This window comes from Muscardinus avellanarius (assembly GCF_963383645.1).
Source record: "Muscardinus avellanarius genome assembly, chromosome: 2".
NCBI classification, from domain to species: Eukaryota; Metazoa; Chordata; class Mammalia; order Rodentia; family Gliridae; genus Muscardinus; species Muscardinus avellanarius.
Genome location: NC_137787.1, coordinates 46,825,879 through 46,897,967, shown reverse-complemented (window position 1 = coordinate 46,897,967; position 72,089 = coordinate 46,825,879). Strand labels below are relative to the sequence as shown.

The window sequence follows — 72,089 nt, the reverse complement described above, 5'->3', positions numbered from 1 at the left end:
TTCTCACAGTTTCAGAGATTTCAGTCCATGATCTGGCTCCACTGCCTTGGACCTGACATGAGACATCATGACAGAAGGGCATGGCAGAGGAAAGATGGTGAATATCTCAAGGCAGCTGGAGATCAGAGAGACGAGAGGCCTGGGGACAAGAAATAGCCCCTAAGAACTCACTCTCTTCAACTAGGTCCTATCTCCTACAGTTTCCACTGCTTCCTACTAGTCCATGCAAAGTATCAACCCATCAAATAGATCAACCCACCGATGAGGTTGGAGCCCTCAGGATTCAATCATTTCCTAAAACAACTGCTGCTGTACATTATTGCACTGGGGACCAAACCTTCAACTCGTGAGTCTTTGGGGGACACTTCCTCTCCAAACTATTACATATTTATAATGTGTGTTTGCTGAATTAAGCATATTCCATCTTCTATAGAAAATAAGAATAATAAATATATAGGGAGGGAAAAAAAACTAAGAATTGAAGTAAGAAGCAAGTATCTTATGAGAAAGGAAAAATTCATAAAATATGTCAAGTGAGAGTAAGTTAGCAACCTGTGAGGCAAGTTAGACATATATAGAGTAGAGTATTTGTGTAAGAAACATAATTAGAAAGGGACGGGAAGAGCAAGGAACACCTAATAGTCATGATGCACTAAATATACACAAGGCCCTGAATCACACTTTCATGACGCACTGAAGATACTAAAGGCATACAAAGCATTCACTCCTCCCAAGGTCTTCATTTGGCTGTCCATTGGCTACTCACATCCTCTGCTGAGGAATGCAAATAAAATCCATGGTTGCTCATGAGGCTAACTAGCAGCTCTAACTACCAGCCAAATATACTTGCTCCAAAGGCTGTAGCAAGCACGTGTTTTGATCCCAGGCACCTTTTGCCTGTTGGACCACTTTGCTCCAATCCCAATTCTGGTTCTTGTGAGCGTATCCTCAGAGAGGAAGTCTGATGTGGCAGAAAGAGGGGGAGGGAGAGAAAGAGAGAGAAATTACCATTTTTCCTTTCTGCTAACATCAGTTCTTAAATGTATTAACCTACCCATATGTGTGTTTGCGCGCGTATGTATATACATACATGCACACACACACAAAGAAATAAAGATATGTGTGCATATATACATAAAAATATATACACACATGCACACACATACAGAGAGAGATAAAGATGTGTGTATATATATACACACACTCACAAAAAATTTATGCATATATATATATATATATATACACACACACACACACACACACACATATATATATGCATAAATTTTTTTTGTGAGTGTGTGGTACTTGGGATTGAATTCAGGAATGTTCTACCTCTGAGCTACACCCCCAGCCCTGTTTTTTATTTTGAAACGGTCTTATAAGTCACTGAGGGCCTTGATAATTCCTGAGGCTGGCTTCAAACCTGTGATCCTCCTGTCTTGGCTGCCCAACTACTAAAATTACAGGCAGGTACCACGCCCATAGTAGCTAACCTACTCCATATCTTTCACTTTGGTTCTTGTGGTATGTTTTAATTGACTTAATAAACCATGTGATTTGAGTATCTTATTTTGATCCATGACCTTGTTTGTTTTGTGATCTCTTAAATAACTTGCCTGTTTGCATAACTTAGAGGCTACCATGGCAGCAGGGTAGTTTCCCACACAATGATGGTATTTATAAGTTTTTAACCTGGATATAAATGATACACATTTACTTAAAACTTGAATTTTTTTATCATATTTGTGAGATTTTTTCCATGGGCAATACGTAGATCTATTTTATTCCTTTTCATAGCTATATTCATTGTATATTTCACAATTTGTTCATGAATTCTTCTGCCAGCTGAGACCGGAGGATCGCGACTTACGGACAGCCTCAACTACTTAGTGAGTCCCTCTGCAACTCAGTGAGACCCAGTTTCAAAATAATAAAAAATAGGGCAGGGGGTGTAGCTCGGAGGTTGAATTTGAATGCTCCTGGGTTCCATCCCCAGACTCACAAAAAAAAAAAAAAAAAGCATATATACCTTTAACTTGACTAAATATTGCCAAATTGGTTGTACCAACTTATTCTCTTACTAGGATTATATGAGTGTCTATGTTTTTAATCTTAGCCAACACTTGGTGTTATCAGTCTTTAAACCTGTTGCTGATGTGATGAATGGATACATTGTGCTCACAAAAAGTAATTGTGGCAAGCCCGGCGTGGTGGCACACACTTGTAATCCCAGCATTTGGGAGGCTGAGACCAGAGGATCGCAGTTTGCGGACAGCCTCAGCTACTAAGTGAGGCCCTCTGCAACTCAGTGAGACCCGGTTTCAAAATAAAAAATAAAAAAAATAGGGCAGGGGGTGTAGCTCGGAGGTCTAATGCCCCTGGGTTCTATCCCCAGACCTGCAAAAAAATAAAAAAAAGTAATTGTGGCAACTGAGAAATTCTTCTTTTGTTTTATTGGTACTGGAGATGGAACAAAGGGGCATTCTTCCTCCCAGCTACACCCCAGCCCTATTTTTTATTCTTTATTTTGTAAAAGGGTCTAACTGAGCTGGGCGTGGTGCTTGTAATCCCAGAATTTGGGAGGCTGAGACAGGAGGATCGTGCAAGTTCGAAGCCAGCCTCAGCTATTTAGTGAGGCTCTCAACAACTTAGTGAGACCCTGTTTCCAAATAAAATATAAGTCTGTGAGTATAGCCTAGAGGTAGAAAGCCCCAGGGTTCTATCCTCAGTAACACACACACACACACACACACACACACACACACACACACACACACACACAAGGGTCTCACTGAGTTGCAAAGCACCTCAATATGTAGCTAAGGCTGTTCGTGAACCACCATCCTCCTGTCTCAGCCTCCCAAATGCTGGGAGTATAAGCGTGCACCATCACACCTAGCTGATAAATTCTTACAGCATGCCATTTGTACTTCCATTATAAGGATAAAAAGACCTGAGCAAACCTTATGTCAGATTTTTGGATTTTCTCATTCTCAATATTTGAGGCAAATAAGGCGTCTCTTTTCTATTTCCAACACTGTTTTCACTACAGGAAAAGCAACTTTGCAATATAATTTGTCATACTTTTCCATTGGGATTAGGGTTTGGAAGAATACCATGTTGGATGCTTCATGTCACAAGAATATCCTTAGATTATACAGAGGCACAAGAAAAAGAATTTAGCTGCATCCATGCAAATCAATCATCACTAAGCACATGTCACAGTGATGGTAGGTCAGTAGCAGGATGACTATTACTCACAGGCTAAGAATGTACTCATTTAAGAAATTCTAGAAAACTGTGCCCCAGAATGTCTACCCTAGGGACCTGTTCCAAGTCTGGGCTTTGAACATTAGAAATCAGTATCCGGGGGCAAAATTGTTCATATCTAAGAAAACTCCAAAAGAAAACACACCTTTAAAAAATACATATAGTACTCATAAGCACCTTATTCATCTCCTCCTCTTTCCCCCTTTCTTTCTTATTCATCTCCTCCATCCTTCCCCCTCTTTCTCTCTGGTGGTACTGGGGTTTGAACCCAGGGGCATTCTACCTCTGAGCTATACCCCCATAGCCCTATTTTATTTTTTATTTTGAAACAGGGTCTCACTAAGTTGCAGAGGGCCTTGCTAAGTTGCTGAGGCTGGCCTGTGATTCTCCTGTTTTAGCTCAAGTACTGGGGTTACAGGAGTGGTCACATGCCCAGCTCATCTCATCTCTTTCAAATGCACATAAGATGTGAAACACAATTTCTGCTGGTGCTAACAAGGGATAAGATAAAGGTCTTTCTCAACTTCATCCTCTCCCTTTACCCTGCCCATTAGATATTAGATAGGTAAATCTTTTTTGTTACATTTTTTGGATGGTTCCTCAACAACCATAATGGTATTTTCAAAGTAAAATCTCTGGGTTCAGTTTCCTAAGATACTTATTTTTAAAAAATGCAGATTCCTGAGTCCCAGCATAGGCCTACTCAGTATGTCTGAGAGTGTGGCCCTCAAATTATGGGTTTTTGTTTGTTTGTTGTTGTGTTGGTACTGGGGATAGAATCCAGGGACATTCTACCTCTGAGATACACCCCCAGCCCTATTTTTCATTCTTTATTTTGAAACAGGCTCTCACTGAGTTGCAAAGGGTCTCATTAAATAGCTGAGGCTGTCGTCCATGAACCGCGATCCTCCTGTCTCAGCCTCCCAAATGCTGGGATTACAAGCATGCGCCACCATGCCTGGCTTATGTTTTCTTTTTCTTTTCTTCTTCTTCTTCTTCTTCTTCTTCTTCTTCTTCTTCTTCTTCTTCTTCTTCTTCTTCTTCTTCTTCTTCTTCTTTTTTAATAAAGGTGAGATGTACAGTACACAGTAAGTAAACATGAATGTCCAGTTCAATGGATGATTACAAAGCAAACATCCATATATCTGTGACCCAGTACAAGAAATAAATTTTTGCTAGCATTTCTAAAACTCTTATTCCTTTTGGAATCACCTCCCTCTCCCCTTAACTCTATCTACTGCTCTGATGTCTGATCCTCCCTGCCGGCTTCTTACTCTCACTAAAGATGAGGACTATAGTGAGAGCCAAGTCAACCCTGCTTAGCTCGTCAGATGAAGGCCCGCATCACTTGGTCTCTGCGACCTCCTCTTCTGGCCTCTTCACATCTCATCCTCAAGTCACTGAGAAGCGGCCGTGTTTCATTCTGCAATCACCTTCCTAACTCACTGCTCATTCGGTTGCGCTGCCTCTGTGCTTCTTTCTTGCAAGGAGTACCCGTGCTTCTGAGCTTCTCTATTAAACTCTTCCTTCAAGACCTGTCCCGTTGCGGCTTGCCCGTAGACCTGTGACTCTTACCCCTCAGCCCCACCCACGACAGCTGCTGCTCTTTGTGTGACTAAACATCGTGTAATGTGTGCAACTGCTGGTTTACGTGTCTGGTTCATTTTCTAAATCAAGAATAAGGGAAGAGAATGGTTTTTGTAAATTCTCCTGACCATGTTAGTGTGTATCCCTCAGGTACTGCCTAATTGTTGAACAAGCAAATAATGATCTCCAGGTAGAAACATCTTTGGAAAAGGAGTGTGCTGCAACCCCAACACCTCGGGATGTATGTGGAGCTGATCATGTTCCTCCTTGTCAGGAAACAAACTCAGACATCAGGAGCACACTGGGTGCCTGAGAAGTAGGTAAATACAAGTGAAAGAAGAGAGATAAAATACTACAGAAAGGGAGAGGGACCAATGATGTTGCACGGAGCTCTGCCACGGCCCTACATACAGACAGGAGCAATCTGGGGGCCCTGGCAGCACCGAGCCTTCCCTCTGGTCCAGAGGGGACTCCCAGTGGTCAGACCCTTGTGCTGTGTAGAAAGCCTGGACGGTTCTCACTTTTTTCATTTTCTTCCTGCCTCTAAGTGTCTTCACACTGCATCTGCTGCTTTTTTATTTTTATTTTTGGTACTGGGGATTGAACCCTAAGGCATCCTACTTCCAAGTTATTCCCCCAACCTGATTCTATTTCTTGTCTGGAAATAGGATCTCACTAAGTTGAGGAGGCCTCGCTAAGTTACTGAGGCTGGCTTTGAACCTGCGATGCTCCTGTCTCAGTCTCCCAAGTACTAGAATTACAAGCATGGGCTACCACACCTAGTTGTATCTGCTTCTCTGACTGCCCATTCCAGCCTATTTCTTTGACCCTAGCATCCAAACCCCTACCCATCCATAGTATGTGTGAGTAGGAGTGGAGGGGACAATGAGCTGCACAGAATGGCCTTGTGTGACTTCCTGGGTGCTCAGAGGATCTGATCATAAGCATCTGGGCAGCCTGCCAAGGGAAAGTGCGGCAGTGTCGATAGTCCTGACACTAATGAACCTCTACTGTTGGGCAGGCTGAGATTGGAAAGACAGGAATGGGGGAATGGGATGTAGCTTAGTGGCAAAGCACCTGCTTTGCAGGTACAGTGCTCTGGGTTTGATCCCTGGTTCTAAACACAAAGACCCCCTGAAAAAAAAATAAGCTAAGAAAGGACAAGAAAGACATTTTATTTATTTATTTATTTATTTATTTATTGGGTTTGGGGATGAAACCCAGGGGCATTTGACCTCCGAGCTACACCCCCTGCCCTATTTTTATTCTTTATTTTGAAACAGGGTCTCACTGAGTTGCAGAGGGCCTCACTAAGTAGCTGAGGCTGTCTGTGAACCGCGATCCTCCAGTCTCAGGCTCCCGAATGCTGGGATTACAAGCATGCGCCACCATGCCCGGCTAGGAAAGACATTTTAAATTAAACGTTAAAGACATTTAAAATTTTAATGTTTAATTTGTTAAACTCAAATGAACAGAAACCAGAAAAAATAGTGTAAAAACTACAGTCTATTGATAGTTAATAGATCCTGAACCTTCTATTGTGCAAGCCTGAAAGAGAGTCAAGGTTGGTGGTCTGATCCCTGTGGCAGGGGTGGGAGTGGCTTTGAGTCTGGTGATGATCAAGGCTTGTCTGGATCCAGCACTCTTGGGAGGTGGTTTTGTTTGTGAAATGAAGGAATTGCTGAGGTTGGGAAATGCAGTCTTGGAGGGATTGGGCTCCTCTGTCCTCTCCTAAAGAACCACAGTGGCTCTTGGACAAGTCCCAGGTAGCACAGGACCAGTACTATGGGTCCAGCTTTCTGCAGCTAAATAAAGTACTGGAGCAGTACTTCAGGTCCAGCTTGCTGTAGTTAAACAAGGTTTCAGAGCCTGTCCCAAGGCCAATTCTGTCACTCTTTCTGTACGGATGGCCACTGACATACCTTTATGAATTGTAACAGTCCTGAGACTGCATATGTCCCTGGAGTAGTTAAATCCTCCAGAGAAAGATACAAGCAGATACATGCCTAGATGATTAATCAGAAAAAAAGAATATTCTTATGGCATCAGATTAAAGCAACTCAAATAAGCTATACACACATGCACATATTTCTTTCTGATATGTGGTAGATTTTCAAGACATGTAGTTATATAGGACTGATTGAATACTTAGTATTTAGTATATATTTGTTGAATAAGCTCCTTATTTTTGTTGCCCCCTTCAAATGAATGGATGAATATGGCACAATTTTGTTTTCATTTTTATTTTGCTGTAAACGACGTGTGTGTGTATTGTGGGTGGCGGATTGAGCCCCTGGGAATTCTACCTCTGAGCTACACCCTCAGCTCTGTGTTTTATACTGTATTTTGAAACAGGTCTCACTAAATTGCAGAGGCTGACTGCAAGCCTGTGACCCTCCTGTTTCAGCCTCCCAAGTACTGGGATTACAAGGATGCACCACCACACCCAGCTTATTTTTTATTTTGAAACAGGGTCTCACAAGGTTGATGAGGGTCTAAGTTGCTAGCTGACCACAAACCTGTGACCCTCTTGTCCCAGCCTCCCAAGCACTAGGATTACAGGCATGCATCATCACAATGGCTTATAAACGGATTTTGAAGCAGGATCTTTGTTAAAAAATAAAGTTTTGAATCCCTTCTTTTAAAGTCATTCATGTTTATTGTTGAAATTTAAAAAAATTTTTAAAAAGTATAAAGAAAAATGGAAATTATCTACAACACCATCACCTAGAGATAACTATTGCTAACAATGGTAAATTTCCTTTCCTTCCATGTTTATTTAGGTAGGAAGAGTACAGATTTTCTATCACATAGATGGGACATAACTGATACAACCATTTTGGATAGTTTTGTTTTTTAATTTTATAAATGTGAAAAATATTCTCTTAATGTTTATAAAGTTAGGATAATATACTACAAGTGAATGTTAGATCAGATCCTATGAGTACTTTGAAATTCTTGGTGTGATTTGCTAAATTGTTTAACTGCTGATAAAAAAAAAAAAAGCCCCTAACCTCTCTAACATCAAGATGATTTGTAATGTTTTATTTAGGGAATATATTTTTATCTTTGCAAAGAATCCTCCCTTTGCCACGATGAGAAAGTGTTGTTACAGCAGAAATTTTTTAAAAATACAGCAATAGACAGAAAACAAAGAAATCAAAGTCCTTAAAATTTTTGATGACCACCTACTATTGCCAATCGTGGGCGAGGCAGGGTCATGACATGTAAGCCTGGTCAGACAGTAAAAATGTAACTTCAGGATGACATATGAATGGAATCATGTTTGATATTCCTTTATTTTGGTGGATTAAGACCTCTTGTTGTAGAATACATGCATCATCCTTTCAAAGTGTCTGCTTCTAGTCAGTGCTGAGTAATTTGTTGTGATAATGAACCCAGCTCATCAGAATGAACACTGAGTTTCTTGGTAGCTCTTGGGTGATATGTGAACAGCATAGTGAATGCACCTGGTGCAGCCGTGTAGGTTTTGAACTCATCCTGTTCTGCTTTCCTTTTCCTAACACATGCCTGTATCTTATACCTACACCTCTCCCGGTGCAAAGAAAAGGCAAGAGAAATGAAGAAAGCAGAATGACTACCATCTTTCTGTCCCCCTCCTCATGGCTCTGTCCCACCTACTCCATGCCATCCCTTCTACCTGTCCCAGGTCACCAGCAAGATTTCTGGGTAGCTTAAAGGAAGTATGTGAGGATGACCCCTTTCCTGCCTCTGTGGTCTTCACCAAGGGAGTCACAATCCTGGTACTTTTCCTTTGGTTTTCACTTCTGCAGTAATGTTCACTGTAGTCAACTTCTCATAAGTAGATTATCTTCAATTCCCTTCCTCTCTTCTACTTTCTTCTATTCTTGCCCATTTACTTTATGAAAAACTCTCTTATTGTTTTTCCCTTCTATAAGGCAGAAAAAAACCCACATCTTGGCTAACAAGACATACACCTTTTGTCAAGAAAACAAACAGAATTCTCTACCCACCCTTATGTGGGAACACTTAAAAGCTGTACTCTCACTGGTGGGTCCTTTACCTGCAAAGTGGGGGGTGAGGGTTGGACTGGGAGAGTGGGCACAGGCTTGATGTCAGTTTCAGCAGAGGCTGGAGAAGGAGAATGCCAAACAGGGAGCAAGAGGAAGAAAGCAAAGAATTAGGTGCAAATGGAAGACGGTGTGAATCAATTCCAGAGACGATGGAGAGTGATTTTTAACTATCCTCCATTCCGACTTATGTAGTCAGCTAAGAATTAGTAATGTCCAGGAATGAACTGACAGAGGTCAGGGCCATTGAGACCTAAAACGGTGTTGCAGAACAGTAATTTCTACAAGCTCTGAACAGTGGATGCTAGAAGAGGAGGGCCAGGGAAGCAAAGATCAGCTGAGTAGAAACCGCTGTTGCCAAAGAGAGAGGACAGAGGAGAAAGAAAAACAAGGCTCTAATCCCTTAGAGATGTCTAGATAGTCTCCTTAGAAAGTCTTTTCGTAAGTTTCCATTTATATTCTCTCTGTCTTCAACACAATCTTTAAAAATAAAACCAGAATTACTCTCCATTCAATTGTTTGGTTGAACTTACTGCCTACTATTATAGTTTTCTGTTTATTATATTAGCAGTGTATAGTAAGAATTTCCTCAGTTATAGACGTAAGATTTGTTGATTTCTAAGATCTTAACGAGTTCCCTGAAAGCCTACAAATTTTTTCTTGCATTTTATAAGTACTTGTGATCCATCCTGGGAATACAGCCATTTCGTTTGTTGCTTTCTTCTAATAGATATTGCATTATAAGTTCAAAATTGTCAATTCATAAATAAACTATTGGAAACTACCTGTGTGTTGAATTTTGCAAGGTATTTGAATATACTTTGAATATACAAAGAAAGTTGAACTAGGTGGACTTTATAATCCTTTACACCTTAAAATTCTATAGCACTGTGTAGTAAAATGCAATACATAATGATTTTCTTTTCTCTTGTTTTTTAAGATCAGCCAGTTTTAGAGTCATGGCTCTTGAAATTATCATTGTATATTCCTATTAATTCACCTTTAAGAAACATCTTTACAATTTGTTTAAAAGATGTTAAAATCTCTTCACATTTAAAATCTATTTAATCTGCAAGATACTTTCAAATTTTAAATCTCTTATTGCAAAATAAGGGAAATTTTAATTATATTTCTGGCAACGTGCATATTGTACATGACTCAGTTAATTGTAGGGCCACCACCACACAGAGTGAAAAATTTGTTAAGTATAGAATTATTCTAAGGCAGTGAGAGAATATGATATTAGAAAATCATATTGTATCTTAGATTTTGTAGGTCATAAGCCAGGTTATTTTTCTCTCTTCTAAGAACATTTAAATCTATTATGCTTTCTTTTGTTTTGAATCACTGAAGCATTTAAAATAAGAGATTTTACTAAAGTAATAAATTAATGCTCTTTCAGTGAGATTTTCACTTGTGTCAAAATCACTACTTTGTACATTTTTCTTTCTTATGAAAACCCTTTTTGGTTTCATGATGTGGAAATATTTTTTTGTCAAAAGAATTCCTTCATTAAAGTATGTTTAATAAAAAAGAAATCCATTAACTATGTGTTTACTGAATACAAGACATAACATTGTTCTTCTTACCAAAGGGCTTACACTAGATTTAGGAAGCTGAACACCAATGAATCAACTAAAGATGCATAAATAACTGTGAGCTTCCATGTTGTATGAAAGTTAAGTGCAACAGAAGCAAGGAAAAGCAAAGGCGGAGGGACCTGGTGGCCAGGGAAGTGCAGCTGGACCTTCAAAGATAAGAGAATTATGTGAGCCAGTGTTTATGAAACCTCGGGCACTAACTGGACATTTTGGGAGCCGCTGGTGTAATATCTGAGACATGGGCTTTGGGACAGAGTTCTTGGCCTTGAACCCTAGCTCTTCCATGTTACTCCAACAGTATTTCAGAGGGCTGTATTTCAGTTTCCTGATGCCCAAGACAGATGATGGGTGTAACAATATAGGCTTCATAGCACTGTAGCAAGGATCAGATTAACTAATATTTATAAAGTGCAGAGTGGTTCCTCAACAAATGTTTACTGTTTTCTTGCACCACTTCATATTTACAAAAGCTTTCTTTTTAAATTTTAAACTGACAGGTAATTTTGTATGTATTTGTTATATACAACATATGTTTTGAAAAGTTCAGAATATATACATTGTATAATAACCAAATCTAGCTAATTGGTATATGTATTTCCTCACATAGTTATTTTTGAGGTAAGAATTCTTTATACTTACTTAGCATTTTTCAAGAATACATTATATTGTTTACTATGGTCATCAAGTTGTTCAACCTATCTCCCAAACTTATTCCCATCTATCTGAAAGGTTGTATCATTAGATCATCTTCTCAACCCCCACCTCCCCAACCATTCTAGCCCATTAACCACCATTCTACTCTCCACTTCTGTGAAATCAGCTCCTTTAAGATTCCACAGAGCCGGGTGTGGTGGCGCACGCTTGTAATCCCAGCATTCAAGAGGCTGAGACAGGAGGATTGCGGTTCGCGGACATCCTCAGCTACTCAGTGAGGTCCTCTGTAACTTAGTGAGGCCCTGTTTCAAAATAAAGAATAAAAAATAGGGCAGGGGATGTAGCTCAGAGGTTTGAATGCCCCTGGGTTCCATTCCCAGACCTGCAGAGAGAGAGAGAGAGAGAGAGAGAGAGAGAGAGAGAGAGAGAGAGAGAAAGAAGAGAAGAGAAGAGAAGAGAAGAGAAGAGAAGAGAAGAGAAGAGAAGAGAAGAGAAAGAAGATTCCACAGGAACTAGAACATGTGGTGCTTGGCTTCCTGTGCATGGCTTATTTCTCTTAACACAATGTCCTCTAGATTTCTTCATGTTGCTGCAAATGACAGGAGTCCATTCTTTTAAAAGGCTCAACAGTGCTCCATTATGAATATATATTATGGTTTGTTCATCCACTCATTCACTGAACACTTAAGTTGATTCTGTATCTTGGCTGTTGAGAACACTGTTGCAATAAACATGGCAGTACAGATGTCTCTTTAGAGTACTGATTTCATTTCCTTTGAATGTACCCGGTACTGGCAGTACTGGATCATAAGGTTGTTCCATTTTAAGTGTTTTTGAGAAACTTTTATACTGTTTTTCATAATGGCTATACTAATTCGCATTCTCACCTTAGTCGCGTTCCTTTAAACATTCAGGTTTGTTTTACTCAAATAAGTCTACTTAAAAGATATTTTGATAGTTATCCGAAGTGGATAATGAATCTCACTTGCCTGAATAGAAGGTAACTATAAAAGCAAATACAAAGAAAACAATTCAGTTAGATTCTAGTTATATACTAAAGCTGAGCTGAAGCCTATTCTATCTTTGGGGGAAAAAAATAGAATTCAGCGAGTGTTAGAGGGATTAGAAGATATTGGCAAGGACAAGCTTTCCTCCTTCAGAAGGACTGAAACAGAACTGAAAAGGGAGTAACTTGCTCAGTGTGTGACTTACTGCTATTTAATGCCACGATCCATTTCCATCTCAAATCATCTCAGCATGCTTCCCAGGCTCTGGGAGGGCCTTTAGAAGAGAGAGGGAGGAGCACTGTTCACTCACTGTTGACTGGTCTTGGCTTGAAAGGTGTGCTATATGCACTGATTGTATATTTTCAGTGGCACACATTATATTTTAGTCTCTCATCAGGTTCAACCCCCAGTCAGAAGCTCCAGAAAAATATTATTGTTTATCTTGGGTTTTTAAACTCAAGAGGGAAATTTTGGCTTTCCAAGATGAGAATAATATAAGATTTGGTTGTATACTCTGACGCATTCCACAGTATTAGCTAAAATTAGCAATGGAGCGGTAAAGTAAGTTTCTCCTAAATCCGCCTCTAATAGGTAAAAACAAAACGAAGTCTGGGAAAAGGCTTTCAAAATAGTTTTACTGCATATTTTAAAAATTAAAACTCTAGAGTGATGTTTAAGACATGAGAAGTAGCTTTGTATTACCCTTTCTTGCCCTGTAAGCCTAGGATGATATTTGTTAGTGGTATTCCTAAGCACAAACACAAATTGATAACATGAAAAACAGAATTTAATATATTCCTTAAGTCACTTTCCAAATAGTGTTAAAATTCAGGAGTTGGTATATTAACCCTTTATAATTTATTAAAAAGAAATTTGTGCCTGAAAATGTAATATGAATTACTTTAGTGATATTCATAACTACCTTGTAATATAGATGCTGCTTCAAAAAATACTCTTACATCAGCTGAGTGTGGTGGTACACACCTGTAATCCCAGTACTTGGGAGGCTGAGAGAGGACAATCACAGGTTGGAGGCCAGCCTAGCAACTTAATGAGACTCTCAACAATTTTGTGGAACCGTGTTTCAAAATAAAAAATAAGGCTGGGCATGGTGGCACATGTTTATAATCCCAGTACTTGGAGACTGAGAAAAGGAGGATCACAGGTTTGGGGCTAGCCTCAGCTACTTAGTGAGACCTTGTTTCAAAATAAAGAATAAAAGCCGGGCGTGGTGGTGCACGCTTGTAATCCCCGCGCTTGGGAGGCTGAGACAGGAGAATCACACAGGTTCGAAGCCAGCCTCAGCTACTTAGTGAGGCTCTCAGCAACTTAGTGAGACCCTGTTTCTAATAAAATATAAAATAGGTCTGGGAGTATAGCCCGGAGGTAGAAAGCCTCTGGGTTCCACCCCCAGTGCCACCAAAAAAAAAAAAAAGAATAAAAAACAGGGCTGGTAGAATGCCCCTGGGTTCAATCTGCAGTAATGCAACAAAAGTAAAATAAAAAGGGCTAGGGTGTAGCTTGGAGGTAGAATGCCCCTGGGTTCAATCCCTAGTATTCCCCCCCAAATTCTTACTCTCAATGCTTTATTATTGGAAATGTCATATATTTAATCAGAAGTCGATAACACACATTTTTAGATACTCATATTACGAAACACAATTCGTACTTAGAACATCTTTCAAAAAACAAAAACTCTACTTGTTAGTCAATTCTTATTTTCCATTTCATTCAGTTACTCAACAAATATTTAGAGTAGTGTCAACCACTGTTTAGGCATGCAGACACAGGAGAGAACAAAAGACCACAAATAAAAGACCACAGCAGCTGGGTGTGTTGTAATCCCAGCATGCTTGTAATCTCAGCATTTGGGAGGCTGAGACCAGAGGACAGGAGTTCTCTGCCAGCCTCAGCTACTTAGTGAGGCCCTCTGCAACTTAGTGAGACCCTGTTTCAAAATAAAGAATAAAAATTAGGACAGGGGGTGTAGCTCGGAGGTTGAATGCCCCTGGGTTCCATCCTCAGAACCCCCTCCCCCACACATACAAAAGACCACAAGAGACAAAAACACCCTATTGAAAATTACATTCACTTTTAAGAAACTTATTTTTATTTGATGTGGATTAATGGAGTTTTATGAGAACAGCATTATCTTATTCCTTAGTAATTAGGATTGTATGAAATAATAAGAACAGTAAAAAGAAACGCAGGACATCTTTGTTTGCCTCTTACCCTTTCTTTTGTTCTCTTTACTTTTGCTGTTTATAGAAAATCACTGGAAACAAGGAATCCTGACTGGCCTGGGTCTTCTAAGGATCCAAATTCAAACCTAACACTTAACTCAATAAGCTGTACTGAACAAATGAAGAACTCTAATATACTGGTATTTAGAATAAAATCAAATGAGAAGCCATAACTATTGTATGAATGCTCAACAAAACCTAGCCAGTGGTCTGAATAAGAACGGTGTTCGCACATTCTCTCACACCTGTCTGGGATTGCCTCCAAGAAAATTCTGAAACCCTGAAACTGTTTGATTTCAGTCAGAGGCCTTCAGAGAATACTCAGACACCATGATTCATGTTAACTTACAGGACAGAATGTGCACCTCTTCCATTTCCTTTAACAAAGCACTAGGGACTGGGAGTCAAAGAAGACTGTGGTGGAGTGGAGGAGGTGGTGCTTAGTGAAGACATTGGCAGCAAAAAGTATTAAGGTGCAAAATGAAGAATTGGTGCTCCTTATGTATAGGTGAATGTATGAATTCTTCTAGAACAATCATGTTGACTACAGTGTTGTCACACAGGCATCCAGAATTGGATGCCTAAAAGCTTAAAAAATTATCGTTCCTTCATTTTCCTTCCTCCTACTACCTCCCCCAGCACCACGGGGCATTTAAGCAAAGGAAAGTGGGCCAAAAATGCCATTCTTAATGTGGGAAGAATACACTATCTAAATGTGCCCAGAAAACAAACAAGGAAAGATTTCAGTGTTTAACTGGAGAAACAGCCAGTTACAAGCCAGAGGAGAAAGTAGCTGCCTTGACACTGCTTCTTCTCAGCATCAAGCTCAGTCAGATCTATCCAAGATGGGTGACAGGATTTAATGTCTTCTTCCAACTCTGGAGACAGTTCCAGGGGGTGGCTCAACAGTACAGGTAAGACCACTCATATCGTGACTCATGAGTTACTGACTATACATCTTTATGGAAGAAAAGTTCTTTCCTCTAATTGCTCAGGACCAACACTGCAAATCATCAGGACTCCAGAAAGGAATGAGAAGAATCTTGCAGATTTCATTGCCTGAACATTCACTAACCTCCACCTTTCCCAACCAGCCAAGGAACTGCCTAAATAGTCTTCATTGTACTATAACCACCCTAAGTAAACTTTCTCTTCAGAACAGAATCCGCAGCTGCAAAAACTGTGACAATTACTAAGGTGAAGAGAAACGTCCAGTAGTAATTTCTTTCAATTGAATTCAATTTTGAGGAAGCACATTTATTCATTAGAAATACCAATTCGGCTACTCCAGATATACCCCATCATTAACACTGAAGATTTAACTTTGATGTTGTATATTTCATGGTGACATCATTTATTCATTTAACATGTTTTTGCAAAAGGAAAAGAAAAAACAATGTTCAGTGCTTTAATAAGGTCGTTTTCTTTCTATATCATCCCATCCATCGCTGCAACATAAAGTGGTTTGAAGAATTTCTCATTTCAAAGAATGCCTTGTGTCCCCATCAGCAAAGTAGGCACACTCTGGGAGGCCAGCCAGGATGTGGGAAAGGCCTCCTATATAAAACTGGATTTTCATATGTAAGTTAAAACAGGATTCTACCTGCACTGCAGTAGTTTTGCATTAATGTTCTTTAACCTCCATGGATACTGCATGAACACTTTAATTCTTTCACTTAAAAAGAAAAAAAAAAAGAGAGATTTAAAAACATTTTCTACTTTTATTTGTCAATAGCTTAAGTACATTTTTGGAAATGCTTTAATAATTTTCTTTGGCTAGATAAGTTTATGGGACCCAAAGTAAAAAATTCTATATTGTTTATTGTTGCATTGGCAACTCTATTCTGACATACTCCAAGGCAGTACTAGCGTCGTCGTTGTCTTTTATTTTTCCTACACCGTGAAAATAGAAAACATTACCCAGTAAAATAACAGCAGGTTTCCAGGAGGTGAGAGGCTTGGAATTAAAATGACCGGGCAGGACAGCTGTCGGAGATGCAGGTCGGGTTTGGCGGCCCCGCTCCTCCCCGGGCCGCCTCTCTCCAGCCGGGGCGGCGAGGCCGAGGTCGGGGCGCCGCGCACCTGCCGCCTCCGCGCCGCCCACTGGCCCACCTGGCGGCCACCTCCGCCCGGCGCGTGGGCGGGGCGCGGTTTTTTCCCCTCAATCCGCCTTCCTCCGGGGAGGGGGCGTCGCCTGTGGCGGGGTGTGCTCCCCGAGCTGCTCCTCTGGGGACCCCACACAGTTTTAACAGTCCTCGCCGAGCGCACGCCCGGCGCCCTCCGCCGGCGAGCAGGCCCGGCGCGTCCCCGCTCCCGCGCCGCGGTCCCGCCCGCCGCCGTGTGAATGGGCCGCGGCGGCGCAGGGCGGGGGAGAGGCCGCGCCGCCCCCGCGCCCCGCCCACGCCGGCTGCGTCACTCGGCCGCGCGGGGGCGGAGCCCGAGCGGCGAATGGAGCAAGAGCGGAATCTCCCCATGTGACGGCGCGGGGGGCGGCGGAGGCGGCGGCGGCGGGCGGGAGGAGGCGGGGGCGGCCGCAGGCCGGGGAGGCGCCGCCGCCCGCGCTGCAGCCGAGCCCGCGCCCGCCACCGCCCTCCCTCCAGGGCGCGGGGGCGTCCCGGCCGCCCAGCCGCCTGAGGACGGAGAGCCGGGGCTGAGCGGCGCTGGGGAGAGCGCGCAGGACCGCCGCGCCGCGGGCCGAGTACGTAGGGCGCCGCCGGGCGGGCGGGCGGCCGGGCGGGGGGCTCGAGGGCGCGGGCCGAGCGGGCCGGGGGCGGCGGGGGCGGCGCGGGGCCCCCGGTTTCCAGCCGCAGTCGCCGGGGCGGACTCGTTTTGTTGACTTTGTAAAAAAAAAAAAAAAAGAAAAGAAAAGTGCCGCGCACTTTTGAGTCTTTTCTTGGGCATCCTCCTCTTCCGAATGCGGTTTTCTTTTTAGACGCGGAAGGAGAGTTTTGCTGGGAAGAGGCTTTCAGAAACTTGGCTGCGAGGTGCGGGCAGGCAGTGCCAGAGTCTTTGTGCCTCCGAGGCCCGAGCCAGGAATTTGCAGGCACATGTGGGGCACGGAAGCCCGAGGTGGAGAGGCTTAAGACCTTCCCCTGGAGAAACAGCGAAGTACTATCAGAGAGGTGTGCTCTGCGATCTCGGGGTTCGCAAGCTAGGAGACGACACTTGTAGTGAGCCCAGTGCTGCAGGATCTTGGAGAAGAGAGTAGTTGAGTTGGCACGAGATGCCTTTGGAGATTTTGCAGACCAAGTTTTGCAGCCGGCGATCTGGAGGCATCATAGATTTGCATATGCGTACCCCTCGCTCCTTGGCATTCGATAGGCTTTGGGAAATTTGAGGGTGACCTTTAATTTACAATTTCATCCAAAAGATCCGCTTTGGAGTTACTTGTCACTACCAGTTGGTTTGCCTGTGACGTGTGCCAACTCTTTAGGGAGTGCAAAGATCAGAAGCTGAGAAGGAATTTCTCAGATCTTGTTTAAAAATATTTTGGCAGTTTTAATAGATAATATTAGATTGCATAGGAGCAGAGGAACCGAATTTAAAATGGATCAGTCACATTTTAAACAAGCTTAGCTGTTTTGTTAGAAAAGTGTACACGCAGTGAATTGCCTTCTTAGATTTTTTACTTTCTGAAATTTCCTTGTACAACATACCCAAGTATGATATGTATTCTTTGGCTGTGGGTTTTAAAAAGAAATATTGGAGAGAATGCAGAGGACTTGCTTTCCCTGTTTTGGGTGGAGGCTAGTTCTCTGAAGATCTGAAGGAGCACCTTCTGATCCAATCTAAGTGCCAGTAGAAGTGGCTCTTAGATTCAAGGGTATCCTTTTTTCCTCCGTGTTTGTGTCATTTGAGACATTTTAGTATGTTTTTTCCATAAAGTTTAAAATGTTATTTTGTTCTGATAGGAATTTACCTGCAAATAAGGGTTCTCTTGAGAATTTTACCTGACTTGGAAGGCTGTCATCCCCTTTTTTCCTTGTTTGGGTATTAGATATCAGAACAGTAGGTCTTTAAAACATAATTTCAAAGAACCTTTGGATGGTTTCTTGTCTAAAAATGTGGGGGGTGTATAGGGGATTGAACACTAGTGCATTCTACCTCTGAGCTATACCCCCCCCAACCTTTTTTTGTTTTATTTTGAGGCAATTTCTGGCAAAGTTACTGCGTGCTGACCTGAAACTTGTGATCCTCCTATCTCAGCCTACCAAGTACCGGGATTGGGTCACTGCCCTGGCTTGATTAATTTTTTTTTATTTTTACTAAAGCTAATAAGGCCATTCCAGAATTGGAAAGATTTTGTTTCTCCTAGTTCTGGTGGTCTCCTGCTGCATGTGAATATCACAGTAATAAGAAAAACACTTCGCCACAGTAGATTCTTTATTTCATTCTGATAATTGTGGATGTAATTCAAATGACAAAAGTCTTTAGGAATACTATAGTGAGACAAGAAATTTAGTGAGTTTATTTATTGAGTAAATAAAGCTAATACTTTGTTATCCTATTTCAAAATTAATAGTTGCATGATTTTAGGTGAACTCAAATTATCTATTTTTGCGACTTGTAAATAGCATCCACTGCCCTATAGGAGAAACTTAATGGATTTTTATTCTTATTGTTAAGAGAATCAGGTAAAGCATTAGGTTTTTTTTCTTCTTAACCATACTTTTAAAACATTCTATTAAAGGCTTTAGGTATTTGCACTGTAAATGATTGAAAAAAGAAATTATAATAAAAAAATAAAGTGGGGGAGATCTTTGATGAGTTTCTTGCATAAATTTTAAAGTTTTTTTTTTAATAGTGGGGCTTTTTTTTAAATTTTGAAACAGGTTTTTCATAAGTAAGTTAGGTAATCTGCTGAGGCTGGCCTCGAACCTATTGTCCTCCTGACTCAGCCTCTGAAATGCTGGGATTATAGCACTACCACACCCAGCTGAATTTAAATTTTAAAGTCCAAGATGGCTGGATAGAAATAGAAGTATGTCAGGTTTTTGTGTCTGTTGACTTAGACACTATCCTAAGACTTAGGCTTCATCTCCTTATTATAATAACAGTATAGTTTTTTTTTGTTGCTGTTAATGTACATTTTTGGAAATACATGCTCTGTAAAATGTATCTTTAAATGTGAGGCTTGTTCTATATACCTCAGAACCGTCATTTATATGTATTAATGTTCTTGGAAGCAACCATTTTATGGACAGTGTAGGATCATACTAATGTGTGATCATCTTTATGAATATTTTGTTGTGAAATTCCATAAGTACATTACAGAATAAATAATACCCACTTGAGCATAATAAAAGGTTTCTAGCCCCTTTGCTTTGGATTTATTTTTATCTTACCTGCTTTTTTGAGTAGTAGAAGGAAGAATAGTACAGTTATTATACTAAATGCAAATTTCCTTTCTGATCTGACATGTTCAATAGCTCATACAGTAGTAGAATGTATCTCCCTAAATTTAATAATGGAACAAGTGGGAAATATGAGGAGTTGGTGCTGGGAAAAAATATTAATCCTCACCTTGTGAGAATTCTCACAGCTAAAACATACCATTAAGCTTTCAAGTAGTTTGTCATTTCTCAGTACATTGTATTTAAGAGGTTGTATGTTAATTTGCATGGTACATTAATTTTTACAGAGAAACTTCTGAAAAGATAATAAAATTTGTATATAATGGCCTACAAAGTCTACTCAGAATGTTCTTAATGTCTGTTGAATGTCTTAGCTCTTGGCTGATTGATGAATTTCTGGCTATTATGTAAGAGCTAATATTTGTTTATTGCTACTAAACTAATGCACAGTTATTGTTTAATAGCAAAAATAAATCAGACTTTTTCTAATTTTAATAAATGTACTTAAAGTAAATCATTGGATTTCCCTATTAAATCTTAGGGGGGGGTCTCTAAAAAATTTTTTTTCCAGCTTCATTGAGAATTCATAAAAGAGTCAGTGGAGACATTTTAGGTTTCATCATCACTAACTTATTAGAAGCCATATATTCATAGCTATGACAGTAATGTGACCCAAAAGTGTCTTGACTTAAGATACACCAGTGCATGCTTAATAAGTGTGCCTAGGTAGAGATTTGGAACACACACAAGAGTTAGTATTCAGGCCAACCATGCAATCTTAAGTAACCCATGAAATGTAATTAAAATATATTTAATCATTTTAGCTTGAGTTCTGGGTTCTAGAACTAGAGAAGCGAGAATTCATTTCATAGAGACACATCTTTTCCTAAGACAAATCCTGACATTTTGTAAATCTTTTCATGTACTTTATTTTACCCATTGTGTCCGTATGCCAGGCCACTATACCTTCACCTACACTCCTAAAATCGGCAGTACTTTGGAGGCTTTAAGTGTAATCTTTGTCCTCAAATTTACTTTTCCTTTCATCCTCATTTTTTGTCTTAGTCTTTCATTCCCTTAGTGTGCAGTACATCTCATCTAGATGTTAAGAGAAAAATCGTCTAGTGGAACTAATTCACCTTAATCTGTAAATGACTCATGAGCTCTTAACCAAGGCTTTACATTTTTTTAAAGTCTGTCAGTGTCCTTTGCATAAATGGGTCGAGCCTTGCTTTGATTTTGCTCTTGATTTTTCTTTACTTCTTGAAGAGTCTATTCCTTAGACTGTCACAGACTTCATAGAAGTATATATAGACACACACACACGTGAGCGCACACACGCAAAATGTGCGTGTAGAAATGATTCCCATAACATGGAGTGGAAATATTTAAGAGTAGTGATTATGAACCCATTTGAATATTTATTAGATATTTGTTATTTAGGAATAACTTATTACATTTAATTTTTAGGAACAGAGATGGAAAACCAAGATCTCATGACTGAACTTGAATTATAAAAAATACTTGTCTTGGGGCTGAACTCACACATAATGTTTCACTAGCTACATATATATGTTCCTGTACTTGGGAGTGCATCCTTTGATCTCTTGGAAAAAGTAGTCATGAGTTTGTCATATTCCTTTTTTAAGAAAGAGAAAGTATTGCAGATAAGAGCATAAAAAGAACCATAGGTAAGGTAACAGTAGGTAACAGAATGTGCCATTGTTAGATTGATCCTTCACTGTGTCGCCAATTTATTTGCTCAGAAGGTGTCCCCTTTGATATATGAAAGGGGGCTGCTAGTCAGATTCTGACTCAAAACATTGGTTTTCATTAAACAGCAACCTTTAGAGATGTTCTATATAGAACATTTTGCTAGGAGTGAATGTGAATAAAAGATGTATGAGGCCTAATTCCTATCTTCAGGATGCTTATACTCTAACAGTTACTTGTTCTGCAGAGGCACGTTAAGCCATCTTTGTTATGTGCTCTTGGTGTATAACGCGAGCATACATTTACCACAGTGCACAAGTGTCTGCTTCTTGTCTGTCTTCTTCCTCTTAACTGATTCTTCATAAAGGATCATCTTTTCTCTTGTATCCCCCTTGGCTTAGCGCCTGGCATATTTGAATAAGAGGGGAGGCAAGAGAGGAAAAGGCCAGGAAAGGACAGAAAGGAAGGATTGTGGGGTTCAGAGAAGGAAGAAGACACTTATAGCCAGGAGGTGTGTGAAAGGCTCTTTGGAGAAGGTTGAGGTTGGAGGGAGGATATCCAGCACGGGACAGGGAAGTTTAAAGTATGTTTGAGGAGTGTCCAGTGGATCTGTTTGGCAAGGATATGAGACTGGTTAAAGAACAGAAAGAAGACTTGAAAGGTAGGTTTGGGTCTGGGATGCCTGTGTAATTAGTTTGGATTTCTTTCTCTAAGCAGTAAGGAAATTTGCATCGGTGGGTGAAGAACCACTCCTCTTCTTTAGGAAATAATGTTGATATTGTAGTGTGGGATGTATTGGAAGTGAGGAAGCTATTTTCAAAGTGGGGCAAGAAGCAGTAAAATTCAGGATTGGGTGCTTTTGAGAATTAGAGAGGTTGTGGTATGGACTGAGGACCTGTAGATTTAGAGAAGGGAGAGGACAGGACAAAGATGGAATTCCGCTTTAATTTAGAAAACCAGAAAGGTAGTAATGATACTAAAAATAGTGAACAAATACACTTCTAGTTGGGAAGAGTAGATTTAATATCTGAAAGATGATATGAGATAGTGTACTTGTTGGACGTACCACACTTGAGACTTTGACATCTCCCAAGTAGAATTCCATATTATAGTTTAGAGGAGAATTTTGGCATCTTAGGCTTCTAAAACTTTTCAAGTATGAGGATTACCTTTGAAAATTAATTTATTTTGTGGATTGAATCCAAGGGTATTCTACCTCTGAGCTACACCCCCAGCCCTATTTTTTATTCTTTATTTTGAAACAGGGTCTCACTGAGTTGTGGAGGGCCTCACTAAGTAGCTGAGGCTGGCCTCAAACCTTGCAATCCTCCTTTCTCAGCCTCCCAATTACTGGGATTACAAGTGTGTGCCACCACACCCTGTGAGGATCACCTTTTAAATAGAATTCAAACACCTATGATAATTTTACTTCTAGCATTTGTTTATTGAGAACCCATAATTATCAAAACAGATTCAACTATACTTTTAAAAGTGAGGTTGATTTTATTAAGTTGCAGAAGTGTTTATGTACCTTCATTTATAAAGTAGATATGTGGGATACATCTTTTTATTCAGTAGTCGAGGCTTGGTGCACATTTGATTTGAGAACACTGCAGTAACTTCATGAATCACTGGTCCCAGCTACAGATGCAGATTTGGAGGGCACTGCTTGTAGTGATAATTAAAGACTGGGAATACAGACAGAGGGTAGTTAGGGGATCTAGCATAAAACCTTGGGAACTGGGTGCAGTGATGCGCTTCTGGGTCTAGCACTGGAGGCTGAGGCAGGAGAATCACTTGAGTTCAAGAGTGAGACTAGCCTGTGCAATATAGCAAGTCCACTGTCTCAAAAATCAAGCAAATAAACTTGGAAAATTCTTGCACTTGGAATATAGTGAGGAAAGGTAGGGAAAAGAAAACAATAGGGCATTCCAGAGTCAAGTGAAGAGCGATTAATGATGTGCAGCAGGGAGATAAATGAAAGGGAAGCCCAGTGATAACTCACTAGTTGACTGAGATTTTTGATGAAGTGGTATGGTCAGAAAGCAGGCTGTATTGCGGTAACTTTGAAGGAATGATGTTTCCTTTCCTTAGTGACCATGAAAGGTCTCTCTCCTACCCTAAAGCTTCACGTGCTGGCTTGGAGAATCTCAGGGAGATTGTGTTTCCCATTACAAAGCAGGAGTTGTCCAATATAATTTTCTGAACCAAACATCTCCTATTTCATTTAGCATAGTTTAAGTCTGGCAGATAACAGATGTTACCCTATAAGGAGCCAATGCAAGATACATTTTTAAAGGTTTTGAGTGTGTGTGTGGTGGGGGTACTGGAGATGGAACCCAGGGGCTTTTTACCCCCAGGCTACACTCCCAGACCTATTTTATATTTTTTAAAATTTTGAAACAGGGTGTCACTAAGTTGCTGAGAGCCTCACTAAGTAGCTGAGGCTGGCTTCCATCCTGTCTCAGCCTCCCAAGTGCTGGGGTTACAAGCTTGTGCCACCAGGCCTGACTAAAGGTTTTTTTAAAGTTTAAATTGTTACTACTTAAGGTAGTTCAAGTAATAAAAAGCAACACTAAATGGTCTTACTAGTCTATTGTTGAGTTCCTTTTCCTAATACTGGGGTTCTCTGAACTCACTAGAGTGAGGAATGTTTAAACTGGTGCAAGTGGAGGTTTGCTGTCCAGGGGAAACAAGGCCTTAGGTTATTTTGACTACACCGAGAATGAGTAGCCGGTCTCTCTTTAACTAAAGAATTCATGAAAAGGTTAGACTCATCATGGTGTTCCAGGACATCTTGAGGAAGCCAAGTAATAGTTTTCAGCTGAACAGATTTACTATCCCCTAAGCTACCTGTGTACAGTGTTGTGTTAGGACCAGTTTTATATTTATTTCAGATTGGAAGGATGCAGGCTGAGCTTGCTTTCAACTTATTTGACCTTTATGTTAAAGCATGAATGGTTACAGATTTGGTGAAAACAGAAAATCTCATAAGAGTTTCCTTTTAAATCAAATCAAGTTAATGTATGAAGTGGTGGGTGTTTAAATGATCACAGCAGGTTTTAGAAGGAAACTGAAACATTCTTCTAAGGCAAAAGCTTATGGAGAAAACTTTTTTTCCCAGCAGTAAGTGTGGGCCTTTAGAAAGCCTCCTGGGACTCTGAATACTTATTTATCTTTCATCTGTTATCTTGCCTTTGGAAATGTATATTTGATCCTATCAGTCCTTATGGGAATGTTGTATTCATAACTACTTATCAGCTCATGAGGACTTTCTCTTAGGCAGTAAGGGGGTTTCTTTTTTCCTGGGTAGAGAAGAGAAAAGGTGAAACTTAAAATAAAAATGTTATTTTCAACAATTACCCCTTATTTTAGAAGACTACACTCTTAGTTTGAATCTCTTAGTTCTCCTTTTCTCAGGTTTCTCTTTCATTTATATCTATCATGTATTTTTTTTCCCTTATTGTCCATAAAAAGATTAAAAACCACTTTTCTAGATTTTTGTCATAGTTTCCTCTCCTATAATGGGAGTAGATATGGTAAGTTAATTGATTGCTCCATAAACCTTACATAGTTATATTTGTTAGTTGAAATCACGTGGAACAGATGTATAATGTGAAAGTAAATGTCCTATCTCAGAAACTCCTAGAAGCCCTTCTAATAGATATAAGTAGTGGGTCTAGCACTCCCAAGGGCTATTTTGTGGTTTAGTGTCCAACCAGAATATATATTCTCCCTAGTTGGGGGGACAAACAGATAGATACTCATTGAGGTAATTTAGAAGATGCAAGAACTTTTTTTTATCCAGAGGACTGAAATAGGATAAAGCCAAGTAAACTTGGGACTTATTTTCAAATGCCATCAATCAGAATATTACACAGCCACTCCAAACAAGGGGTGATAACATGAACGTGAAGGTGGACCTAAAGAACCTGTACGTACATTTTGTGTTGCCCAGAGGAAATACTAGATAGAGATCTTCTTGTGCAGTTTGCCTCGTTTTCCAAATCCTGAGAGTCTTCTGAGATGCAGCTCCGGGACCTTAACACACACACACACACACACACACACACACACACACACACACACACACAAGATGATTTTCTAGGTGTTAGCAAAGGAATTGGACACCAAATAAACTTTTCATTTTTAACTTAAAGTCTTCAGATCACATCCACACTAGCCCTTGGAAATAAAGAACCATAAAGTTTGAGGAGAACACTAGTTAATGAAAACAGATTATGCATGATACAAAATTTCTAGGAGATGAAGCTTCCCAGTAATTAGTCCTCAGAGTGAAAGGGAGACCCATTCTCCTTGTTTGGGGTGGCTGTGTAATACTCTGATTGATGGCATTTGAAAATAAGTCCCAGGTTTAGTTGGCTTTAAGGGGTGATTGTAATATTTTTCTGTTTGCATTATATGAGTTAAGTATTGCTCCATACCATTTGAGTTGAGAATGGGTGTCCCATTTTCCACTAATGTATATATTCTTCTAGCCTTTTGTATTTTCTCCATAGGGGGCTTTAGGGTCCTTTTAATGCTAAAGATTTATTGATTATGCATTTGTTTTTCTTAAATGGAAGTACTTGGCCAGCTTTCTTTGTATGTGGGAGGTCTCCAGGCAACTGAACAGCTTTTAAAGACTGAAGAGGTCAAGAAGTACTTTGCTAGATCTTTTTCTTTCTCTTAAAAATAAATAAAATTTAAAAAAAGGGCTTCCTAGTTTGCTTGGACTCTAAAAGTGTTTCTTCTTTGATTCTGCCCAGTTTGAACCCTCTGTTGCTTCTTTGGAGAGCTCATCCATCCTCTGGACTGTCTCTATACCTAATACACATTTAGACCCTATTCTGTTATTTTTGTATGCAGGGTGGTTTTACATAAGCATCTATTTGAATGGGAATCTCATTATACTCATTTTTCTGTATTCTCAATGCCTGTCATAATTTTAGACTCTCAGATATGTAACCCCAGAGAGAAACCATAGAGTGTCAATAAATGGTAACTATATCATCCTCTTTATCACTTAAACCTAAGTAATCACAAGTCATGTCACTTACTTGCTTGAGTTTAAAAAATTATTATTAGTATGTTGCAATTATGCATCATAGTGAGGTTCAATGTGGTCAAAAGCATACATGCACACAGCTCTTGGTGTATTTCTCTGTACATCCCATGCCCCTTTTCCTCCTCCCTCCCCACACATATTAGTGAAATTGGTAGTAATACTTTTATATATTGTAGTAGCATTATTTAAGCTGGTTCCTTTTTCAGTCTTTCCTCATCTCCCTAAGTCCCTCCCCCAATCACGTCCACTACTCTGCAGGTCAGTCTCTGTCTTGCTTAAAGTCCCTTATGGTTCCTATTTTCTCTCTATATTGCACATATGCAAGAAAACACAATCCTTGATCTTTTGAGACTGGCGCATCTCACTTAGCATCATATTCTCTAGTTCCATCCATTTTCCTGCAAGTGACATAATTTTGTTCTTTATGGCTGAGGAGAATTTCATTGTATGTATATGCCACATTCTCTTCATCCATTCATCTGTTAATGGACATCTGGGTTGGTTCCATAATTTAACTATCGTGAATTGTACTATTATAAACATGGGTATGCATGTATTGCTATAGTATTCTGACTTTAATTCTTTTGGAAAGATACTCAGGAGTGGTACAGCTGGGCCATATGGTGGTTCATTCCTAGTTTTCTGAGGATCCTCCAAACTGATCTCCATAGTGGCTCTACTAATTTACAATTTCACTAAGTATGTAAGTTCCTATTTCCCTATATCCTCACCAGCATTTATTATTTGTATTCTTTATTATTGCCATTCTGAGTGGAGTTAGGTGGAATCTTGTAGTTTTGATTTGCATTTTCCTAATTGCTAGTAATTTGAACATCTTTTCATGTATTTATTGACCAATTGTATTTCTTTTGAGAAGAGTATGTAATTCAGTTGCCCTTTTTATTGACTTTTTTAGTGTTAAGATTTTTGAGTTTTTTATATATTCTAGATACTACTCCTGTATCAGAGGAGTGGCTTTTCCCATTCTGTAGGCTCTTCCTTTAAACTCTTGATTGTTTCCTTTGCAGAGCAGCTTTTTAATTGTAACAAAACCAGCAATGTATTGGCAAAAAGACACATAGTCCAACATAGTCCAATAGAATAGAAGATACAGAAATGACTCCTTACACTTATAAGCAGTTAATTTTTTTTTTTTTTTTTTTTTTTTTACAAAGGAACCAAACACATACTAGAGGAAAGATAGTCTTTTCAACAAATGGTGCTTGGACAACTAATGTCCATATGTATAAGAATGAAATTAGATCTCGATTCAAAAGTCAGCTCAAGGTGGATTAAAGACTTAGACTAGAAACTTTGCAATTACTAAAAGAAAACATAGGACAAACTCTCCAACATATAGACTCTGGTAGAGACTTTCTCAATAAGACCCTCAAAGTTCAGGAAATAAAACCGAGAGTCAGTATTTACGTGAATTTTCACTGCCTTTCTTGTTTCCTAAATATACCACCTATTTTCTTACCTGCAACTCACACTGAAATCTCTTTTTTTTCACCTGCAAGACTAATCTTGCTAATGTTTCTTTATAAAATGGAAATAATGATGACGTATCTTACAGAGGCTATTGTGAGATTCTGTGTAAACACTTTACATATTGCTTGGCATAAGATAAGTGATGAATGGTAGCATACTATACTTCTTACTTTCTGCTAATTTTGATTTATCTCCACTCCACCTCCATGTTCAAACCATAACAGCAAAGTATGTAGCCAAAAATATTATATATGTAGCCCTGGTAGCCTTTGAATTCCCAGTTTACTGTTTACTTTCCTTTAGAAAAATTAGCCACTTTAGTTATTGACCTTTAAGCTTTTTAGAAGTGCAAAATGAGATAGACTTACATGTATAGGAAAAATGCTTCCTTAGCAGTCATTGCTGAGCTTTTTTTTTCTCTCTCTCTTCCTATACTACATGCTTCACTGGCAGTGCCTAATCTATTTGGGTTTATTAAGAAGTTTGAACGGCCCTGTGGTTGCTGGAGGCTGTTGTGCAGGTACAGCTCTGCAGTGGATACAGTGGGCCAGAGCAATCCTATGATTTTTGCGTGGGAGATGCTGTTTCTCAGCATCTGCCATAGCCCGGTCATTGGTACATGGTAAAAAAAATAAAAGAAGTTTAAAGTTTGATTACAGGTGGTGGCTCATGCCTCTAGTCCCAGTATTTGGGAGGCTGAGACAGGAGGATGGCAGGTTTGAGCCCAGTATATAATAACTTAGCAAGGTCCTGTTTCAAAATAAAAAATAAAATAGTGCTGAGGGTATAGCTCAGAGGTAAACAGCCCCCCCCCCCCCGGTTTAATCTCCCCATCCCTCCAAAAAAGTTTGAAACAAGTGTGATGACTTTTTCCTGTCTTCTTTTTTGTAGGTTAAATCCATCCACAGTAATGGCCGCTGCCTTACCTAGGACATTGGGAGAGTTGCAGCTGTATAGAATATTGCAAAAAGCCAATCTGCTTTCTTATTTTGATGCCTTTATTCAGCAAGGTGGTGATGATGTTCAGCAACTCTGTGAAGCTGGAGAAGAAGAGTTTCTGGAAATCATGGCACTTGTGGGCATGGCTAGCAAGCCTCTTCATGTCAGGCGGCTGCAGAAGGCTTTGAGAGACTGGGTTACAAACCCTGGCCTTTTCAATCAGCCACTGACTTCCCTTCCTGTTAGTAGCATACCCATCTATAAATTACCAGAGGGATCGCCGACGTGGCTGGGAATATCCTGCAGTAGTTATGAAAGGAATAGCAATGCCCGGGAACCTCATCTAAAAATTCCCAAATGTGCTGCTACCACCTGTGTGCAAAGCTTAGGACAGGGGAAGTCAGATGTGGTGGGGAGCTTAGCGCTACAGACTGTTGGTGAGTCCAGACTCTGGCAAGGCCACCATGCAACGGAGAGTGAGCACAGTCTCTCCCCAGCAGACCTTGGCTCTCCAGCTTCCCCAAAGGAAAGCAGCGAGGCACTGGATGCTGCTGCTGCCCTCTCTGTGGCTGAGTGTGTGGAGCGAATGGCCTCCACGTTGCCAAAAAGTGATTTGAACGAAGTCAAAGAGCTGCTAAAAACCAACAAGAAGTTGGCCAAAATGATTGGTCACATCTTTGAAATGAGCGATGATGATCCGCACAAAGAGGAGGAAATTCGAAAATACAGTGCAATATATGGAAGATTTGACTCAAAGAGAAAGGATGGAAAACATCTCACACTTCATGAGGTAAGAAATGTGTGTTTTCCTTTCTCTCTAGATATGTGGTATGTTGCTATTCCTTAAAGGTATGCTTGGTAATAGTTGATTTGTTTTTGCAGTACTGGTGGGGATCAAGCCCAAATCTCACTGAGCTACATCTCCATTTGATATTTGGTTAGTAGTTTTCAGAAAAGAAAATATGCTTTCTGAAAGCAGTATTAAAAACACTTAGATGTTAGCAAAATAGAAGAACTCTTATGAAATGAGACTGTTTATTGTGTTAGGAGTGTTTTGTTTTGAACTCAGACATATTGAAAGTACAATGTAAGGTGAGTTTTAGAAAAATGTCAGAATTTAAGTAGTCAAAGTATAAAGTCCTTGCATTTGTAAGGCAATTTATTTTTTAATTACGAAGTAAAATAATATTTTAAATATAATTGTTTTGTTTTCTGTTTTAGTGGTAGTGGGGACTAAACCCAGGGTGTTCAACTTTTGAGCTGCCCCCAACCCCCATCCTTTATATTTGAAACAGGGTCTCAAGAAGTTACCACTACACTAGCCTAGAACCTGTAATGCTCCTGTCTCAACAGATTCCAGGTGCTGAGATTATAAGGTTGTGTCATCATGCCCATCTATAGTGATTTATTGCAAAAACATTTCTGTAGACTTTTTTAAAGAAAAAAATTATATAAAAATAACTAGAACTTAAAGCAATTTCCAGCTAGCATAGAATAACAGAATTATATTAATTAGATGAATGTTGAAAGAATTATTGTAGCTTTTAGCATTGTTTTGATTTTATGGTCAACATTAAAATTTTTCTTTCCTTCAGAACTAGAGATGGAACCCAGAGGCATTTTACCTCTGAACTATACCCCAAGCCTATTATTTTGTGTAATTTTTGATTTTGAGACATGGTCTCACTAAGTTGCTGAGGGCATCAGTAAGTAGGTGAGGCTGGCCACGAACCTGCGATCCTCCTGTCTCAGCCTCCAAGTACTGGGATTACAAGCCTGCACCACCAGGCCCAACTCTTATCGCTCTATTCTGTTTAAGTATGTATGTGTATATGCATATGTGTATATGGTTGTATAAACATACATATAAGTGTGTGAACTTTTGTACTTATTTCCTTCTCATGTTTACCTGGCTAACACATCCTTAAATTTTATGTCTTTTCTCTTCCCTTTTCCTCCAAGTAGAATGACCTTTTATTTCCTTTTCATTTTTATCTCTGCATACACTTCTTTCACAGTATCTTTGGAACACTTTATTGTGCTCATTGGTTTGTACCTGGTCTGTTCCTTGACGTATACTTTGAATTTCTTCAGTGCAGAGATGATGTCTTACCCATCTTTTACCCTCAGTGTCTGGTATAGCCAGTAAGTAATTATAAAATAAATACAGTTTCAGAAATAAAAAAGACTATTTCTTTTTTATACCCATGCAAGAAATTAAATCCTCTGAAAAAATGTTTATATTAAATGCTGTATTTCACATTCAACTTCAGATCCCCCCCACTATTTGTACTTTAACATGAAAAAGACTATGTACTCAGTGTAAAAGTATTCAATCATTTTAGAAGAATATAAACTATTTTCTATAAACTTTTAAATACTTTTTACATGTATAAATGTGGGATCATGTTTTGCGCATTGTTCTCCAAATTCCTTTTTTTTTTAATGGAACACTGCTCACATATAATATGCTATTTGATACCTTCTCAAGTCAATACACATTGAGCTACCTAATTGATTCCTGGGTTGCTTGTATATGACAATATGCATATACCATTATTTATCTTAACTAGTCTTTGTGATACTTAGGTTTCCTGTTTTGAAAATTTACATACATTATACAAACATTCCTATGCACATATGCCTTTAGAGGCTTGTGTTATTCTATAGAATGAATTCCAACATGCAAAATTATGAGATCAAGGAATGTGTAGACTTAATATTTCAGTAGTAGCTATATACCCTGCCCTTTTTATTTTTAATAAATTATTTATTTATTCTGTGGTACTGTGGATTGGACCCAGGGGCATTCTACTTCTAAGATTCATCCTAGTCCCAATTTATTTATTTATTGAAACAGGATCTTGCTTGGTTGATGTGCGTCTCGCTACTTGCTGAGGCTGTCATCGAACCTGTGATCCACCTATCTCAGCCTCCCGAATACTGGGATTACATATGTGTGCCACTGTGCCTGGTTTTTATTTTTAATTTTGAGACAAGGTCTCACTAAGTTACCCACGCTGGCTTCGAATTTGCAATCCTCCTGCCTTAGCCTCTTGAGTAGTTAGGTTCTCCCCAGCTTTAGCATATTAAGGAGAACATCAAATTTCTTACTTTTTGTGACTGACTAATCTCACTTAGCATAATATTCTCCATTTCCATCCATTTCCCTGTGAATGATGTAATTGTGTTTTTCTTTATGGCTGAGTAAAATCCCATTGTGTACTTTCCCATAGTTTTGTAATCTATTCATCTGTTGATGGACATCTTGGCTGGTTCCATAGTTTGGCAGTGGTGAATTGTGCGGCTATGAACGTAGAGACATATGCATTAGTTTGGTAGTTTGGTTTCCATTCTTTTGGGTAGATACCCAGAAGTGGTATTGCTGGATCATATTGTAAGTTCATTCCCATTTTTCTGGGGATCCTCCATACTGTTTTCCAAAGTGGTTGCATTAATTTGCAATACCATCAACAATGTATGAGTTCCCACTTCTTCACATCCTCACTAACATTTGTTGTTGTGTTTTGATCATCTGGTCTTTTGATGTAAATGATTTTAGATATGAATACTGGAGCTTGAAATCCAAAAGCTGGTTAGCAGAATGACTTGGCTAAGTCTGTGATTTGATCTGTTTTGAGTGTGTCCCTTTGCAGTTGTTATGTATCATTATTTCTGCAAAATAACTGCCAACACATTTATAATGCACTTAGCATTATAATTCAGGTACACTTTGATGCTTTCATATTACCTATGGACTGATAGAAGAATCCAGTTAGAAGGCTATAACTGACAGTTCAAAACAAAAGGTAAAACATGGTGATTTTAATTTTGTGCTTTAATACTGTTTTCATGTAATTCTTATAGCATATGAAACACAAAGTTGGGTCAAAAGACCTAAATTTTTATATCAAAGTAAAAGTATTTTAAAAGATAATTTTAATCAACCCAATCAACCTTACTATAAAAAATTATATCCTGTTTTTTAAAAATTCAAAAAGAGCCGGGTGTGGTGGCGCACGCTTGTAATCCCTGTGCTTGGGAGGTGGAGACCGGAGGATCGCGCAGGTTCATAGCCAGTCTCGCTGGCTTAAGAGACCCTGTTTCAAAAAAAAAAAAAAAAATGTATGTATGTATGTATGTATGTCTGGGAGTGTAGCCCTGAGGTAGAAGGACTTCCATGAACCCCAGTGCCACACACACACACACACACACAAAAAAAAAAAAAAAAAAATTAAAAAAGAATTATTTTTACACTTGCTTAAGTTTGTGACTTTAGTCCAGTAAGATATTTTAGAATAGAGTTTATGACTAGTAACTGTCAAAGACTTTTTTGGAGAAAATATACAATCTTGAGAGAATTAAAGTGCTTTTAAGTATGCCTTTTCTAAATCATGAAAAATTGCATATTTTCACTTAACTTTAAATCATAAAGACTTTATTTTTTCTAAGTTTCTAAGATTAAAGAATATTACTAGTTTGGCCTCAACTTTTAAGTAAGGAAATACATGATTCATTCTTAATTCACTGTTGGCTTATTCTAACTGTTCTGAGAATTTTCTTTGTAGAAACTGTATAAATTCTACTCTTCCTCCTTCAAGACAAAAAGCTGTATGTAGGTCACTAGTGGATGAAAATCAAGAAGTTATCTATACCTGAACATTTTTCTCAACTCTCATAAGTACATATGACTTTTTTTCCTCATAAACATTTTTTTGTTTTCATATGTATTATACACTGTATAGGAAAGAATAATGGAGTGAATCATGTAACACATTTTGTTTAAAGCTAAAGAATGAGTGATAGTCATAGTTCCTAGCTAGGTATATGCTGGTTTTATGGAAGTCAGACCACGAAGATAGTGTCAAGGGATGAGGCTTAGAACCACATAAGTTACTGGTCTGGGGCAAGTGCTAAGGGACATCCTAGATACAGCACTGAAAGAATTTCCAGCAGCCAGAACTTTTTATCTATCCAAAGGTGCTTTAGTAGAGGCAAATTAGGCAAGCAATATGCCTCAGATCTTAAATCAGTGTATGAAGAGAAAGAAACTAACAGTTGGGAATGGCAAAGCAGTAGAGAATATAGGTAGAGTTGAAATTCTACAGGAACTGGGCTACAAGCAGGTTACCAGGATAAGGACCCAGGCCTATAGAATAAATGATAAATGAGGTCATTTGCCACTTCAGAAGAATTCAGCACTTTCAGTTTTGAAAGAAAAAGAATGCCATATCTGGAGCCCCATTAACAAATTATGATACTTTATCCTGAACTTGCAGCTTCGAATGGATAGTTTTCAGCATCTAATACTTGAAATGTTTACTTTTTTCTTTTTTTGCGGTACTGGGACTGGAACCCAGGGACATTCTACCTTTGAGCTACACCCCCAGCCCTATTTTTTATTCTTTACTTTGAAACAGGGTCTCACTGAGTTGCAAAGGGCCTCCTCACTGAGTAGCTGAGGCTGGCTGCGAACCACAATCCTCCTGTCTCAGATTCCCAAATGCTGGGATTACAAGCGTTCACCATCATGCCGGGCAGAAATGTTTACTTTTAAAAAGTAAATTATAGAACTCTTAAGGTGGTCTGTTCCTTTTGAATCACTTGATGAATTATAGTTTTTAGGAAAAGATGTTCATAGCATCTAAGTTTCACACTTAGTGGTACAAAGTTGTTTTACAGTATTCAAGAACTAATATTGTTTGTACATTTGCCTCTTTTTATCCCTGATCAACCTTGCCAGAGGTTTGTCAGTTTTATTATTTTTCAGAGATTGATGATGGGCTCAGTCTGGCCTACCTCTTGCTTTTCTAAATAAATTTTTTATTGGAACACAGGGTCATGCCTGGTTTTTTTTTTTTATGTTTATCCGTGATTATCTTTAAGTCACAGTGGCAGAATTGAATAGTCGTGACACAGACTGGCCTGTGAAGCCTGGAATACTTAAAATTCTCTGCCCTTTTACAGAAAGCTTGCCAACCATGGATCTTTTTAAAGAATCAAACTTTAGCTTAACTCATACCCTGGTTGTGCTGTTGTATGTGTTGTACTTTCATATAGTTTATATTTTTTTAACTTAATGTTCCATCATTATATTTCTAATACAAGTAATCAAAGCTATAAATTCCCACTATATATTTAACATTATCCCCAAAGTTTTTATATGAAGTTATTTTATGAATTTTCTATCTTATATTTTTCTTTTTGTTCATGATTTATTTTCTGACCCAAAATTTAGAAGTATTCCTTCATTTTTAAATATGAGTGATTTTTTTAATCCTAGTTATTTTTTCTAATGATTTTTAACTGAATTACATTATGGTCAAGAAAACATGTTTTGCATGATGCCAAGTCTTTAGAATTTGTTGAAATTTTAGTTATGGTCCAGTATGGGATCACTGTTATGTATAGAAGTAGTATCATTGGTATTTGTTTGTGGATTATTCTTATGTATTCATTCTAACAGGCTTATTAACTATTATTTAGAGCTCCTGTATTTTTTCTCTTGTATTTCTCCTGTATTATGTAATCTTAATCTTAAAAAATGCATGTTTTAAAAATCTGCTGAGGGAGCTGGGCATGGTGGCACATGCTTGTAATCCCAACATTTGGGAGGCTGAGACAGGAGGATCATGGTTCACAGACAGACAGTCTCAGCTACTTAGTGAGGCCCATTGCAACTCAGTGAGACCCTGTTTCAAAGTAAAGTATAAAAAATGGGACTGGGGGCGTAGCTTAGAAGCAGAATGCCCCTGGGTTCTATCCCCAGTACCACCAAAAAAAAAAAAAAAAATCTACTGAGGGGATGGGAAGGGGGGAAGAGAGAAATTCTCTAATGTTCATGATGTATATTTAACAAGCATATCAATCACTAAGAGAAGGAGGGAGGCAGAGGGAATGGGTAGGAATTGGGTAAGGGCTAATTGGGTGTTGTGTGCATATATGCCTCCATCATCTTGTACTTCAATAAGATGCATGACTACAATGCACCAATAAAAATTTTTAAAAAATCTGTTTAATATGAATATAAGTATATTATGGGGTCTCTTGTTAATAATGGCCTGGTATTATCTGTTTATCATCCTTCTACATTCAGCCTTTCTGAATTCATATTTTTTATTTATTTCCTGTAAATGCCAATGGCTGAATTTTAAAGAATTCAGCCTGAGCTGGGTGTGATGGTGCATACCTGTAATCCCAGTACTTGGGAGACTGAGGCAGGTGGATCACAAATTCAGGGACAGCCTCAGCAAGTAATGAGACTCTCATCAACTTAGTGATAGTAGTCTCACCTCATCCTCACAATGAAAGTTTTATTCCTATTTTAAAAATAGAAAAAAAATAGGGCTGGAGGTGTAGCTTGGAGGGAGATGCCCCTGGGTTCAATCCCCAGTACCAGAAAAAAAAAAAAGTTCAGTCTGACTTTCATTGTCTTCTACCTCTAGAACATTTGGTCTTTTTGCCTTTATAATAATTACTAATGTTTTGAATTAATTTTCTTTTTTAGTTTGTTTCTCTGTTTCCCCCTCACACACATATATACTTTATATATTAGATTTATCATCTGGGATTAGTTTCCTTCTGTCTTAGATGCATCATAAATGACTTTTTTCTACATCCTCCTCCTCCTTCTGTGTATATGTGAACCTAGAGGTGGTCTATGTCCAAGCTATAATCTCCACCATGCCCTTTTACTATTTTGTTTTGAAATAGGGTTTCACTAGGTTACTGAGAGTGTTGCTGTATTTCTATGGCTGGTCTCAAACCTGCCATCTTAACTATCTCAGCCTCCCAAGTACTGGGATTATAGGCGTGTGCCATCATGCCCAGTTAGAAATTCTTAAATCCTGTTCATGGAAAACGTTCTGGCTTCTATTCCTCACCAGAAAATATCTTTAGTTTGCTCTCATTCTTAATTACTCTTTTTATCAGATAAATTTAATATTGTTTGTGGTTTTCCTTAATAATAAAAATATTTTATTGCCATTTGGCTTTCTTCGTTATGTTTAAAAGTTAGTGGTTATTCTGTTATTTATTGCCTGTTTTTAAAATTTTTTGTTTTTGTCCCAGAGTTTCTTTTTCTCCTTTATTTTTTATTGTCTTTCTGGTCATTTTTACTGTATTGCCTTTTTTTTTTTTTTTTTCAGACAGGGGATTAAACCCAAGGACATTCTGCCTCTGAACAAGACCTTCAGCCTCATTTTATTTTTTATTTTGAAACAGGGTCTTGCAAAGTTGTTGAGACTGGCCTTGAACCTGTGATTCTCTTGTCTAAGCCTCCCAAAAACTGGGATTACAGACTTGCCCCCTCACACCCATTCTTAGTTACCATTTAACCCATGTTTTCCATCCTTCCACAGGTGAAACACATATAAAAACTTAAATATAGCATATAACAATAATAATATTATTATAATAGCATCAATATAATAGTATATAAGCTGTATATTACTATTTCCAACCTGTTTTAAGAAACCTGTGTCAATTTTATTGAAGTATCTGCAGAATTGGAAACTGGAGATTTATTAATATATTATAATATATTAATACTTGTTTTAGATGGAAGTATCCTGAGCTTGAATTATATTCTTCCTTTATCTCTATTTTCAAAAAATTTTAAAAAGAAAAATTATTAGTAAAGGTGGGAGCTGGGTAAGGAGAAAAAAATGTCTATTTTTTTTCTTTTAATGAAAGAAAAACAACTAACATCAACAACTGTGTGCCAGGTGTGTCTCCTCATTTATTTCTTGTTAGAGCCCTTTGAAGTAGTGCTATGGTCCCATTTGCCTCTTGAGGGTCTGAGTTTTTTGCTTGTCCAGTGCCACATAGCTGATGAGTGACAGAGCAGGACCCAGCTCAGGTCTCTCTGACTTTAGGTCCCACTTTCTTTATGCTTCTGAACATGCTTTGACTGAATACATTTCTTGCTTTTTCTCTTTTAAAGGCATTTATTGGTGCATGATAGTCTCATATCACAATGTAGTTAGTTGATATACTTCTTGGCAGCTCCCTATATTTAATTAAATCGACAAGATTATGAGAAAAATGTTCTAGAGAAAAATGTTCTAGTTTATTAAACAATGAAAGGTTTTGAGTTTATGGTAACATTTGCTATTTTACATTTTAGTGCAAGGTATTTGGAAAACTAGCAATGTTATATTGGTAATATATAACAATTATTGAATCACAAAAAGGTAGTACTAGATGAACCTTAGAGATTAATTGCCAAGCCTTTAATTTTTCAGTATAACCTAAATTTTTATAATTTTGCTGTTTTACTAAGTGACTTGATAAATACTTACTCCTTTCTAAGAATTGATATTAGCAGTTCACACACAAAAAAATAGTCCTCTCAGATCCTGTATATTCACCTTTATTTGGGGAAATATTTTCACTACATTTTTGCTTTTTGTAAGAAAAATGAGATGCAGAATACTTTTTACATTTTATTTTTATTTTTGTACTTATAAACTCTCCCCCCACCTCACTAAAAATAAAGAAAACAAGCAAAACCAAGCTATTTTGAATTGCTTGGGCTCTCCAAAGTAGTAATTGAGTTAATCTTTGTTTGAAATTTGGCCTTAGGAGTAATTAGGAATAAATTCCATCCTGATTTAATGAATTGTGATTAATTATGTAATGATATGAAGTTTTTACATTCTCAAATGAAACGTTTTATGCATTGATGAAATTGAAATGTTCATAATTTTTAAAACTTTATTTTGCCTATATAGCTTACTGTTAATGAAGCAGCTGCTCAACTCTGTGTGAAGGATAATGCCCTGCTGACAAGAAGAGATGAACTTTTTGCCCTGGCTAGGCAGATTTCTCGAGAAGTCACCTATAAATACACTTATAGAACCACCAAGTAAGTGTTCACTGATTGGCAATATTTTTGTATCACTTGATGGAAATGTAGAGATTGAACACCAATTGATAAGAGTGTGAAAATATATATATATTTTATTTTTATTTGTATGTGGTACTGAGGATGAAACCCAGGGGTCTTCTACCTCTGGGCTATACCCCCAGAGCTGTTTAATATTTTATTTGGAAACAGTGTCTCACTAAGTTGCTGAGAGCCTCACTAAGTAACTGAGGCTGGTTTTGAACCTGTGCGATCCTCCTGTCTCAGCCTCTCAAGTACTGGGATTACAAGCATGCGCCACCACGCCCAACAGAGTATAAAAATTTTTGAAAGATAGAAGTGAGATTTTGGTTTTATAAAATTAAGTAGTGCAGTGACTTTTCAAAACATTGTTAAAAGTGACTTTTTATAATTTATTTTTTAAACTGGCCCAAAAAATATAAAATTGTTCCTATTAATGGGGTATCCTCTGATGTTTAGGATACTTATATACATTGTATAGGATTTAAATCAGGTTAAACGTACTTATCTCCTCAAACATTTATTATTTTTTATGGTGAAAACATTCAAAAATCCTTTCTTGGGTTTTGCAATATACAGTACATAATTGTTATCCATAATCACACTACTGTGCAATACTCATCAGACCTTCTTTCTTCTATCTAACAAAGTGATTTTTGTTGTTTTGTTTAATTCTCCTCTGTTTTCCTTTCTTTTGAAAGGCATAGTTTTATAACATGGTAGCGTTGTTCTTGTAGTGGTTTAGACTTTTTTTTACACATACTTTGGTGTTGAGTTGATGGGATTTAGGCAGCATTTATAAATTTATTTGTATACCCATTAACTACATGAACTCTGAGGAAACGGTGGTTCCTTTAGCAAGGTGTTTTCTATCTGAAATTGGCTGGATATTTAAGACTCTTAAAGGGAGATTGAAAGTACCTTTACCTACTAGCAAATAGAATATGGAATGTGAGTTTGAAATAAAGAATGGTGGTTTCTTTTTTTTTTTTTTTTTTTGCAGTCTGAGGATGGAACCCAGGGGCATTCAACCTCTGAGCTACAGCCTCCTACAGCCTCTGCCCTATTTTTAATTCTTTATTTTGAAACTGAGTCTCACCAAGCCGCAGAGGGCCTAAGTAGCTGAGGCTGTCTGCGAACCACGATCCTCCAGTCTCAGCCTCCTGAATGCTGGGATTACAAGTGTGTGCCACCACGCCCGGCTCAGAATGGTGGTTTTTAAATTTAGTGTAAACACCGTATTCTTTTCTTGTTCTCACTTGATCTCTAAGCACTGTCTGTAGTTTAGGATCACTTATTTTGTTCACTTGGTTCTACATGGATCCTGATTTCCAGCCCACTGTGTGTTGTGTATGCTACTATTTCTGTGAATGGATGCATTTGACCACTTTCATTAGAGTAACTGATATTTATTGAAAATTTGCATCCTAAGCACCCTTCCCAGCCCTAATAAATCAGTCCTTGCAGATGGAACCTTGGAATCTGAAGTTCCCACTAGTATCCCAGATGATTCTTGTACATACTCAAGTTTGAGACTGACTACTATATGATAGTCATTTGCTGTTATTCACTGTTGTTTTTCTAACTCACAGTAGCTTCATTTTCTACTCTACCTCTGTGCCTAAAATACTTGCAAACAGAAAATAAGTGAAATTACATAGACTAAGTGAACAGGATAAGAATATACAGTAACATTACAGGATTATTATCCAGGTTTTTTAAGTTAGATAACCAAGCGCTGATTCAGTGATTTTTAAAATTTTCTTTATTATACAAAATATTCTGAGTACTTCTTTAAATGATTCTTTAAAATCCAAGTAATGCATGTACATGATTTAAGAAGTCATATGGTACACAAGCCTTGTAATGAATGAGCAGTTCCTGTGCTCTGCTGCCTTGCCACATCTCAGATCCATACTACAGAGTTAAGCACCTTGAGTAATTTTTTTTACTATTTACATTTATATTTATTTATAAAGCTCAATACACACATTTTAAAAAATATTTTATTTTGAAACAAGGTCTCACTAAGTTGCAGAGGTCCTCACTAAGGAGCTGGGGCTGGCTGTGAACCTGTGATCTTTCTGTCTCAACCTCCTGAGTATTGAGATTACAAGCACGTGCCACCATGCCTGGAGTTCAATATATTTTAAAATGTATTAATAATTTAATGTAATTTAGAAGCCAGAACGATGTGAAAGGTAATTAAAAAGTTGTACTTTCAGTCCTGCCTCTTTACCATAGTTTTAATAGTTTTTTTTTTCATTTTTCCAGTATTTATGTACATGCAAACAAATACAATAATAAAGTAATATTCTCATTTTCATCTCCCTCCAGAGAATAGGAATTAGTATATATCTACATTGTTCTGTATTTTGGTTTTATTTACCTTAGCTTATCTTGGAAATCTTTTTATATTAGTGTATGTATATATGTAAGTTTTTTACATCTACATAGTATTCATTTTATGAATGTTTCATGATTCAATTTGTCCAGTCTCCCATTGATAGATACTTGAGTTATGTTTAGTCTTTTGTTATTGGAAAAAAATACTGCAATAAATAACCTCATATCATATTTTGTTGTTTCTGAGATATACTTTTTCACATGTTAGTATCTTTTATATTGAGGTATAACGTACAGTTGATGACTTGTCATAGTTGACAGTAGGATTTTAGAGTGGCACATGAAATAATTGTGTGTCAAAATGATGAAAAATCTCTTCATTATTTTAATGTTATGAGTATGTCACTTCTCATTTGGGGTTTTCAAGATTATATATTTGAGGGGAAGGTTATAGACTGAGAAGCTTTAGGAATAATTTTTTTTCTTTTTCTCTTTTGTCTTAGGTCAAAATGTGGTGAAAGAGATGAATTATCCCCAAAGAGAATTAAAGTAGAGGTATAGTTATATGTAATATATTTATGTGCTATTAATGTTTGCTTCTATTTTAAGATCATTAAAAATAAAGTGAAATTTTATTAGTTCAGACAAAAAGGATGGTCTCATAAACTGAAAAAAAGAATTGAAAAATGAATCTTAAAAACAATATAGTTTTGTTACTCTGAAGTATCTATAATAGTTGAACTAACAAAGTAAATTTTCAAAAGGAAACTGTATTGACTAGATTGATGTCCATTCAGTTTATCAAAGGTTAATTCGCAACTTGGTGTTTTTTACCAATCTACAACTTTTTTTTGGCTGGGCGTGGTGGCACACGCTTGTAATCCCCACACTTGGGAAGTGGAGATGGGAGGATTGCACAGGTTTGAAGCCAGCCTCGCTGGCTTAAGAGACCCTGTTTCCAAATAAAAATATAAAAATAGGTCTGGGAGTGTATCCGGGAGGTAGAAGGGCTTCCAGGAACCCCAGTACCACCAAAAGGAAAAACCAAAAAAAACAAAAAACTTTTTTCTGGCTAAACAGTTTCTTTTATGATCTTACTTACATCATGTACATTCAGAGGAGCTTTTAGTTTCTTTATATTAACTATCTGAGGAAGTGATAATTTAGTATCTACAAATTACAGAGACTATCATAACTAAAGCCTTTGTTAGAGGATCTTGGTTGAGACTTCTCATTTTAGACTTGCTAGTAGTAAGATGGGAGTTGAGTAAGAAAAATGCATTTCTTATGGCTATCAGAAATATAGAATGGTTTCAGAACTACTGTTTCTTAATACTTTTTTGGAAAGTGGTTTATAGTAGAGTGGAAAGTTGAAGTCAGTGGATCTTTTCTTGCTTTTTATCTTCAGCTGGAGGTAGGACTTAGTATTCTCTTAGCCATCCCATTATTTAATTTCAAGTTAAAGCATATAAAATATGCTTAACTACCCTAAATTTACATCATCACATTATACTCAATCCTATTTGTATAGCAGTAGTACTTTATACCAGTGCCCAAATTATCTTTTAAAAACATAAATTTCTTTCTTGCTTAAGTCTAATAGCGTTCTCCTGGACCTAAAATAAAATCTAAATTTCTCTGGAGGTATCTAAGACCTTACATGATATGACTTCATCCTGATTCTGTTACCTTGTTTTTTACTATAGTTACCCATTCTTTTTTTTTTTTTTTGGTGGTACTGGAGATTGAACCCAGGGGCATTCTACCTCCAAACTATACCCCCAGCCATATTTTTTATTCTTTATTTTGAAACAGGGTCTCACTAAGTTTCAGAGGGCCTCACAAGTTGCTGAGGCTGGCCATGAACCTGTGATCCTTCCTGTCTCAGCCTCCCAAGTACTAGGATTACGAGTGTGCACCACCACACCCGGCCTCTTACCCATTCTTTGTGTGTGTGTGGTACTGGGGATGGAACCCAGGGGTTTTCTACATCCAGACTACACCCTCAGACTTATTTATTTATTTACTTATTTATTTATTTGTTTATTTATTTAAACAGGTTCTCACTACATTGGAGAGGGCCTCACTAAGTAGCTGAGGCTGGCTTCGAACCTGCACAGTTCTTCTGTCTCAGCCTCCCAAGTACTGGGATTACAAGCATGCGACACCACACTCACCTCCTCTTACCCATTCCTGATCCAACTCTGTTGATTACCTTTCTGTGTCTGGAACATGCCAAACATATTTGTACCTCAGCACTCACTGTTCCTCTGCCAAAAATGATTTTCTCTAGGTGGCCATAGGTTTCAGCTGAGTTTCTCCGACTTCCCTGCCCCTCTTTCTGTAGGAACTTTCTCACCTACAAATTACATTCAGGCTCTTCTCCCTGTTTGTTTTGTTTGCTTTCATAGTACTTACTAGTATCTGGAACTTTTAGGTATTTGTGTTTAATTTAGTAGCAGTTTGTACCATTCATGAAAGTAGGGCTCTTATCTGTTTATTAATGTATTTGACAGTGTCGTGCACTTAGTAAAATCTATTGGATCAAATAATGACTGGCTGTGACAGGGCGTTGTGGTGCATGCTTTTAATCCCAGTACTTGGGAGGCTGAGACAGGAGGATCTGGGTTCACAGCCAGCCTCAGCTACTTAGGCCCTCTGCAACTTAAACCTTTTTTCAAAATAAGAAATAAAAAATTGGGGGCTGGAGGTGTAGCTCAGGAGAATTGCCTCTGAGTTCAATTTCTAGCACCAAAAAAAGAAAGAAAGAATGACTGGCTGTGAATCTTTGACCTCTAAAAACCTTATCCTAAAACAAGAGTTCTCAAGGAAGAGGAATATTTTATATAAAAAGGGCACATCTCTATAGAGGCCAGGCGTGGTGGCACACGCTTGTAATCCCCGTGCTTGGGAGGCAGAGACAGGAGGATCGCGCTGGTTCGGAGCCAGCCTCACTAGGACCCTGTTTTCAAATAAAAAAATATATAAAATAGGTCTGGGAGTGTAGCCCGGATGTAGAAGGGCTTCCAGGAAGCCCAGTACCACCAAAAAATTTTTTTAAAAAAGGGGCACATCTCTTAAAAATTGTGCTTACATTTGTCTCTCTGCTTCACGGTTCTGAAATAATATTTAAAATGGATTATCTTCCAATACCATATAGAAAATTTGCTGAAATTATCTAAAAGACTACATTGAAAGATAGTCTAATCAGTGAAATAGTTTTATCCTCTTTCACCCCAGGAAAACAGTTAAGTAAGATTCTTGTGGATTTAACAATTAATGACTTGCTGGTGCTGAAAGGGAAGACAGGTAAACATAGAAACTCCTAAGGCCTGTAACACTGGAGAACTTAAAGGAAAAGAAAAATAATCAATTCTACACAGTGGCCAGGAAGAGTAATCTGCTAGACCAGAAATATGTCCGTGTCTATTTTTCACCAATGGCCCTTAGTGTGATCGTGATTTGGGTAACTATCATGTTTAAGCCCCACTTTTCCTTTTTGTCTGGTTTTAGATATCACTATCGAATGTTGAAATTTATGGTCAGGGATGGTTTGAACTGTCACTGTTTTTTGTTTTGTTTTGGTTTTGGTTTGGTTTTTTTTTTTTTTGGCTCTTTTAACTCTTACTCTCTCAACAGTCCTGATTTGAAGTTTAAACAAATTGTTTCTTATATTCAGTTAGTGTTTTGAATTTCTTATTAGAAGTTCAGAGTGCTGTGTTACAGAATTGAATATGATCCTTCCATTCCTTTGAAATATATTCCAACAGAGTTCATAAAGCTACTTGAACATTTCTGGATTCAGAATTAAAATAATCAGTATTTTCTTTTCCTGTGGATAACAGTTCTAACCCTTCCCTAAAAAAGACCAGTGCGCAATCAGCCCCGAATTTCTTGAACTGAGCTCTCGATTTTTGTTTCCCAGGAGTATAAACTAGCTTTGATTTTAGGACAAAGATTCACTGTTGTTGGTTTGTTTTTAATTGTTTTGTTTTTGTCTAATAAGTACTTATATATTTCAAGTAAGTAATCAATATCTTCAAAGTTTGTCGTGCGTATGTATGTCTTATAGTGTAATCTAAGTCAAATATGAGCTATTAGAGCTGTTGATTTCATTCTGAAAGCTGATACTGAGGTAGTGAGTATTGGCTACAAAAGGTTACTGCTCCTTTAAGACTTCTCACCAAGTTTTGGTGCTTTGTTTCTCTCCTTCTGTGTGACTGCTGGGGAGAGGCAGACTTTCTGGCAGTAGAAGAGATGGGGGCTTATTGGGCAGGTATCATTGGAGCTCAGTTTTAGAAAGTAGGGATGTTGAGTGAGGTTTGGGGTGGCAGTATAAAGGTAGACTTAGACTAGCATGGACAGACAGAGGTAAGAAAATACTAGGTCTATTTAGAAAACATTAAGTAGGACAGTTAGTTTAGAGATGTGATTGACACAAATGACTTCATAAATCCAACTAGAAAGATTTTAGAACTCTTTGAACACATTTATTTTAATACTTCCTTTATAATTTCCTTTTATAATTTAAAGAAAGCCATTATGAATGTAAATTTATGACATATTCCTTATCATTAAGCCCAAAGTAATGAGATAGTTTTTTTCTTTCCTTTTCTCTTTATTTTTCCAAAATTTGTCACAACTAATAAGCACACATGCCAGGTTGCTCAGTTTTTTTCATCTTAAGGTATTTTTAGTGGGGCATGGTGGTGCACATCTGTAATCCCAGTACTTGGGAGGCTGAGACAGTTGAATCACAGGTTCAAAGCCAGTCTCAGCAACTTAATGAGGCTCTCAGCAACCCAGCAGGTGTTTTTAAATAAGAAATAAAATCGGGCTGGAAGTGTAGCTTGGAGGTAGTATGTCTCTGGGTTCAATTCCTAGACACACACACACACACACACACACACATACACACACACACACACACACACACACATTTTTATACTGAGCATGATGGCACACATTTGTAACCCTAGTACTTAGAAAGCTGAGAGAGGAGAATAGAAGGTTTGAGGCCAGCCTCAGCAACTTTGTTCCAAAATAAAAATAAAATAGGTCTGAGAGTGTAGCTCAGAAATAGAATATCCTTCAGTTCAATTCCCAGTACCCTTAAGCAGGCATGGTGGTGCAAGTTTGTAGTCCCAGTATTTATGGGGCTAAGAAGGAGGATCACAGGTTCCTGACCAGTCTCAGCAACTTGTGGGGGCCTCTGGAACTTAGTGAGACTATTTCAAAATAAACGATAAAATATGGCTGGGGGTGTAGCTCAAAGGTTCAATCCTCTGTACCACAAACACAAAAATTCTCAATACCCCCCAACAAAAAGGATAATTTTTACATTAATAAGAAATGTAATGTCCAATAGATAAAATAAAGTGACATCAAAATAAGTTGATGTGTAAGGGAAAGAGAAACACATTTTTTCCTGCACTTATCAATGCATTAGGGTACGCTAGTAAGAGTAGTGCTTGATGTTCAAACTCATTAAGGTCAGGTTCAAGGTCAGCCTCAGAATTTTTATGAGACCCTGTTTAAAAATAAAAATAAAAAGGTACTGGGCATGGTGGTGCATGCTTGTAATCCCAGCATTTGGGAGCCTGAGAAAGGAGGATTGTGGTTCGCAAACAGCCTCAACTACTTAGGCCCTTTGCAACTCAGTGAGACCTTGTTTCAAAACAAAGAATTAAAAATAGGGCTGGGGGTATAGTTTGGAGGTAAAATGCCCCTGGGTTCTACCCCCAGTACTGTAAAAATAAATTAATTAATTAAAAGAGCTCAGAGATATAGAATGCCCCAGGGTTCAATCCCTAGTACTTATGTACATACCTGCATGCATACATACACAAAAATAGAATATTTTGCTGATTTTCCTCCCTGGAAAGCACTTTTTATATGAAAAGTTATTCTCCCATGAAGATAGTTAACTATTTGATTTTTTTTTAATATTGGTGTTCACATTGTTTAAAAGTATTAAGCATTATCTTTTGTCCTTAAGAAATACGTCTTCTTAAAGGAGGGTATGTTAAATCTTTAAAAAATAGGGACTTTGAATTTTATTTCTTTAATTCCTACAGTAAATAATATAGCCATGGGGGGAGAGGGGATGAGGAGGTAGCCTGCTAGTTTGGGTAGGCCTTTGGGAAACCACTACTTGGAGGGAAAGTGCCCCGTCAACCTTGTGCATGGTGCCTAAGACTAGTAGTCTTTGAAGAAGGGAGATTGTTTTCTAATTCAGAGAAGCATATATAGTAAACAATTAAAATTTAACAATGTAAATGACAAAATGTATATGTAAGAGATTACTATATTATATATTTATTGTTTAGAATGAGGAAAAACTGTTGAAAAGATAGTAAATCAATAAAAATTAGTCTGCTCTATTTATTTATATGGCTTGACAAGGAGTTAAAGGAGATGAAAAACTAAGAGCCATAAGTGCTGGCTTTTTTTGTCTTTTGAATTCTTTAAAAATATTAATTAAAAGTAGATTCAAGCTGGATGTGGTGGCAAATGCCTGTAATCCCAGTATTTGGGAGGCTGAGACTGGAGGATTACAGATTCAAGGCCAGCTTCAGCAATTTAGTGATACCCTGTTTTGAAATAAAAGGATAAAATTGGACTGGGAGTATATCTCAAGGTATGCCCCTGGGTTCCATTCCCAGGACATTAAAAAATGTATATTCAGTTGGTGTTCTTTCTTTTTCATTAAAACACATTGAGTTAGCTAGGCATGGTGGTACACGCTTGTAATCCCAGCATTTGGGAGACTGAGACAGGAGGATTGCAGTTCAGGGCCAGCCTCAGCTATTTAGTGAGGCCCTTTGCAACTCAGTGAGGCAATGTTTCAAATTAAAGAATAAAATATAGGGGTGTAGCTCAGAGGTAGAATGCCCCTGGATTCCACCTCCAGTACCGCAAAAACAAACAAACAAACAAAAACAAAACCCATTGAGTTTTGTGAACCAAATCTGTCATTACGTCCATTGTTAAAAGGAGCACTAACATTAGAAGGAAAGAAGGATATCGAAAGCCATCAGACTCAGGACTGTGATGGCAGCCTACCACATGGGCTAATACTGTCTATTTCTCATCTGTAAGTTTTCTTCATCGTAATTGCTAGAAATGCAAAGATGAAAGGTGATAGCTTTCTTCCTACCCCCTGTGGTGTTGGGAGTATGAAGCAGTTAAAAATAATGGAATGAAAGAAATGAAATGTGTAAAAGAGCCCAGAAAGTCAGAGAATTGAGGATTGAAAAAGAAAGACTTAGAGGACACATCTGTTAGCTGTTCCAGTGGGCTGTGAGGAAGGGGAAGGATAGAGGGTCAGAATATCCACCTACGCTGTTACTAAGCTTGTTGAAAAGAAAGCTGGTCTAATTTGATGTAGACTCTTCTCTGGATCAGAAAAACAGAAGCTTTACATTCTGCTATTCATACAGAAAGTGTGAGAAGAAAGAAGGAAAATGCACATGTGGCGAAAGGAACATCTGCTGTGACGAGTCATTTAAAGACAGCCAGGCAGTGCCTTTAAAGCAGTTTACTGGTTCTTGGTGGGAAAGATGAGAAGGAACGGGGGTGGAGACCAATGGGGTGAGAGTGATTGGGTCATGAGCGGCATTCCACCCTCTATCTTTTATTTTCTCAGTCCTCAGACCCAGAGACTCATCAGCAAGGGAAGTGTGTGATTAATGGCAGCAGCCAAGAATATGACATGGAGATAAATTGCTCCTAGCATGGTACAGCTGGTGCCTGAAGAAAAAAGCTTGAGAGACTCAAACAAAAGTCCTGAACCAAACATAATGTGAAAGAGACCAGTTTCTTGGTAATTTATATCTCATACAATGATAGCCGTAGCTATACATTCTTTAGTTTTTCCATCTACAATGGATTGTCAAGACTGTGAGAGAAAATCAAAATGACTAATGTATTCATTTGCATAGAGATTAATGATTACTTAGATATTATTTATTACTTATTGCAAGCTATTATTTCTCTTTATTAATGATGAAGCAGTATACATTTTCCAAGAAAATTCACATACAGAGTTTAAAGTCCCTCCTTTTCAGCTTTTCAATATTCTCATGGCTGAATAATTCTGCCAGTGGTGCCACCATATATTTGTATGGCACGAGTCACCATTTTGTTCATTTCATTCCCACAAATCACCCCTAGTCAGAAGAAGTAGGCAGTATAATTCCCATTTTAAAAATGGGAATAAATCTGGCGTGGTGGCACACACTTGTAATCCCAGTATTTGGAAGGCTGAGACAGGAGTATCACGGTTCAAGGACAGCCTCAGCTACTTAGTGAGACCCTTTGCAACTCAGTGGGGCCTTGTTTCAAAGTGAAGAATAAAAAATAGGATTGGGGTGTAGCTTAGAGGCTGAATGCCCCTGGGTTCAATCCCCAGCAAAACACACACACACACGGAAATACCGAACTGTGTGTCCAGCAAAACACACACACACACGGAAATACCGAACTGTGTGTCCAGCAAAACACACACACACACACACACACACACACACACACACACACACACACACACACACACGGAAATACCGAACTGTGTGTGTGGCTTGGAGGCTGAATGCCCCTGGGTTCAATCCCCAGACACACACACACACACACACACACACACAAATACCAAACTGTGTGTGTGTGTGGCTCGAGGTACTTGGGAGGTTGGGAATGTAGGATTGCAATTTTGAGGCCAGCCTTGGCAATTTAGCAAGACAGTGTTTCAAAATAGAACATAAAAAGGGCTGGGGAGAATGACCCTGACTCTGACTGATTTCATTCCCAAGTACCACCAAAATTTAAAATAAAAAGAAATAATGAGGTTAATTTTCTTTCCTGAGATCGCATTATACATCTGCTTCCTAAAATGAGAAAACTAGCTAACTCCTTATCCTTTTATAAGCTTCTTCAAAACCAGTATGGTGATACTGGGGCATCTGGGATTCTGGCTGGGCACCCTGCACTTAGAGACTGCTGATAAGCTGGTGCCTCTCCAGTCTGGGTCCCCAAGCTTGAATCTCAGTTTTTGTGCATCAAGTCTCACTAGCCTTTAAACTCAACATGTCCGCAAATAAACTAAAATTATGTGGCCCCTCATCAAACTTTCTGGTCCAGAGTACCTTATAGTAGCAGATATTACACCCCCCCCCCCAAAAAAAAGGGCACACTGGAAACAGAGAGGTTAATTTTTTTTTTTTACCACCAAACTCCCATTTGCCTAATCTCAGAAATTTTTAAATTTCTTTGTCACATCTATCATTTTCCACTATTCTTCATCTTCATTACAGCTCTCCAGCCAGTCTCTCTGCTACCATCCTTGATGCCATCACACTCAGGCCTTTCCAAAATACAGATCAGATTAGTCTCTTCTCCAAGAGCATCAGTGGCTTCTCCTTGCCTTTAAAATAGAACTCTTCACCAAATCTGACCTGAACTTGTTTCCAACGTCTCTTACCACTCCCCTTTAAATATTTTTCATCTTCTAGAGTATAGCCTGGGTGGGTGGGTGGGTGGGTCTGTCTGTCTGTCTGTCTATCTATCTATCTATCTTTCTACCGCCTGGCCTTTATATAATCTGCTCTCTTTCCCTAGAGAGCCCTCTTTCTTCAAGCTTCAACCTAAACATCATGTCCTCTGGGATCTTCTCTGCCAAAATGCCAATGCTCTGGATCTCTGTCCATTTCACTGTCGAAATTGTGTTTGTCAATAGGACTGAAGGCATTTCTCTTCTTTGCCATTGTATCCCCATATGCGTACAATATGTGAAACAGACAACATTTTTGTTTCTAGATTTTCAGTGTGCCTTCTGCTTAGACAGTTCCCCAGCAGTATATTCAAGATGATCTTGCTGCTTTTAGTATTAAATGACTAGTTTCTACTCTCATTCTAAGCTATCTATACTATATGAACATCCCTAAAATTTATCCTTTCCTCTCTGTAAAATAGGGATGTAGTAAGTCACTTATAGCATGTTGTCTGCTTTAATTGGACTATATATGTGGTTTTTGATGAATTTAATAAATATTAGTAAGATTTACTAGATACTGTATGTGTGCAATGCACTGTGCTAATCACAGAGGTGAAATAATTTGCCTCGTATCATAGAAGGAAGTAGTAGAATTGAGTTTCAAACTCAATACAAGTTAAAGATAGTTCTTATGAAAAACAGAGCTATAAGAGGAATACCTGTACTTATTAATGTGAGTTTCATAAAACTAGTCTCTCTGGGGTTTTATGGATTGAGCATAAACTTGAAAGTCAGATATATGTAGCTATAAAATAAGGGAAACAGGATTGTTTGCAGGGAGTATTAAGCTAATGTATATAAAATATAGAATATGGGAATTGGTACATTGTAGGCTCCTGAAAAATAATAGGTGTTACTACTCAGGTTTTTTTTTTTTTCCAAGCCTTTTACTAGATTACCTCATTGAACCTTAGAACTTAAGGAAGGGTTTGCTAAAGATTAAGTAGAATTTTTAGGAATAAACAAATTCTTAGAAGAAAAATAGAAATTGTTAAGAAAAACCATACTTTTCATTTAGCCTAGACTATATGCACTTATATAAAGCTCATTCTAGCTGACCTAATTATTGTGTTCTGTGCATCCCTATAAGCCTATGTAGGGACTGAGAAAGGCAGCTATTTTTAATCCTTTAAAAGTGATTATATATAAAGCCATCATAAACCTACATAAGGCTGACTCAAGATCTCAAGTTTATTGAGTTTTGATTCTTAATTGTATTATTTCATGTCTGAATTTTTAAAATAGCAAATTAGTTATTACTTAGGAAATTAACTTTAGATGAAATATTGAAAGTTTGGGATCTTAAATGAAGGAATAATTTTTTTAAGACCCTGATGGGGGAAAAATTTTAACTATTATATCTCAAATAATAGAAACTATTTTGTTTTAATTGCATTATAACATCTCTTCTGCTATGTTACTATAAGAACTTTTGTTTTTAATAATTCACCTTTTCCAAATACATAGCTTATCAAACAAAGGGTGAAGGATACATGTTTGAAGTTGTTAATGACAGATTTTTGTAAGGGGTCCTTCAATAGTTTTCCATAAAGTTACTAACACCAATGTGATATTTTATAGTATTAAAGTTCACATGGAGCAATAAATAGGCAATTAAAAGAAACTTAAAAGAAGTAATAGGTGTATTAGCCCAGATACTAATCAAGTGTAGAACAAATAATTTAAGTTAAAGTGTTTTCTAGAATAGAGTACCCCAATAGGCCATATTTAGTATAAGAATTCAATGTACATTGCTATACTTACTAAGGCATGATTTCATCTGCTTTATCTCATTTGATTTTCACAATGACTCTGACAGGTGTTCTTATCTCTATTTTTCATATGAACAAATTGCTGTTGAGGGAGATTTGCTTTACCTATCCAGATTCACATAGGTCCTGGGTGGTGGAATTAGAACACAAGTACAGGTCTTTCCAATTCTGAAGGTCCATTGTCTGTCCTAAATAAATTATGATAAAAGAGAAACTAGCCAACATGGAGGCATTCTTAGGAAATTCAGTTTGCGATTATTGGATAGCACGTTAAAACTTTTTAAAATTTGGATATTTACCATATTACAAATGACCAAGTAAGTTCCAGATGGGTCAGAGAGAATGGGAACGAACTTACATTATGATCCAGCAATACCACTAACTGAGTATCTACCCAAAAGAATGGAAACTAAACTACCAGACTAATGCTTGTGTATCTATGTTCATAGCTGCACAGTTCATAATTACAAAACTATGGAGCCAGCCAAGAATTAATTAACAAACAAAAAATGCTTTACAAAAACTAGAGTGGATTTAATACTTAACCATCTTTTTTTGTTGTTGTTGGCGATACGGTACTGGGGATGGAACCCCCTCTGGGCTTACACTTCCAGACCTATTTTATATTTTATTTGGAAACAGGTTCTCACTAAGTTGCTGAAAGTCTCACTAAGTAGCTGGCTGTCTTCGAACCTGCATGATCCTCCTGTCTCAGCCTCCCAAGTACTGGGATTACAAGCATGAGCCACCATGCCCAGCTTAACCAAATTTCTAAGGCAGAATGCCTTTGAGATGTTATAGCAATAGAAGAAATTGTAAAATAAACTTGTGGAACTGTAATGGATAAAGTTAATTTTTGTAGTATCAAGACAAAAATAAAGATAAATTGGCAAAAACAAAAAATTAAAAACCCAATGATATCTACTGCTGTCAAGGAAACTGTCTTGTTTTAGGATAATATAGCTCAGTAAAGGCCTTTTGTGAAAGTGTGTATGAAGACATAAAAATGACATCCTTTTCCAGTAATTCTACCTCTGAGAATTTTTGTAATGAACAATCTAAACTAGAAAATGTTATTCCCATGGAAATTGTTTTTGTTGCTTTTTTAAAAATAAAACCAGAATTTAGGAAAAGAATCTAAAATGTCCAGTATGAGGATAGTGGTTAGTTGAACCACTGGTTGATTGAACTTTTATGTAACTATTACAATTATCAAAGCTTGTTTTCCTGTGAAAAATAATATAGATGATTATATTTTTTCATCTTTTTCATTTATGTTTTACTGAAGTTATAGCCACAGAAAATAAAGTACTTTTATGTCATAAAAACTTGAAATACTATAAACTAAAATCAGCTGTGATTTTTCAGGTAGTGGGGATTAAGGTGGGTTTTTTTTTTTTTTGCTTTATTTTCTGGGTTTTTGATAGCATGGTTATTTATTTTTTTCAGACTAAATATAAAAGACTTATTCTTTGACCCACAGGATGGGTTTCCAGATTTCCAGGATTCTGTGCACACACTCTTCCAGCAGGCTAGAACTAAGAATGAAGAACTTGCAGCTCTTAGTTCACAGGTAACACAAACTACCAGTATTATAATCATATCTGTAGGTTAAAAATAAGTGGCTGCTTTATAGCTAGTTTCAGTTTGGGGTTTACAAGGACTGATCTTATTTTGGTTATCCTAAAAATGTTTTATCTATAGCTGTATCAATAAGATAGCAATAATTAATTGGTTTGATTTGATTCATGAGCAGAATCTGATATGGTACTACTTATTCTTTGTAGTTTATAGGAAATGAGACAGAGTTCCTAATCAAGAAAACGCAAAAGAAATAATTTAGTATCAAGAAAACAGCTGTGTTGATTATGGCTATATTATTCCCTGAGGTAAAACAGCACTAGTTCTCAAATATTAGTAGACAACATCATAATTATTATTAACTCATTTAATTTATATACTGAAAAATGTTAAGTTGCTATGTAGTTTTAGGTGCTTTTGTCATTCAATTATTTAATTGTGTTTGTTCACTGAAATGAACATTTAAAATGTCTTTTTGGTAAGCATCTCCTTTTAGAAATTTTTATTGTAAGTTTTTTCATTGTAAATTTTATTTCTATTTACATTTTTCTCTAATGACTTGCTTTTACTCAAATTTAATACTGCCAAGTTATGTGTTTTCATGTTAAGAAATTAAAAAATGCATTTTCCCTTAGAAATGCTTTGAAATGTTATCAGTTAATTAGTAACAAGTTAAAATGAAATGAAGTTACGGTCACTTTTGGTCTGATTTACTTACATGTAGAAATAATAGCATGAGCATTTATCCTATTTATTTAATGAATTAATATATCCCGCCTATTGAATTTTAATATTGTGAATCATGTCTTTTTGTAAACAATTTTACATAGCTTTTTTTTTTAACTACTATTATATAACATGGTAGTGAGTCATATCTCTGTATTTTGACTCTTACCTTCTTGGGAAAATATCACAGATAAACTGCTTTGAGTATCACATACAATTAATTAGGAGAAGTATATAGAAAAGGAAATTATAAAAACACATGCAAAGATAAATTTATTTGTCAGTTCTTAATTTTGTATTTTAAAAAATGTCTTTCTCTGAGTGGTTGGGAAATATTGCAGTTTCATTCTGTGATGAAGACAAAGATCCTTAGCATTGATGCTTTTCTACATAATTTGCATTGTTTAATTTTAGTGGGAAGGGTGTTTGTCTTGTTCTTCTAGACAGCCGTTTTACACCTTTTCTCCCCCAAACACACTGTCATCAGAGTCTGTGTAGTGCCAAGTTCTAAAATAAAAATGCCAAGATAACACCCTTGTGTTAGAAGCAGTTGATAGCAGATGTTGCTGTTGCTCTTAGGTTCCCTTTTAAAGATCCTTTGAAGGACTCAGTAGTTTAGAAAACAAAACTAGGGTTCTGTTGCTTTTGAGCTGATATGGGATTCTTTTATAGGATTGGGAAGAAACCTTTTTGCTTTTGTACAAAATCCAACATTTTATGTTTTCACATGGTATAGACATTTATTCATATTTATGGAACCAAGTATATCACATGAAGTGTGAACTAATTTTAATGAATACTATATTTATTTGCTGGAATCTGAAATTGGCATCTTCAAACCATTATAACAAAATCTAGAATGTTGTAGTTACTGATTTTATTTTTGCTTTACTTACTAGCAGCCTGAAAAGGTGATGGCAAAGCAGATGGAGTTCCTCTGCTCCCAAGCTGGCTATGAGAGACTGCAGCATGCCGAGAGAAGACTGTCTGCGGGGCTCTACAGGCAGAGCTCAGAGGAGCACAGCCCTAACGGCCTGCCTTCTGATAACACAGATGGACAAGGTGTGCTTTCACATTGGCCTTTGCTTTAGCATCACTACTGTGAGCACCTGAAATACTGTGAACCTCAAAAAGTTGCTCTTGTTTTTTGTTGTTGATGTTGTTCATTTTGTTTTTGTTGTACTAGGGATTAAACCCAGAGGCATTTTGCTTCTGAGCTATACCCCTAGCCCTTTTGTTATTTTTTGTTTTAAAACAGGGCCTCACTAGGTTGCTGGGTGTCTTGCTACATTGCAGAGGCTGTCCTTGAACCTACAATTCTCCTGTCTCAGCCTCCCAAGTACCAGCTAAAATTGTTGAGTGTTTTTTTTGTTTCTTGGTTGGTTGGTTGGTTGTTGTTGTTGTTTTTTTCTTTGTAGTGGAACCCAGAGGCTTTTCTATCTCCAGGCTATATTCTCAGAACTATTTAATACTTTATTTAGAAACGGTCTCAATTTTTGCTGAGAGCCTCACTCAGTAGCTAAGGCTGGCTTCGAACCTGTGTGATCCTCCTGTCTCAGACTCCCAAGCGTTGGGATTATAAGCATGTGCCACCATGCCTGGCTAAGATTGTTGGTTTTTAAATCTTGATGTTTTATAGAGATTATTTTGTGTGACCTTAATTGTTCCTCTATTTTAAAAAGATGAAAGAATTTATCCTGTAATTTTTTGGGCGGTACTGGTGATTGAACTACCTCCAAGCTCTACCCTCAGCCCTATTTTTATATTCTTTATTTTGAAACAGCATCTCACTAAGTTGCGGGGGGCCCTCATTAAGTAGCTGAGGCTGGCCTTGAACCTGCCATCCTCTTTTCTCAGCATCCCAAGTACTGGGATTACAAGCATGTGCCACCAATCCTAGCTTATCCTGTAAATTTTAATAAGTTAATTTTAAAATTCTTATTATTTCTCTATTGTCTGTTGACACGTGCTTAACATATTTTGTGGAGGGTGAGTAAGCATGAGAGATGTGAACAGTACAGATCATTTTTCTCCAGAATTCAATTCCTTATGAAATGTTTCTCTTTCACTCCCTTCCCCCCCACTCCCAGTGCTGGAGATAGAACCAAGGGTAGAAAGTACTTTACTACTCAGCTATACATCCCAGCTCATATCTTTTTTAAAAAGATCAAAGCTTCCCCGGGCATGGTGTCGCACGCTTGTAAATCCCCATGCTTGGGAGGCGGAGACAGGAGGATCACTCAAGTCGAAGCCAGCCTTGTTGGCTAAAGAGACCCTGTTTCCAAATAAAAATATAAAATAGTTCTGGAAGTGTAGCCCAGAGAAGGCCCCTGGGTTCCACCCCCAGTACCACCAATAAATAAATAAATAAATAAATAAATAAATAAATAAATAAAACAAAGCTTCATATTTTTTTAGATTCCAAAAACAGATTTGTCTGAAATTTCTAACATTTGTTTCTTAAGAGAGTATGGTAGTTTCTCTAAAGTCTTCTGACCAAGCATAACTCTTAGGTTTAGAAAGAAGTTGTGTGATTCATGAGTATTCTTACCATTCTGAAAATCATTTATTTATTCATTTACTTACTTATTTACTTATTTATTTGGTACTAGGAATTGAACCCAGGAGTGTTCTACCTCTGAGCTACATCCCAAGCCCTATTTTATTTTTTATTTTGAAACAGAGTTTCACAAAGTTTTGAGGGTCATGCTAAGTTGCTGAGGCTGGCCTTAAATCTGCAATCTTCTTGTTTCAGCCCCCCACCTACTAGGATTACAGGTGTATGCCACCATGCCTGGCCTAAATGTTATTTTTTTCATGGTCTCAGAAGTCCCTCCTCACTGGGAGCTTACATTCTAGTAGGGGGCAATGTATAGTACATTACTATATAAACATGCCCTCTAGTTTTAAAGAAGAACAATAATTATGTACTGTCTTTGTGTGTATGTGTGTGTGTGTGCGCGTGTGTGTGTGCGTGCATGCGCACTGCTGGGGATTGAACCCAGGGGCATTCTACCTCCAAGCTATACCCCCAGCCCTATTTTTTTTCATTAATTTATATATATATTTAATTTTTGTGTGTGTGTGTGGTATTGGGTGTGCAACCCAGGGACTTTTCTACCTTCGGGCTATACTCCCAGACCTATTTTATACTTTATTTGGAAACAGGGTCTCACTAAGTTGCTGAGAGCCTCACTCAGTAGCTGAGGCTGGCTTTGGACTTGTGCAATCCTCCTGTCTCAGCCTCCCAAGCGCTGGGATTACAAGCATGCACCACCACGCCCTGCTTATTCTTTATTTTGAAACAGGGCCTCACTAAATTATAGAGGTCCTCACTAAGTAGCTGAGGCTGGCTGTGAACCTACTATCCTCCTGTCTCAGCCTCCCAAATGCTGGGATTACAAGCGTGCACCACCATGCCCAGCTTATCTTTTTTTAATATATTACTTTTACACTTTTCCGGAGTGCTGTTTTCAAAAAAGACTTTAAATAAAAATGCCATCTTAACAAGCATTTTTCAACCACGAAATGAAATATTACCTTTGTCAGTAGATCAGAATACTGTAGGAAAAGGAAATTCTTTCTTTTAAAAATATTAACAGAAACTTTGAAAAGTTGTTAGCAAGTAATATTTAATGGTTAAAAAGCAGTGGCAGTTATGAAAGATTTGATAATTTTAATTTGTGACACCAGGACAACTTAGTGTGGGGTAGCAACTTGCAAATATGACAGATTTAGGTTTATGATTAGTATGTGAAGGATTTTTAACCATTTTTATCTTAATTACATTTTTCATGGATTTTGCTATATAGCTTTTTAAAAAAATCTGTAATTGGCTTGAAGCCATCTCTTTCTCTCGAGTGAGAGAATTGTTATGTGATTAATACATGTCTTGGCAAAATGGTTGCTGTAGTAGGAAAAGTTGAAATACTGTAATTCTCATTCTTTATGTTTAGCTCTTAAAAAACATCTTCACAAGCCGGGCGTGGTGGCGCACGCTTGTAATCCCCGCGCTTGGGAGGCTGAGACGGGAGGATCGCACAGGTTCGAAGCCAGCCTCAGCTACTTAGTGAGGCTCTCAGCAACTTAGTGAGACCCTGTTTCTAATAAAATATAAAATAGGTCTGAGAGTATAGCCCGGAGGTAGAAAGCCTCTGGGTTCCACCTCCAGTACTACCAAAAAACCCAGCCAAACAAACATAAAAAACCGTCTTCACAGAGCTGAGTGTTGTTGCATGCTTGTAATCCCAGCATTTGGGAAGCTGAGACAGGAGGATCACAGTTCATGGACACACCTCAGTTACTACTTACTGAGGCCCTTTGCCACACAATGAGACCCTGTTTCAAAATAAAGAATAAAAAATAGAGCTGGGGTTGTAGCTCCGAGGTAGAATCCCCCCGGGTTCCATCCCCAGTACCGCACAAAAAATAATGAATAAATAAATAAATCTTTACAGAAGGGAATACCTTGGGCCTTGTATAAGACAACTTCACATTTTCCTTCTAAACTGTTGAAGATTTTTTCACTAATATATAAATTTTTTAGTGCCTATTGACTTCTTACTCTTTCCTTAAGGAGTATTCAAGGCAATTTGTGAGAATTTATTTTTAAGAAAAACTGTGGTGTGTGTTAAATTATTTATTCACGTGTATTTTTTTCTTTTCATTAGGAGAGAGACCTTTGAATCTTCGAATGCCTAATTTACAGAATAGACAACCCCATCATTTTGTGGTAGATGGGGAGCTAAGTAGACTTTACTCCAGTGAGGCAAAGTCCCACTCATCAGGTGAGTATGGTGTATGATCAGAGTCAAACTTGAGTAAACCTTTTTAAAATTCTGTTTGTTTACTCTCACTGTGCATTCCCCGCACACAAATTTCATAATGTTACTAATCAGTTTTCCTTTCCTTGGAAATTATAAGGACCATAATGTTAGCTAATCTTTATGAAAACAGTCAAAAAATAATAGGGAAAACTTAAGAAGCTTAAAACTATTTTGATTAGCTATTATGAGAATGATGACTTTTGCTGGGTCTGGTGGTGCATGCCTGTAAACCCCAGTGCTTGGGAGGCTAAACAGGAGAATTGCAGGTTCAAAGCCATCCTCAGCAACTTAGCAAGACTGAATAACCTACTAAGACCCTGTTTCAAAATGAAGAATAAAATAGAGCTGGGCTTAGGAAAGCCTCTGGGTCCAGTCCTGAGTATCACCAAAGAGGGAAGGAGGGGGAGGGAACTTGAATAATAAATGGCTGGTTTGAGTTTGGCTGGTTTGCTCTTTGGGGCCCATACCATCATATAGAATTAATGGGCGATATATTTGCTCTTGTGCTAAGAAAGCGTTGTTTACCAAAATCTAAACTTTTCATGGAGGTATGTTTTAGGGATGATATATTTCAGAAGTAAACTGAACTCCATGAAAGAATAAGCAGTTTCTAGTTAGGTATTTACATACTTTTTACTCCAGTAAAGTGAGTTAGACAGAGTTGAAGTAGATCAGCACCATTTCAAAAAAATCTAATGTCATTCAAGCTTTAAAGTAACTTAAGGAGTCACTTAAAATCATTGATTTTATAGGTGAAACCAGATAAAATACTTGATGTTAAATATGTATTCTGAGTTGTTGGGAAAATGGTTCTGTAAATATTAGAATCAAACCTTTACATCTAAGCCAGGCGTAGTGGTGCACGCTTGTAATCCCAGCGCTTGGGAGTCTGAGACAGGAGGATTGCGCAGGTTCAAAGCCAGCCTCAGCTACTTAGTGAGGCTCTCAGCAACTTAGTGAGACCGTTTCCAAATAAAGTATAAAATAGGTCTGAGAGTATTGCCCAGAGGTAGAAAAGCCCCTGGGTTCCACCCTCAGTACCACACACACAAAAAAAAAACTTTACATCTAATAGTACAAATTGTGTTTTTACTAGAAAAAATCATCAAGGGAATCTTTATCTTTCAGTTCTAGTTCATGCTCCTGGCAGATTCTAAAAAGGCCAAAGTCCTACATGATATTCTGTTTTGTGGCTTTAGTCTACTATTTCATACTTGACTCTACTTGCTTTTAAGATTGTTAAAAAGAGGTTAAGAAATTGAGCAATTTCTGAAGAAAGTAAAGTCTTCGTTGTTTAGCAATATTTTCCTTAGTTTGTCATGGCTTCTGTCTCATTTCTTTTTTAAAAGTAAAGATTTTAACTAATAGCAGTGTAAACAAGTGATTGGATTTATTTCCTACATTTATCATTTTGGACTGGACCAAGCATTTAAAAAGTAATGTTCTCTACAATGTTTGATGTACATTAAATGATTTAACTCTCATGCCACTTTATGTAGATACTATCCTTATTTTATAAATGAAGACACTAAGGCTTAGAAGAGTTTATAACTTGCTCAAAGATGTATACAGTTAGTAATTGGCATGGTTGGAATTTAAATCACAACTTTATGAGTAAAGTTTTAAGTGAAATGTCAGAATTATGAATAGGTAATAGTATTTGCCATGAAATTTGGGGGATTTATAACATTGATATTTGTAGTACATTGATTTAAAATAGCAAAACATTTTGTGTTTTCATTTTTATTCAGAGAGCCTTGGGATTTTAAAAGACTACCCTCACTCAGCTTTTACCTTGGAAAAGAAAGTCATCAAAACAGAGCCTGAAGATTCAAGATAGCTGTGATTCTCCCACTGTTCTCTGGAAATGGCATCAGATTTAAGGATAATGCTCCATCATAGAAATAAGCCTTAAAAACCAATGTTGCCTCATTCAGTTCAAGCAGATTTCATAGCCAAAGCATAAGGACTCATACAATAGTCTGTGGAAACCAGGAAGACAAAGCAATGGCCACAAAAAGAAAATCAAGAGTATTGCAATCTGTAACAGAAATATTAATCCATTCACATTCCTGTGTAAGTCATTTTATGTGGAAAGGCTTACAAATTAATATTGTAAGCATTCATTATTTAAGAATGTACAATGTATTGTGTAATTTATAGAAGTAAAATCTAGATGTTGAGACCTGTTTGGTCTAATAGATGTGGTTAGAGTTTATTTTACTTGAAATTTTGTTGTCTACTTTAAGTGTATTTAGCATAAATATTATTATACACCAGAGTTTAGGATCTTTGCAATCATAAAAAAGAAAGCTTAAGTGACATAGTTATTGGCAAGATTGCAACGACTGCAGAAATACCGAATGCAAGTGCTCAGTTTGAGCCAAGGAAAAATAATGTCTTTAATATTTGATAAAACATATATTGTTTACCAGGAAATGTATAGCATTCATTTAATAATATTTTCACTGATTTAATGAGCACACATTTCCACAAGTAATTAGAGGTAAGTTAAAAAGATGAGCAGTAGAATGGAAAATCTCTCTTACCTAACTCATACTGGATTATATAATGGTGACTTAAGATGTAACAAAGATAGGAAAATATTCCTTGGACAGAGGACTTGAAACAAGTGGACTGATGTGTAAAATTTTGATTTAAACATTGATATTTCAGAATGTGTTGGCGTAAGACATAGTAAGTTAACCCTAAATGTGATAAAGATGGTGACTTAAAGGCTATAATAGTTAAGTATGTTTTATATCCAGCAATTCTTCTCCACTTAGAGGAGTCAGAGAGATGAGATGGCTCTCAGGGGAATGTCTTCCCACCGACCCACCATCACAAGTATGGACAGTTACTGCATCCACAGTTGCAGACATATTTCTATGGAACACATTTAGTTGATAGCTATATTATTTATTTTACAATTTCATTTTTGTATACCTTTCAGATTTTTAATGCAATTTTTTTGTAAAATTTATTTTAACTTGAAAGTATGTTTTTAATTCCCTTTATTTAATTACTGGACTGTGTGTGTGTACACACACACATTTAAATGTTAATGTGTGGGCATACTTATGAAAATTTCACATTGGAAACCATAGTGGTATTGAAAAAAATCCAACATCTGCCAGTGTACATTTTTTTCTGCTGGTTTAAGAGAAGATATTTGACAGTTTTCCTACTTCCTACAGAGTCATCCAAACCCAGATATTGCTGAGAAGAGTATATGGATGTGAAATAATGTGTCTTTGTTTTAGTTCTGCTTTAGATCATAACTTTGTGATAAATATTGTCATAATCTGTTATACTAAAATTCATCAGCCAAATGTTAGATAAAACGTCTGCATTGTAGTCTCTAATCACTGTCACGTATATAATTGCTTTTTCATTTTGATTTGTAGAAGAGCTTTATAGTAGAAATACCAGTAAACAACTTTTATACTATTAAAAGGCTTTTTTCCCATCCTAAATGTTTTAGTTGTACCATAGTACTTTGCCCAACTGAAGAATCTTCTTACAGACCTTGCAACTTTGTTGCTAGCTTGAGGTTGATTATTGTGGTTGTATCATTCACTGTTTGTAGAACTAGTATGAGTACAGTTAAATAGAATGTTCAGTTTTTAATATTAGCCATAGCACTGGTTAGTATCTCAGTAGTTTCATGAAACGTTTCCTGTATTCTAATCTATTTTGAGAAATTTTTTGTTCTTTCTGTTTAATTGTGTCTTACAGTTCAAGTTTGTAGATTTTAATAAGCAACAGTTTTTAAAGATGCAATAATCTTCCAACTAATATTTATGTCTTTCACGGACTCACAAACTGCATCTTTAAATCCATAAATAAGTTTCCTTAAGTAGACTTTTCTGGTTTTTCAAACTTAGTGATGAGGAAGCACAAGAAAAATTTCAGTAGAGTACAGTTTTTATTTTATAAACACTAATGTGTTAAACTTGCTATACATTAAAGCAAATAATATATATTTTTATTTGAATTGTATATATGAATTGGGTGTTATAACTAGTCAATTTCTTTCATTGTGCTAGAGGTATTTTCACTGAACAAGGTCAATTGGTTACCTCAGTATTACAACCAATATAATCCAAGGGACCATTCTCCTCCCCCCCAGTCTGTGTGATACTTTATTATGTGAAGTCTGCATTTTTGTGACTCTTCAAGCTATTGGTGAGGTGGGACGAGTGCACTTGCTTCCTGTGGCAATAAAGATTTTCTTTGCCTCCCACATTTATGTTCATAGCACTTTCTGCATAGCATTTGGCCACAGTGGATGATATTAGCCTACTCTGCCTCTTGGGTTGGGCTTGGGTGTCAGGGGGAAAGAGCTTATGTCTTAAGGTGTGACTAAATGTGATTGCCAGCTCCCTCCATTTCTAAAAAGGCATTTGGCAAGTGGTACTCAGTTGACTGTTCTGTCAGAGAGATTAGTTTATAGTCTCATTAATGAGAAATTTATAAGGACATTTTAAAAACTGCACTTCTAACCAATGAGATTAATAAATAAAAGGAGCGACATTAAGATTTAACATTTTATGCTCTTAAAAATGTTAATGTGATTGGCCTAAATGTTATAGGCAAAGTATGTGATTTTGATCTAACCTGTAGTGAAGAAAAAGCAAACACCTTGCAACAACATTTTACTCAGTAATTTTTAGATTATCTTTAATGAAGAATTTCAAGGCAATGAGCACTGTGCTGGGTGCCAGGTAAAAAAGAAAAACCACGCAAATAAAGTGGTCCTTGTCCTTTGTGAACTCAAAATATAGTTGGATGGGAATTAACACCACTTGTATAAAATACAAATATTAGCCGGGCGTGGTGGCACACGCTTGTAATCCCCGCGCTTGGGAGGTGGAGACAGGAGGATCGCACAGGTTCGAAGCCAGCCACAGTGGCTTAAGAAAACCTGTTTCCAAATTATAAACAAAGTGTAAAATAGGTTTGGGAGCATAGCCCAGAGGTAGAAGGGGTTCCAGGAACCCCAGTACCACCAAATATAAATATATATGTGTGTGTGTGTGTGTGTGTGTGTGTGTGTGTGTGTGTGTTACAAAATTGACATGAGTGAGGAGCTGATATCTAAGTGCATTCTGTATTATGTAGTCAATATAGTAGGGACTTTGTGGGCAAAAGCGATCACCTAGGGCTGAGACGGTTAACATTAAGAGGTCAGATCTGATAAAAAGCCATAGTTTAAATGTATTTCATTTTGAGGCTGCCTTTTGTTGTTAAAAAAAAGACATGTTTTTTCTGGTTCTTAATAAAACTACTTGAGTAAAAGCTTTAGGAAACCGTTCAAAACTGGTGTATCTTTACAGTTATAATTGATAGTATTTAAGTCTTAAAACCTAAATAAGTATATAGGAAAATTCCTAACATATGGTGTGTTCACTTTGTATTATTTGTAATAATACAAATTAATATTACAAATAATACAAAGTGTAAGTATTACTAACACAGCACCCATGTTTCTTGTGACTTTTTACTTAATATTGCATTGAGTCTCAAAAGAAAACCAATTGAGGTATTGACCTAATGAAATCCAAGAGGTCGCCAATAGGAAATGAATTCAGTTAGCAAATAGATTAAGTTAGAATTGAGTAAACATTTTGTGTTAGTAACAGCTTGAAGGATATGACCAAATATGATAGTTGATTTTAACTAAAACCATCTTATAGTCCAGCTGTGCATTGGCAGTGTTCCAGGGAATACAAGCTTATTTATTAACTGTGGGTGTCCTTATGAATGAGTCTCAACTGGGTTCCAAGCATTAATGAAGAGTCCTGACACTTCTATTGGAAATACAAATTAATCTTAAAACCTTGATAACTATTTTCTTAGTGACCCTGTAAAATTGTTATCTCCCATGGAAGTAATCAAAAGCTAAATTTGGGGGCTGGATTTTTTTTACTTTCTGACTGCTGTGGTTAAATCTTTAGACTTTCTTTGGCTTCTGTTTCAACTGACCAATGAAATGGAGGTGGGGAGATCACCTTGAAGGTATTTTTGCTTTTTTTTCTGTAGAAAATACAAATAAGAAATTTATTTTTAAGCTCACATCAGCTTATTAAAGTTAGAATCCAGAAACACTGTGTAAAGTTTTAAGTTGAACTTAAAAGTTATTTATAAGCTTAGCAGATTTTAACAGTAATTTTTAAAGAACTATGGATAATGATTGGTTTAGTTACAAAACTGGTTCTTTAAGCTCCTCTATTCTTTCATAGTCTCTCCACCTATTATGGCCACATAAGTTTTGAAATTTTAAGACAAGATTCTGTTGAATTATGGGTCTCCTAGCCTTGTCTTTACTCTTCTAAGTCACTATATCCAAGGTTATTCTTCTGACAGCTAAGTGATTCACTTCCAAAGTATTACTCTAGTTGTGCTAAGGGTCTAGTTTCTACCAGTTCATTTGAAACCAAGAAAATTAGCAACTGGATAAGACTTTCAAACAAGGAACATCAGAAATGAATTACAAAATACTAATCTTAGTTTTTATTTTAACATACATATAAAATGCGGTTGCCATCCTCTTTTCATCCTTCCAAACTTTTGTGATAATTAGCAAATAAAAATTATATGTATTCAAGTGTACAACATGATAATTTGCTGTATGTATACATTATATACTGATTACCACAGTCAATAAGAGTCTCCAGGGAGAACCTGCCTCCTAAATTTAGATGACTGTATGTTTAATGCACTTTAATAAGTTTATTTACTTTCATTAAATTTTCAGGAAAATTTTTTAAAATAGTTCTTCTACACAGAAATACTTTTACATTAATATAAATTGAGAAAACCTAAGGACTTATGTTTCTAACTTCTAGCATTTTCTATCATTTTTACTTTACTATATAATTGCCTTCTATTAACTTTTCACTATATCTTCTCAAACAAAATGACTTCCTGCTTCACAATTTCAGAGAAATAGTGTTGGTTGAATGCTGCTATGAAAAACACAAAGTTAGAAAATTCAGGTTAAGCATGTAACATTGATTCTGAATGATAGTGCCATACAAATGTTAGAAATCATAAACCCAAGAATTTTTCCCACCATCTTATTAAGAGTGGCAAATTTTAGCCAGGCGTGGTGGCACACACTTGTAATCCCAGCATTCAAGAGGCGGAGACTGGAGGATCACTGTTCGCAGACAGCCTCAGCTACTTACTTAGTGAGGCCCTTCACAACTCATTCAGACCCTGTTTCAAAAATAAAAGACTGAAAAATAGGGCTGGGGGTGTAGCTCGGAGGTAGAATGCAGAGTGGCAAATTTTGAGAGTTTTCTAATATTCTGAATAACTTGGTAATCAACCATACTAGTTTTGCTGTGGGTGAACCCCAGTGATGGTATAAATTAGATTGTTCTTCATATTTACACATTCTGAAACTTTGAGTCATCTTTGTATTGAAAGTTTGCACCTCATAAATTTATGATTAAAGTGCCATGTTCAACACCCACACATAATCTTAAGGCCATTCTCTTATAACTGTCACAGGCACCTCATAATGACAAGTCACTTAGGCTTGAGTTTGTAAGAAGATACTTTAGTTCATATGTAGGTGGAATCTTACTGGTAACTGCCTCAGCAGAGACATTTTGTAATTTTTTTTTGAGCCTGTCTTGTATCCTCAACTGTGAGCTGTTAAACCAAACATCTGATCTAGCACTATATCCTACTATTACCCTTCCCAGAAAACAAAAGGGATTTCTTTGGTGGTGTGTTTTCTGTGTAGCACTCCAGAATCTCTTACCTTTAGTTTGTTCCCCTACCCCCAAATATATATTTTTACCCTCAGGTCCCTTAAGATTTCCCATCAAGGGCTAAAATGAACTAGGCCATCCTGAACTTTATCATATCTCAGAATATGCCCATGTATTGATTCTGCAAATTTCTCTTGTATACATCAGCTAACTCAAGTTGAGCCATTACTTTCTGATTTTTATTGATGGAAAGGTTAATATATTAAGATATTTTAGTGAAAAAAGAGAAGGAACTTATTTTCCAAGACTTTTAAGCATGGTTATGATACTTGGTTTTCAGAAGAAATTATATTTTGTAGTGGTCCCTATTGAAAAGACAGACTAATTCTGCCTTGCTTCAAAACCATGAAACTTGAGGCTTATGTTCTTAATCTAGTAGTAATTGTAGCTGTGCAGTTTTATCAAATCCACCATTTCTCCGCACAGGGTCAACAGCTTTACATTTAATCCTGTCTGTAAACTCGGAGGTTATTATCACCCCCATTTTGCAGATGAGAAAATGAGTATCTCAAGAGATCAGTAATAGACCACAGCCAGTAAGTAGCAACCTGGGCCAGGCTACTTAGCTGATTCCAAAAACTATGTGCTCCCTAAACTGCCAAATATCCTTTACACCAAGTGATTTGCACTGTATGTGACCATTTGCATAGTAAACTGCAAATCCAGCATAAGAATCCACACATAGAAACAACCTGGATGTAGGTGGAAATGATTGTATTGATAACTGAGTATTGATCAGCTGGTTGTTCGTGTTCCAGATTCCAACAGAGGCTTCCTAAAGGAAGAAAATGCCAAGTCACTCTGATGGCAGGGGGCAGGAATTGAAGTGGGGAGGTGAAAGGCATCACACTTCTTTAGAACTAGCACATTGAAAAGGCCCAGGTGGAGGAGCAGAAGGTTTACATATAGACACTGTCAGGAAACCAGTGAACTAGAACAGAGAATTCAAATAAAATTTAATTAGAGATGAAACATCTAGAAGAGAATACCTCCTAAATAAGTCCTCTGAAACTACCAAGTTGTCATTTAATTTGGGAAGCAATTTGAAGTATTTGAGGAGCAGAGTAGAATAGCTCAAAAATATTTGGAACATACCTATAAAGAATAAAATTGGGTGCCAGACGTGGTGGTGCACACTTGTAATCCAGCATTTGGGAGGCTGAGACAGGAGGATCACAGTTCACGAACAGCCTCAGCTACTAGTGAGGCCCTTTGCAATTCAGTGAGACCCTTTTTCAAAAATGAAGAATAAGAAATTGGGCTGGGAGTGTAGCTCAGAGGTAGAATACCCCTGAGTTCCATCTCCAGTACCACGAAAGAAAGAAAATTGGGTCCTTAATGTAAAGTGTTCAAAGAAGACCCTGAAGTCTGGACTGGAACTATGACAGGTGGGGGAGGGAAAGGTGAGGATGCTGTTGCAGTTGTCCAACTTTCAGGAGGCTGCGATGAGTATGAGTTGCAAACGAGAAGAAGGACCAGGGGAATTAGAGTGAAGCATATGCAATCATTCAAACACTTGGTAAGCCACCCAGGCTCCGTGTTAGGTACTGGGGATGGAAAGATCAGTTCCTGCCGGGCATGGTGGCGCACGCTTGTAATCCCCACACGTGGGAGGCTGAGACAGGAGGATTGCACAGGTTCAAAGCCAGCCTCAGCTACTTAGTGAGGCTCTCAGTAACTTAGTGAGAACCTGTTTCCAAATAAAATATAAAATGTGTCTGGCAGTATAGCCTGGAGGTAGAAAGCCTATGGGTTCCACCCCCAGTACTACCTTTGAGAGACACCTACTGTCTAGCAGAGAAAGAGAGTGATCATTGATGATGAAGTGGTAAGACTATAGATCACATGTCTGGCTCAAGAAGAAAAACATACTGAGCAACTGGATAAAATATGTCCATTGTGAGGACCTTAGGGAGAGGAAATAACAGGAACACCACTCTCCAAAGAGAGTTTAGGAAGAAAAAAAAGTTTGGCATTCAATAGTTTGGAATGGTTCAGTTCTAGAGTTGTTGGTATATGTGATAAGACTGCCCTGTGAGCAAGCAAGAAATAATGGACCAAAGACAAAGGACAGGATCCAAGCTGGAGTTGAGGACTTGAAAATTTGAAGTCATTTTCTTAGCCTCTACCAAGAGCAAGGTCAATTATAAAGTGACGATCCATGAAGAAACCTCAGCAAACTCTGATTAAGGGTTGAAGTGTTTTGTGTGTGGTGTTTGGGGGTTGGTTAGTGGAGATTCAGAGAAGGAAACAAATTAGCTAGATTTTAACCCATAGTTTATCTTCAAATTTTACCTGCAAATTATTAATGACAAAGAAGAGTTGATTTTTACAGTCATGAACTATATTATTTTCTGCTCTGAGTGAAAAAAATTAGAAATAAAAATTTTAAATGCACTTGTAAGGCTTGCACTATCATTACACTTGTGATATAGTTAATCCAATTTGTAAATCAGGAAATTGGGCATCATTATCCCCATTTTTTTTGAAAGGAAAACCTCTAAGAATTGGTTTAGGAACTCATTGGTACCTACAGAAGGAATTAGATTCTATGTGATCTATTGTTTCTGCTCTGGTTTCTGTCTGGGATGAGGAAGGAACATCAGTGTATGTTAAAAGCTTACAGGTTACCTCCAGCTCCTTTGTATGGGTCAGTGTGGGGCTCCAGAGAATCAGTTGTGCAAACACTGGGGAGGAAGCGGCATAGAAACCACCGGTATCTTGCGGTCAATTCAAAATCAAATGCCAGTGTTGTTCTTTACCTGTTTCTTCAATTGAGGGCCTTTTAAATTAGGATGGAAAAAATAATGTGTTGCTTTGTTAAAACATTTTTAAAATTCAATGTTTTCTTAAATACAACAAAAATGTGCAGACACACCTAAGGAAAATGTGGCCATCGGAACAAATGAAGAAATGATTCTTGAACTTGAAATACAATCTAAAACAGCATTATTTTGAACAAATGTAAAGAATAAGAAATACAATTGCAAACTATGCCCAGCACTAGACTCACTCTGCTTTGACTCAATGGACACAAATAACAGGAAATAGGGGATCATTAGGGACATCTTGGGTGCTGCTTTCCACAGTGAGGAAGTCAAGGAGTTCTGTCTGGGACCTGTTAAGTTTAAGAGGCCTTCACTTTACCACAGTGTAGCTACTTAGGATTTATTTGGGAATAAAAGTCAAGAACAGGAAAGTCAAACTCAGGTTAAGACTGGGATCTTGTATTTGGGAGTGATCATAGTCTCATAAATAGCAGTTGAAGACATTCAAGTGAGTAAAGGAGCATAAAAATAAAAGAGAAGGTGGTTGAGGAACACCGGGGAAGTATTTGCTCATACAAGGCAGGAGAAATGACAGGAGGCGGCAAAGATACTATGAGCGGGCAGTCATGTGCCCAGCGCTCATCAGGGAAGCGAAGACCCATCCAGGCACCAAGGACATCGGAACTGAGATTAAAGAACGATGCAATCTTAAGATTTTAGTGATTTGCAACCCACTATTCTTGAGCTAACATACAAGGTAACTAACTTTTATGGACATTTCTGAATTAAGGAAGTGAGACTTATTTCATCCTTTGTAGACTGCAGTTTTAAATTAGTAAAAGTGTCTTGAAATTCACTTCTTTCTCACAAATTCTCTTACATGTCCATTTTGTTTGTTTGACAGGCAGGGCACTAGAATTCTAAGGCAGATGCTATCACAGGGACTATGATACATATACACACAGTTTGACGAATCGAAAAGACCTTTCCTACTCTTTCTGAAAGAGCATAGAATATTAAATACATAGCCCCCAGCCGGGCATGGTGGTGCACGCTTGTAATCCCTTGGGAGGCGGAGACAGGAGGATCTCACAGGTTCAAAGCCAGCCCTGCTGGCTTAAGAGACCCTGTTTCCAAATAAAAAGTATAAAATAGGTCTGGGAGTGTAGCCTGGAGATAGAAGGGTTTCCAGCAACCCCAGTACCACAAAACAAAAACATAGCCCCAATTTCCAGAACAACCCAGGCTCAGTTAAGTGATTTGTTAAAGGTCTCTGAGCCAACAAGCAACAGAGCCAGGGTGGGATCCTAGGCCCCTGTCTCCCTAACCCAATGCTTGTTCTCCTGCACCACCCTTCCTATCTGCTAGGTGAGATTGTTGTTACTTAACCAAAAGAAAAGATAAGAAAAATGTCCAGTTTTTGTTATTAGTGATTATAGAAAATCAGGAAACATGAATTTGAATGCTGGCTCATCTGCCATTTGTTTGACTGCCCCCAGTAAATCAATTTATATCCCTCTATCTGTAGCTGCATTTTTTTTGCCAAGAGAAGTTCAATTTTGGTAGTTCGAAACTGTATAGACCAATGGACTGAGGGTCAGAAAGCATCCACTTTATAATTGATTTTCTCCTTGGATGATGAGACTCGTAAGTCATTGAAGCCTTTCGACCTTCAGTTTTCTAATTTGTAAGATGTGAATAATAAGAGATGCTTTTCAAAGCCCAGGATTTGGGTGGAACTGTGGCATATAAAGGACATGAAGATACTCTAAGATTGTCACCACCTTTTAGGAGATGCAAATACTTTCTTACCTGTTGCATGCGTTATCTCCATGAACCCACGAGGTGTGTGTGTGTGTGTGTGT

General features: G+C 37.6%; 1 protein-coding gene across 3 annotated transcripts; it reads left to right on the top strand.

Annotated features, from left to right (window-relative positions):
* Positions 1 to 28,944: 28,944 nt before the first annotated feature.
* Positions 28,945 to 61,509, top strand: NAB1 (NGFI-A binding protein 1; the record flags this gene model as incomplete). Of its 3 annotated transcripts, none has more annotated exons than XM_080690241.1 (7): positions 28,945 to 29,769; positions 38,714 to 38,847; positions 41,718 to 41,769; positions 54,020 to 54,109; positions 55,743 to 55,905; positions 59,514 to 59,630; positions 61,421 to 61,509. In XM_080690241.1, 7 exons carry the CDS (start codon positions 28,951 to 28,953, stop codon positions 61,507 to 61,509), a joined length of 1,464 nt encoding a protein of 487 aa, XP_080546367.1. The 3 variants fall into 3 exon arrangements, with proteins under 3 accessions (XP_080546367.1, XP_080546365.1, XP_080546366.1); XM_080690239.1 differs by having other exon boundaries at positions 28,951 to 29,769; positions 55,746 to 55,905; XM_080690240.1 differs by lacking the exon at positions 54,020 to 54,109 and having other exon boundaries at positions 28,951 to 29,769.
* Between the last annotated feature and the right edge of the window lie 10,580 nt (positions 61,510 to 72,089).